General features: G+C 39.7%; 1 protein-coding gene across 1 annotated transcript; it reads right to left on the bottom strand.

Annotated features, from left to right (window-relative positions):
• Positions 1-24,226: 24,226 nt before the first annotated feature.
• On the bottom strand, positions 24,227-47,246 carry LOC121432626 (3-alpha-hydroxysteroid dehydrogenase-like). The gene is made up of 9 exons (XM_041630716.1): positions 47,106-47,246; positions 42,990-43,157; positions 41,286-41,402; positions 39,017-39,094; positions 30,008-30,130; positions 28,578-28,687; positions 28,150-28,315; positions 26,519-26,601; positions 24,227-24,475 (listed from the first exon to the last, which is right to left on the bottom strand). Exons 1-9 carry the CDS (start codon positions 47,187-47,189, stop codon positions 24,433-24,435), a joined length of 972 nt encoding a protein of 323 aa, XP_041486650.1. The 5' UTR covers positions 47,190-47,246; the 3' UTR covers positions 24,227-24,432.
• Between the last annotated feature and the right edge of the window lie 24,843 nt (positions 47,247-72,089).

The raw sequence follows: 72,089 nt of genomic DNA, 5'->3' as shown, positions 1-72,089 counted from the left end.
CAAGGACAAGGAATCATAGAGCATGCCCATGGCACCTTAAAAACACAACTTCAAAAAAACAAAAACAACAAATTATATCCTCAAATGCCACATAATGCCTTGAACCCTGCATTTTTTTTTTAACACTAAACTTCTTAAATATGGATACCCATGAACAATCTGCTGTGGACAGATTTTGGCATGATGGCACCAAGACAAGCTTTACTAAAGCAAGGTGGAGAGACTCTTGCCCTGAATTATGGAAAGAACTCGATCCTGCATTAATATGGTGTTGAGGGCATGTTTGTGTTTTTTGACTGGTTGAGAATCAAGCGAGAGAGCTTCCAGAATGTCCAGTTTGATGCATATAGCAGAGGAATGCCAGTCCTGATGACATCAGAGTCACTGATGACTCCATAAACAAGCAGAGAGAGTTTGCTAAACCTGTGATCCTGATTTCCTCATCCCACCATGCTGCAGGCCGAGGAAACCCCTAAACCAATGCTCCTGACTTATTACAACTTGCTGTAATCTGAGAAGGTAAAGAAGGTCATGGTGACAACTGTGATTTCCAGCCTCTCAATGTTCTTGCTACTCAAACTTGCAGACCTAGTGAGTCCTGCTTACCTTGGAGTCAGCCCCAAATTGTAGACTGAACATTTAATTATTTTACACTTTGGGACACAGTACTCATTTTGCCAGTATGGTATTCAATCTGCTGTTAAACTAAAAAGGCCTGAGAACTGAGACCTCAGTTTTCCCATCACAGGAACAAAGACTCATTACAAGGAGTGACTGAAGCCCCTCTTCAAGTATGGGGAGAGTAGCCTAAAAGGCTGCTCAGAGACTGAGACAATTACTTAAAAGCAGAAATGTAGTTGGATTCTTACCCATCAGAGAAACCTTTTTTTTTAATTTTGATTAAAATGGATTTAAGAGAACTGTGATTTGACAAATTATGTGTTTATTGTTAATTTCTACTCTAGACTTATGGTATTGAACTGCTAATGTTTGTAATTGTTTTAGTTCACCATAAGGTGTTAAGAAAAGTTTGACATTTCTGATTAGTTCTTGGATTTGGCATATTTAATAAGAAATTTAAATTTTGATACAGCTAAAATTATTTTTTTTAAAAAAAAGCTAGTTCAATTAAAACAGGGCATTCCCAGCCCTGGTGAACCTCCACTCCTTTAATTAGGAGATTGTAGCCACAGGAGCATTTATATTCACAAAGCATTATCTAATTGTAGATAAACTCTTGATAGAAACTTGGCTCAGAGATACACAGCCTAGAGGTACTTTCTCCCTTAACCCTTTGCTTATAGAAATCAGCAGTCAAAAATGGGTTTGAGCCTTTTCCTCCTAGGTACCTAAGACATGGACATGTATGATTAAAATGCATGTACCAAAGACAGGTAAATCTGGGAATGGGAAAGTGTTCACCTAAGACAGACACAGTCATTTGTCCTGTTGCAAAAGCACAGGCTTTATTAAAATTAACAAAATGGAAGGAATCATGGAGGTTCAAAATGTGAGCCTATTGCCATCTTGTCTGATGGTCAGAGAGTTTGGAGGTTGCTCAAAATGGTTGACAAGTGTAGTTACACATCCTGACTCAGGATGTGTTTACTTGATTCTTTTGACATTAAAATGGCTCATACAAGTAGATCCCTTCCATCCTGATAGATGGTCAGGATATGCAAGCCTACTTCAGACACTTCTTTTGTAATATGAGGTTACCTGGAGAGTGGAGCCTTCAAGATACTTGATCTAGGGTAACTTCATTGCCTAAACAACAGAATGCTAATGACTTGATATCAAAGTGTTAAAGCAATTAACTGTTCAAGATGTCCATTGTATCCAGCCTTTATGCAGTAAGGTTATTATTAAGTTTTCTCTATTGCACCCAGCTAAAAACAGGCTTGTTTCAGACTTAAAACTGAACATGATGGCAGAACCAAGAATTATATCCCTTATCCTTGTGGTCAAACTCTCAGCACCCATAGGCCTGTCTGCTTTTTTTCTGAACTCCAGAACCACCATCCTTGCCTCTTCTTGGGCATAGGTTCCAAAGCCAAGAACAGGAATGTGGTGGCCATAATTTAGCTCTGCACAGAGTTTGGGATTCATTCTGGAATGCCCCACTTCTGGTTTCCCTGCTGTTACTGGGTGCTAAGTAACAGGAAAATACACTACAAGTGTGTGGGGCAAGGTTAATCATTACTCATTTCCTGTCCAATCCTTAGACAGCAGGGTGTGGGGAGGGTGTTAACACAGCTCATATGCTCCTGAGAAATGGAATCAGCCCCATGATTTCATAGGAAAAAGAATTCTAGAGTAAAGTAGTATATACTGATAGATTATTTAGTCTTTATAAAAATTTTCTTATTATACTTTCCCACAAATTTTATCACAGATTAATTGAACAATTATTGGCCATTTGTTACATTGAAAACCTTTCTACCTCTATTCCTTTGTTTGGACTCGTGTTTTTCTGGCCATGATGAAGCCCCTTCCTGGTTATACACTATAAAAAGAGTAAGCTAAATTGGGGTGCAGGTGGGGTAGGGGTGAGGGGAGATGGGGAAAGAAAAGTGAGAAGGGGAGGATGGGGAGAGCTTGGGGGAATGGGATGGTTGGGATGGAGGAAGGGTGGATATGGGAGCAGGGAAGTATATATCTGTTGAAATAAGGAGCGGTGGGCTGCGTCCCCGGCACCCGGCCGCCCCCACGGCTAGCTTTACCTGAAATAATTACACGGAAACTGTGTTCTTTTAAACAACGCTTGGCCCATTTCTATCTAGCCTCTTCTAGGCTAGCTCTCACACCTGGACTAGCCCATTTCTAATAATCTGCTGTAGCCCATGAGCTGGCTTACCAGGAATGATCTTAACCTGCGTCTGTCTGGAGTGTGAGAATCATGGTGACTCACTGACTCAGCTTCTTTCTCCCAGCCTTCCGTTCTGTTTACTCCTCCCACCTATCTTTCAACAAATAAAATGGGCCAAGGCAGTTCCTTTATTAGCCAATGACCCTCCTCCATCATTTCCCCTTTTTCTGTTTAAACAAAAAAAGCTTTAACTTTAACATAGCAAAATTACATATAACAAAACAGTTATCAAGTAAAAGTTACAATAATCTTTATCATAACTAAGGAAAACTATAACTATAACTAACTATTCTTAACTCCATCAAAGACTCCAGAAAGATATAATATTACCTAAGTAAACAAGAACTAAGAAACTTCAAACTCTAGAAATGACAAAGACATCTCACTGCCTGGACAGTCACCCAAAGTTCTTTTGTACCATTGGGGCATCCATCTTCAGCCTTCAGGCCCATGGTATCCAGCAGACATTTCCATAAAGCAGGAAAATTTAAAGTCAGTTCAGTCACTATCTGTTGTGTCCTGCAGAATGTCTCGCAGACTCTTTCAAAATGAATCAGGAACCCCGAAAGATCATCTCACCTTAGGCAAGTTCAGTAGTCCTCTCTCTGTGGGTTCTCTGTGTCCAGTTTATGCAATAGTCCAGGCAAGAGCAGTTTCTTGCCCAAATGGCTATCAAACTCCATAAGGATCCTCTTCGATGCCCATCTTCCTCTTGAAGTAGATTGGTGCTGCCAGGAGCAGAGTGTCTCATTGTCATGAAATGTCCTCAGTTATTAAAACATTAAATGTCCTATTCTGTAATCTTTGAAAGACATGAAGAATGTCTATCTAAAATATATCTCTATATATCTAGAAAATCTAACTAACATGACTACAAACTTTACTATTATCGATGATTATCCATCAACAACCTATACTTCTTAATTATACAGTACATATTTAAATGAACTACACTATCACAATACCTTAATCAAAATCAGAAACACTTATACATATAACAAAATTGACCTTAAATCTCTATCAATAAAGCAAAATCTATACTAATGTAAATTATTCATATCTATATCATATCCCTCTTTAAATGTAAAAGAACATTTATAAACATTTTTTTGGGAATATGGGCGCAGTTATTTCTCTCCAAACTGCTTCCTGCTGAATGGGGGCGTCGTTAATTAGGTCTTTCATGGTATAACCTGTGTGCTAGTTTCATCTCAGTTGGCAGTTGAGTGAAGCAGTTTTTTGAAGGCGTGTACAGGAACCATTCAGGAGGACGTGGTCTATCATACCAAATCGGAATAGAAGAAATCCACAGGGTCTGGTCCTCTGTTAAAACAAAAGAAGACCTGCTCCAACGCATCATATCCTTAGACCAAAATTTTGAAATCGTAATACCCTTATATCCATTCTGGTTTAGCTTGGCAACCCATGTAATGAAATATTTCTCTGTATTTAGCTCTTTCACAGTCAAAAATTTTAAAGAAAACACAATAATACAAAGAATCCAGACTCTCTGTGAATTTTCCATTTTTATGTGGCTCATTTTTGTTTATTTCTTTCAATCTATAACTATCTGTACTCTGTCTCTTTAAAGACTTTACCTTTTTTTTTAAACCATTAACTTAATTTTCTATATTCTTTTTCTTCTCTCTCTCAAGCCTACGTACATTCATCCAACAGTGTGGTCTTTTATGTCTGAATCTGTTTTATTGTGAATCTGTAACATTTTTTTACTATCCAGGAGCATTTTTTAAAATGTTAAGCACTTCTTAAAAACTTAAGTTGCACCATGTAGGGGTAATACGGTACTGCCTGTTTAGTGCACGCTGGGAGGAAGAGGAAGTGAGGTCAGACTCGACAGCTCTCCTCTTGGAGCAGACGCCTGAGAGAGACGCCATGCTCCTGGCTCCTGGGCAGACGCACGCTATGAAGCTCCGACCCAGGATGGACATCGGCTAGAATCTTCCTGGTAAGCGCACCTAGGGGCACCATACACAGATGATTAGAAATGGGCTAAATTAATATGTGAGAATTAGCCTAGAAGAGAATGGGCCAGGCAGTGTTTAAATGAATACAGTTTGTGTGTTGTTATTTCGGGCATAAGCTAGCCATGCAGGCGGCTGGGGTGCTGGGGACGCAGCCCCGCCACCCCTAATTACAACATATATCTTAATTAAGGGAGCCATTTCAGAGTTGGCAAGAGACTTGACTCTATAGGGGTTCCCAGGTATCCATGGAGATGTCCCCAGTTAGATCCTTGGGCAGCTGAAGAGAGGGAGCCTGAAATGGCCCTATCCTATAGCCATACTGATGAATATCTTGCATATCACCATAGACCCTTCCTCTGGCGATGGATGAAGCTAGAGACAGAGACCCACATTGGAGCACTGGACTCAGCTCCCAAGGTTCAAATGAGGAGCAGGAGGAGGGAGAACCTGAGCAAGGAAATCAGGACCATGAGGGGTGCGCCCACCCACCGAGATGGTGGGGCTGATCTAATGGGAGCTCACCAAGGCCAGCTGGACTGGGACTGATGGAGCATTTGATGAAACTGGACTCTCTGAACGTGGTGGACAAGGAGGGCTGACTGAGAAGCCAAAAACAATGGCACTGGGTTTTGATCCTACTGCATGTACTGGCTTTGTGGGAGCCTAGTCTGTTTGGATACTCACCTTCCTAGACCTGGACGGAGTGGGGAGGACCTTGGACTTCCCACAGGGCAGGGAACACTGACTGCTCTTTGAACTGGAGGGGGAAGGGGAGGGAATGGGAGAAGGGGGAGAGAAATGGGAGGAGGTGGAAAATTTTAATTAAAAATAATTTTTAAAAAAGAGTAAGCTATCATACACCACACACACAGTCACGTTCAGAGAATTAAAGCAATGGTTAGGTATATGGCTCAGTGACTAGGATCACTTGCTCTACAAGATGAGGACCCAGCTCAAATTCCAGCACCTACATAAAAGTCTGGGTGTGGCTGTGTATACCTATATTCCTAGAGCTGCCAGACAAAGACACATGAAGCTCACTGGTATGCTGGACAGTTGGTCTGGTTCTAGCTCCAGCAAGAAACTCTGTGTTGAGCAAGTAAGGCAGAGAATAAGAGAACATTTCTGTTCGCTTCTGGTCCACACATATTCTTATACCATCCATGCATATATGACACACACATAACCCCCCACTAAACATACAACAAACATACACATGTATTCACAATACACATATGCATGCAAGTACATGTACCTGCAAATATAATACATCTACACAATGGGCACACACACCATGACACATGTACCCATGCATACATCACAAACACACACATATGCACACATACATACATCATACACATATACACATTGGTACACATATGTATACAATTGCACACAATAACTTTCAGTCAGCGAGACACACACTGAACAGACACATCTCTTTCACACACATTAGCACCTAGTCAAATGCACACACTCAAACACACATGATAGCACACTGGCATGCTCACACAGTCACTTATAATTACAGACATTCATCTATATAAACACTCAATAACACAGTGCACACTTATAAAATAATAGTCACACACTCTGAATACTAAAATACATGACAAATAAAATAGAAAACTAAAACACAGAGAGCACACATACCCACGTATGGAAATGCATTCCTACAAACTGACTCATCTTCTCATACATAATCTCATTCACTTACTAAAACACACACACACACACACACACACACACACACACTAAAAGCACACTACACACATATTGGTTTCTAGGGGTTGAACTCCAGGCTGGTACGACAAGCACCCTTGCACACTCAGCCATCTTGTCAGTCCAAATGTTAGCTACATATTCGCTTCTCTCCATCTACATTTCTGCTAGGGAGAAGCTGATATCACCTTTCACTGTTAGTGCAGAAACTCAAGCTTCCCTAGGAGGTTAGTTCATACTTAAAATGTACTTCAGGTGTGTTTACTGCTTGTGACTAATTCACAAGGAAAACCTAAATTTCAACACCACACTAAAGGACCCTCTTGCTCTATGGTTTCTACTAAGTCTCCATCCATCGAGGTCTGAATTCATCGAGGTCTGAAATCAATAAGAGCTGTAATCATTGGGCCCCATTTCCTCTTCTCATTCTTCCATTTTCATTAGATTCAGACCGTCAGTCAAATGAAAGGTCATCATATCCCACTCTCTCTACATATTTACTGTGTGTGTGGGTACCCTGTCATTTTCGCCTATTGTCCTGCGTTCATAGCACTTATATAGGACCAGTGTGCACAAGAGTAAATTGCTTTGCATACAGGGATTGTTTTAAATAAAGCCAAAGCCCCTTCTGCTCTGTAGTAAATCTAGATATGTCCAGGTTTTAAGACCTTGCCAAGCAGGTCTGACAACTCTTCTATAGGAATGAGATCAGAGAAAGTAGGAGCTATTAATTATTTGAAATACAGGATTGTTGTATTACTTGAGACTCAAGTAATCATTTTCTCATCTGCTCTCCTTCCTGTTTCTGCTTTCCTATATCCTACTTTGTCCCTTCCTTGGATCCTTTTTCCCCTCTCCTGTAAGACTCAAAATTCCTTAAGTCTCTTAAGATGAGCATCTGTTGTTCAACCAATTGTACAAAGACAGAACCGAATCCTTGACAACTCAGCCAAGCCTCACAGACAAAGAAGAAAAACAAACCATCTCTTGACACAGAGGAAGCCACAGGGTTTTTTGTTTTCCAACATGTTCTAATCTGTACTGCATGCATGACCTCACTCAATTCTGCCCTGCCCTGATTACATGCTCGTGATTTGGCTGGATTCTTCTACACCCAAATCTTGCTTACTTGTGAAGAAATGATAACAAAATGACAAAAGACTTGTAAGGTTAGCCCAAGTAGTCTGAGTTCAGATGACTGCCCACTTCATCATAATCCAATCTGCCCATGCTTGACTTTTATAGCAGTGACCCTGAACAATAATATTTTTCCTTTTCTTCCCTTCATTTCTTTTCACTTACTGTGGCTTCTGCAGTGGACCTTTTGTGCCTGCTTTTCCAATTCTTTGGCCAAGAATAATTTTCCTCATAGCTGAAGCTCACCCTCAGTTACTCGTTCTGTGACTCCTCTAAGACAGAGAAGCCACCATATATGGGATCGAACTTGGTAGCCATTCCATGGTTAGTCATTACAGAAAATGCTACATATAAAGAGACAACTGATTAGAACTTTGAATCCGAGCACTATTCAGCATATTCTGTATCTGTCCCATCAGAACTAACTCCAGAGATATTGAAGGTCAGCTATCTTGTGTTCAGCCCTTCTTTCTATGTATCTGGGTCCCATAAAGGCAGAAGCGGTGCTGGGGATATGTCTAGGTTAGTGCTGTCCTCACATGTGCAAAGTCCTGTGTTTGATCTCTACAATTAGAGAAGTAGACATACTAATTCATGCCTATAATCCTAGCATGCAGGTAACAAAAGTTCAAGGCAAACCTTGGCTACTTATAATGTAGAAGACACTCTGGGTAATGTGAGATGCTGCCTCAAAAATGTTTAGATAAAATAATAAAGACAGAAGTGGCCAAGTTTATTGTGGCTTCTTCCTCTTCTCTTTCCTTTAGCACAGAATTCTTTCCTTATCACAACCCAGATGTATGTGGGTCTTTTTTCTATGTGTTTCTTACATTGGCTAATTAATAAAGAAACTGCTTGGCCTGATAGGTCAGAACATAGGTGGGTGGAGTAGACAGAACAGAATGCTGGGAAGAAGGGAAGTGAGTCTGACACCATGATTCTTTGACCAGAGACAGATGTAGGCTAGAAGTTTTCCTGGTAAGCCATCACTTCGTGGTACTACACAGTTTATTAGAAGTGGATTAATCAAGATGTGAGAGTTAGACAATAAGAGGCTAGAACTAATGGGCCAGGCAGTGTTTAAATGAATACAATTTGTGTGTTGTTATTTCGGGTGTAAAGCTAGCCATGAAGGAGCCGGGTGGGATGAAAAGCAGGCCTGCTTGCTTCATCACTACAAAGAGTACTTCACAAAGTTCTTGGTTCTGAGCTCAGCCTTTAATCTGTGTACACAGCTAGAAATAGCATGGCATTTGAGGTGACAGTGCCTGATAGCCACAGGCACAATCTAACTTCATAACAAAGTTTTCTAAATTGGAGTCAAGCACAGAGTGTACCCTGTGTCCAATTCCAGACTTCCTTGAGGAGTCTTCAGATTGGCTATGCACACAACACCCTCCCCCTAATCCATGAGCCCTTCCCTATACCAGTTCCAGCCTGCACTTGAGACAAACACACAAAACAGCTTATGTAGCCAAATATTTCTTTTTTGTCCCCGATTCTGCACATGAGCCCAGAAGTCCAAGCCTTTTGTTCTCATAATGGTCACAGAAGTTGGTGCTGATCTGGGCATGTTACCACCTACATCGACACTTTCAATGATGCATGCAGATGTCAAAGTCTCAGAGTTTATTCTACAAATATACACAAATACCCGTCATTTGAAACATATTTAGAAGTAAATAGGTAATAAATGTCATAGCTCTGTTGACTGTGGCTACTTTGTTATTTAATATTTTAAAAGTCACTTTTAAGGACTTTGAATATTTTATGATTTGGAGTTCTTTCTGTTTCTTAATTCTTTATTTCAGTCATATGTTTGTTATACAGCCCAGAGTAGCCTCAAACTCACTACAGAGCTCAGGCTGACCCCAGACTCACCCTCATTTACTGCTTAGCCTCCTGAGTGCTAAAATGCCTACACTCACTCTTTTCAAGACAGGATTTATTTATTTCATCATAAGGAATTGAACTGCATCCTTCCAAGCACACTGTCCACTCACCTTCTGTGACCTTTATCCTGGATTTATTTCATTCTCAATCTTTCATTGTGAACAAGTTTAGGCAGGGACTAACATGAGTTATTGGTCGCGGGCTGGCCTTGCTGGTTTTGCTTCTCTGTCTTGAGAACTGACATGAAGAAAAGCAAAGAAAGCACTATCTCCCAGGGACGATATAGGTTTTACTGAGATCTTTGGTAGTGATCTCTAAGAAGAAATTACATCATTGGTCCACAGCTGCTCTCTACATTCTTATCTGGTGATGGAATCTCTGCATATAATTCTCCAGTGCTGAGCCATCAGGCGTGAGTTCCTAATAAGAACTGTGTCCTGTCCCCATCGTGTCCTTCAGCCTCCCCAAACTCTAAAATAAGTAAAAATGGAGAAACTCTTTTATACCCTTCTACAGAATGTATATTTAGTACAATTGTTAACCAAAATATAAGAAGGTTCCTATGGTCTCTTATGAAATAAATTAAGATAGGTAGCAATTCAAAGAGTAGCCGGCCATTTCTGCACAGTCATAGTAACAGGAAGAATACAGAAGAACTTTTAGGGGAGGTAGAAATATTATGTACCTTGCTAGCATTGCATTGCAGGTAATATGGGATACTAATTTATTAAAACAAACAGAAAAACAACGGAAGCAAACAAAGGTAGGATAGGACCGCTGCGGGTATCATCGAGTCAGAATGTGAAGTTCTAGATTCTGAAACTCGGGTAATTGCACAGTTGCAGAAGTCCTGGTAAAAATGGCATTTGTGTGTTTGGAAGAGGTGCACGCAGTGCATGTCCGATCGTTGGGCGCAGTTTGGGGCTGGCGAGAAACTCCTCCCCGGGCCGAAGAGTGAGCGGTTGCTTTCAGACCCAAAAGACCCAGTATGGAGTCTTAGTGATGATGTCCTGCGCTGCCCACTGTGACTTAGCTACTTAGCTCCCATATGTCCTTGTCACCGGCCGCCTCTCCTAGATCAGACTTTCTCCGCAACTCTCAAAGACCCCGATGGGACTGATCGACTCGCAGAAACCAAGCTGTATCAAAAGTGTCAAATTTCTAACAGAGAGCTCTCCCTAAGTGAGTAACCGAGTTAAACCCTACCTAGTCCCGTGCTACCTAGAAAGCTGACTGCGGTTTTCTTAAGCAGATTATGATTCCCCTCCCCCCCCTGCGCACCCTCCCCACTCCCGCTGTGCCACTTTCTCCGCTAAGAGGGTGGCTTTTAGGGAACCTACCACTGTTCGTCCTCAATGGAACTTGCGGCGCCAGAAGGGGCTAGGGAGAATCTAGATGAGGCTAAGCTGCTGGGAACCTAACATCAGAATCCCGTGGTCATCCCTTGATTGCGTGGCTGTGCTACATGAGCGCCTCCTTGTGGCGCGGCCGGAGCAACCAGCCGTAAGGGTAAAGTTTCTGGGCCTACAGTACTATGAAAATCCAAAACTGAACTCTTTATGATCAGGCTACAAAATTAACATATTCTAAACATTAATCCTCCTCTTAGAGCATCAGCAATACTTGTCGAGATATTTCCCAAAAAATTTACGTTAATTTTTACAATATATATATATATATATATATATATATATATATATATCTAACAGACTTAATTCACTTTTATTTTCCTTGTATAAAAACCCTTATGTGGTGGCCACAGCTGGAGCCTGGGTCCTCTGAACAGAGACTCTGGTGTGGGTTTTCACAAGATGGTCAGTGAATATATTTTTATGAACAAATACTTCCACCATTTGTGTGTGTGTTACTTTGGTTTGGTTTTTGAAATCAGTTCCTATGAAACTCAGCTGGTGAGTTATGAAGTCCAGCCTAGCACCAAATTTGTAGTTCATCCTGTCTATGCCGCCTGACTATCGGGATTTCAGTGTGTGTCACACCCAGCTTATTTCTGCTTTGTTTTGGGTTTTGTGTGTATTGAGATAGTCTCTCCTGTAACTCACAGGCTGCCTTTGAGCATGCCATGTAGCTGAGGATGACTTTTAACTCCTAATCTTCCTTTCTCCGCCTTCCAAGTGCTAGAAATACGGGTGAGTGGTCTGGTTCAAGGCCTCTGGCACACCGTCATCACCAGATCCTCACTCCTTTCGGTCTCGTGCTATTGCCGTGAGTCATGGAGATCCTGCAGTTATTGTCCCTTCACAAACTTCAGTAGAATGGGGAAGATGTTAGGGCGGGCCAACCAAAGGCCCAGAATTTGTGTCTTGGTGGTAGCTGAGCTGGTTGGTCTGGGCCACTGGGACTGCCCCCCTCAGGTGAGGGACAGAGCCAGCTCTCCTAGGTCCATGCCCCTGGTGAGGGATGGGGCCATTTCTCTGAGTGCAGGAGCCAGCTCTCCCATGTGAGGTGGGACCAGCTCTCTTGTTGCAGTGTTCAGCTAGGAGCACAGCCTTCTATCCTAGGGCCAGGGAAAGGTGGGAACTGCTCAGCACAGCCCCCAGAATTCAACAAGCATGGCTCCTGTGACCCGGTGTTGTACAAACACCAGTGGTAGCAGGACCACAGACCCAGATAGGGCCATAGCAGCAGGTCTGCCTGAAAGTCTTCATGGCCCCAGTGGGAGCATAAGTCACCCTGATCTGTATGGCTCCAGTGGCCTCAAGGTTCTCAGACATCAAAATGGTCTCAGGTTGCTGTCTAGACCCTAGACATCTGCACATCCCCTAGAGGCAGCAGGAGCCACAGACATCAACCCAGACCCTGGCTAGTGCTGGACCACAGACCCAGACATGACCAAAGACAAAAGCCTGGGCCCTGATGACACCATGCCACCATATGGCAGTACAGGCCACCCAGATCAGCCTGGCCCTGGAGACAGCACAGCCCTCAGACACCAACATGGCCACCAGTTGTGGCCCAGCCCCTGGGCACCTGTGTGTCCTTTGGTGTCACCACGGGTCACAGACATCAGCACAGTTACTGGCTGTGGTAGGACCAAGGACCTGGATTTGGTCCCCAGTAGCAGCCCAGACTCAGATGTGACCATGGCTCCAAGTACTAGCCCAGAACCCTGGCATCAGCATGGTCTTCAATGGTATCAGGAGCCACATACATCACCAGAGATTCTGGCTGTGGGAGGGCCATGAAATGTCTAGTTTTTATATGTTGCTTAATTCCTGAAAGCAATTTCACATTCCCTATTAGAACATATAATTTTTCCATTATTAATAAGAACATGACAGTTTCATTGTATTGGTACATTTCATAGGGTTCTATTTTGTTATTGATTCATATTATTTATTAATATGTAATGTATTAATATGTAAGTAGCAATTTTATTGATTTTTGATAATTTTTCCTTTTATTTAAGAGACTTCAAATATATAGGTATAGTGTTATGTCTTTTATCTCAGCATTCTAGAGGAAGGAGGGGTGAGTGGATCTTTGTGAGTTCCAGGTCAGCATGGAGTATATAAGGAGAAACTATCTCAAAAAATTCTTAATTGAGATATCTATTAATGAAATATATAAGTCCAGGTGTGTCCTTGAAACTCAGTAGATAACATTCTTTTTAAAATTTACCTTGATATTTTTCTGGAACTTCTCTGAGCACAGCACGATCACCTTTCCTCTCTGATTTTTTTTAAACATATTCTTTGTGCAAAACTTAAGCCCAAACTTAAGCTGGGTGGTGGTGGTGCATGCCTTTAATCCAGCACTTAGGAGGCAGAGGCAGGCGGATCTCTATGAGTTCCAGGACAACCTGGTCTACAAGAGCTAGTTCCAGGACAGGCTCCAAAGCTACAGAGAAACCTGTCTCTAAAAACAAACAGACAACAAGAGCAACAGTGAATAAATGGGACCTCCTGTAACTGAGAAGCTTCTGTAAAGCAAAGGACATTGTCACTAAGACAAAAAGGCATCCTACTGAATGGGAGAAGATCTTCACCAACACCGCATCAGACAAAGTTCTGATCTCCAAAATATATAAAGATCTCAAGAAACTGGACATGAAAATTCTAATTAACCCAATTAAAAAATGGGGTACTGAACTGAAAAGAGAATTCTCATCAGACGAAGTTCAAATGGCCAAAAGACACTTAAGGTCAAGCTCAACCTCCTTAGAGATTAGAGAAATGCAAATCAAAGCAACTTTGAGATATCATCTTACACCTGTCAGAATGGCTAGAATCAAAAACACCAGTGATAGTCTATGCTGGAGAGGCTGTGGAGTAAAGGGAACACTCATCCATTGCTGGTGGGAATGCAAACTTGTGCAACCACTTTGGAAATAAATCAGTGTGGCAGTTTCTCAGGAAATTGGGAATCAATCTACCTCAAAATCCAGCAATACCACTCTTTGGAATAAACCCAAGAGATGCCCAATCATACTACAAAAGCAATTGTTCAACAATGTTCATAGCAACATTATTTGTAATAGCCAGAACCTGGAAACAACCTAGATGCCCCTCAATGGAAGAATGGATAAAGAAAGTGTGGAATATATACACATTAGAGTACTACTCAGTGTTAAAAATAATGACATTTTGAATTTTGCATGCAAATGGATGGAAATATGTAGGGATAAGTCCCGCCCCTTAAGGGGCGTGTTCGCCTCGGGCTAATGTCTGCCTATAAATTTGGCGAGCAAGCTCTGAGCTTCTCGCTTCTGCTTTCCTGGTCTCCGCGGGAACGGTGGTTCTGTAAGTCTATTTCTACATTAAAGCTATATATATATTTTTACACTCTGTCTGCATTCGCTTACGCCGCTACATTTTGGCGTCCAACGTCGGGCTATTTTGCCCCCGACTCAAGCGGGTAGCCCGCTAGCTAACACAGCACCCTCCCGGGTGCTATTTTTCAGTTCGTGACTCCGGCCCCAGTGCCGAGTCCGAGACACACTCGGCGACACAGGCCCATTCTGCCTGCCTTGGCTAAGTTTTGCAGTGGAACCCCACTGCCTGAATTAGCAGAAGCTCAAGTACTTGTGGTTTTGCAACAAAAGCTGCCACAGCGTCAGATTTGGTCTGTTACAAAGTGACTTGGCCGGTTGTGGTGGCCCACGCCGGTAGGATTTGCTGAAGGAGGCAGAGGCAGGAGGATCACAAGTTTGAGGCCGGCCAGACAGTGGTAGAGCACGCCTTTAATCCCAGCACTTGGGAAGCAGAGGCAGGCGGATCTCTGTGAGTTTGAGGCCTGCCAGGCCTTGGTAGTACACGCCTTCAATCCCAGCACTTGGGAGGCAGAGACAGGCGGATCTCTGTGAGTTCAAGGCCAGCCTGGTCTACAAGAGCTAGTTCTAGGACAGGCTCCAAAAACACAGAGACCACCACTGGCAGGAACCGATCATTGCAGGCAAAAAAATTTTCTTTTATAAATAAAATGTCTGAACACATTACTGTTCAAGAATTTAATGATTTTTTTAATTGTACCATGTGGGAGATTTTACAAGAGGTGTCTATCACCCCACATCTATGGATCCTTCTGGGATTCGTAGTTTTCATTGGCACCAAATGGTTTGATAATAGAAATATGATAAAGTCTTTACGAGACGAATCCAGGATTCTTAAGGTAGAGATTGAACGCTTAAAAACAATTGAGAATGACAACAATCTTCTCAAGAATCAGTTTGAAGTTCTCCAGGCTGATAACAATCTTCTCAAGAATCAGTTTGAAGTTCTCCAGGCTGATAACAATCTTCTCAAGAATCAGGTTGAAGTTCTTCAGGCTGATGTTAAGGAGAAATTCATTACTATGGAAGAGGGAACCATAAGATTCTGGACCATAAGATTCAGTCCCTTTCTGTAGGAAATGAAACATTAACTGAGAGAATCAAAACTGCTGAATGTGACAATCGGATTTTGTCTAAAGCTTATGACAGATTGACGGAAAGATTGTCAATACAAGAAGGCACGGTTTATGCCATAAAAATTATGTCCAAAGATGAGATGTTATCTCTAACGGACAAACTTCATACTTTAGAATTCTCAATGAAGGTTTTGGAACATAATTCTGGACAGGAGATTCAGACATTGCAGAAGGCAATGGTGAATAGAATTGAAAAGATTGAGGAATTTCTAAATTCTGATGAGGAAGAGCAAAGGGTAGAAAGGCAAATTTTAACTACATCTGTGGGTAAGTCTCTCCGGGACAATTTCCACAAAGCTCTACCTACAGCTCTACCTGCCTTTCCAGTAATAACAACAGAGAAGGTGATTGGTTCCAAAAACCCTAGGGTCATCAAGGAGGATACATGGGAGCCTGTGCGTATGAATGATCTCAAGGAAATAAAACAGGCTGTCATGACTTTTGGGATGCAAGCCTCTTTTGTTAAAGAGATGCTAAGATCTTGGGCCACGACAAGCAGAGCAACCCCCTCAGACTGGCTCCAGCTGAGCTCTGTGGTACTCGAGAGTGGACCGCAATTGAAATGGCAATGCTGATTCAGGCAAGAGGCTAGACTCTTAGAACAGCAGGAAAAAGCAAAGGGAATTGACATTTCCCTAGATCAAATTCTAGGTGAAGGGCTCTTTTCCGATCCTCAGGAACAAGCTAATTTGGATGAAAACACACTCTCCATGTGTACTACAGCAGCCTTAAGGGCTTGGGACAGGGTACAAGACCCAGGATAGAGAATGGAATCATTTGTCAGAGTTAAACAGGGTCAGAGAGAACCCTTTAGTGACTTTTTACAAAGATTAACTAAGGCTGTACAAATAGGAATATCTGACCCAGAAGCAAGACGTATAATGATTGAGTCTTTGGCTTATGAAAATGCAAATGTGGAATGCAAAAGGATTTTGGGTCCTTTAAAGCTCAGATCAGCGCCGTTGGAAGAATGGGTCTTGCATACACTCAATGTTGATACATTTGATTATGGCACTGAAGCATGGGTAGAAGAAGCAATTTCCAATGGTAAAAGGAGACACCAGAATACCAAATGTTTTAATTGTGGAAAAATGGGTCATATTAAAAGGAATTGTAGACAACGGATTTTCAGAAATAATAATAATAATAATAATGCATCTTTCAGAAATAATAATAATAATGCATCTTCTAGAAATAACAGAAATAGGAGGACTCAGCCTTCAGGTTTATGTAGACGATGTGGAAAGGGCAGACATTGGACGAATGAATGCAGGTCTACAAGAGATAGACAAGGCAACCTGATACAGCCGGGAAACGTGAGAGGGGTGGCCTCACAGGCCCCCATGGCAAACATGGTTCAGTCATATCCAGTTTCTGCAGAGAACGTGCCTCATCAGGACAATTAGGAAGCCCCATGCCTACTGTTACAAGCAATAATGATCAGAAAGATAAGTTACGTGTGTTTTGGCAAACTTCTATAAATGATCAAAGACCTAAACTGAGAGTGTGTGTAAATGGCATTTTTATTACTGGCCTGCTGGACACAGGTGCTGATGTAAGTACCATTACCCCAGAATCTTGGCATCCGTATTGGCCTCTTCAGAATGTAAATGTTCAGCTCCTGGGAATTGGAACCCTATCTCGAGTAAGGCAGAGCACGAGATGGGTTGAATGTATAGGGCCAGAGGGACAAATAGGAAAATTAAAGCCATATGTAGCCAATATCGCAATGAATTTATGGGGTTGTGACCTATTACAACAATGGAATACTGAAATTAACATTCCTGCTAAATCTAGAGCCTATATTTCTGAGAATAATATTAAAAGATATTACAAACGGAGAAAACCGGCCATTCGGGCTGTACAAGAACAAGCAATTGATGTCCCTTCAGAGATACCAACAGCCTTGCCTCTAAAATGGTTGACTGAGAAACCAATATGGACAAAGCAATGGCCTTTAGCTGAGGAAAAGTTACAGGCTTTAGAACAGCTGGTACAAGAACAATTAGATGCTGGACATATAGAAGAATCTACCAGCCCTTGGAATTCTCCTGTGTTTGTGGTTAAGAAAAAATCAGGTAAATGGAGAATGGTGACAGATCTCAGGGCCATCAACAAGGTTATTCAACCTATGGGCCCTCTGCAATCTGGAATTCCTTTGCCCTCTTTATTACCAAAAGGATGGCCTCTCATAGTTATTGATTTAAAGGATTGTTTTTTCACTATACCTTTGCAAAAAGAAGATAGAGAAAAATTTGCCTTCACAGTGCCTACTTACAACAATTCTCAACCTTCGAGGAGGTACCACTGGACCATTCTCCCCCAGAGTATGTTAAATAGCCCCTCCCTGTGCCAATATTTTGTGAACCAACCATTGCAAATAATACGCAAGAAATTTCCCAAATCTATAGTATACCATTACATGGACGACATCTTGTTATCCGATTCAAACATGGATACCTTGAACAGACTGTTTGAAGAAATAAAGATACTTTTATCTAAATGGGGATTGCAAATAGCTCCTGAAAAGATTCAGAAGGGAGATTCTGTTAATTATTTAGGTTATAAAATAGGTTTGCAAAAAATTAAGACACAAAAAGCACAAATTAGGAGAGATCGCCTACGGACTCTTAATGACTTTCAAAGACTGTTAGGAGACATTTCCAGTCTACGACCAGCTATTGGAATAACACCTGATCTAATAATTCATTTGAACAAAACCTTGGATGGTGATAAGGATTTAAACAGTCCCAGAGAATTAACAGCTGAAGCAGAAAAGGAACTGACAATGATTGAGGAAAAATTACAACAGGCACATGTGGACAGGGTGAATCCAGAGCTCGATTGTATTCTCGTCATACTACCATCAAAAATTTCTCCTACAGGAATTTTAATGCAGAGAGATATTATTTTGGAATGGATCCTTTTACCACATAAACCCAGTAAGAAAGTGAAAACTTATGTGGAAAAAGTCTCTGAGTTAATTATAAAAGGCAAGCTGAGACTTCGTCAACTAGCAGGCATAGACCCAGCAGAAATTATAGTGCCTTTCACTGCTGATGAACTAAAGAAATTATGGGAAGATAATGAACCATGGCAAAGAGCTTGTGCTAATTTTTTGGGAGACATTAATAACAACTATCCAAAAAGCAAGCGGCTTAACTTCATAAAGAGAACTTCTTGGATTCTTCCTCAAATTGTCTGTGATGCTCCAATAACTGGAGCCCGTACATTCTATACTGATGCCAATAAATCAGGGAAGGCAGGTTACAAATCCGAAGACTTGGATAAGGTGGAACAAAGTCCATATACTTCTGTCCAGAAGGCAGAATTATATGCCATTCTTATGGTGCTAAGGGATTTTAAAGAACCTATTAATATAGTTACAGATTCACAATACGCAGAAAGAGTTATTTTACATATTGAAACTGCTGAATTTATACCTGATGATACTGAACTAACCTCATTGTTCCTCCAGGTTCAAGATTTGATCAGGAACAGGCTTTGCCCTATGTACATAACACACATCCGATCCCATACGGGTCTGCCAGGTCCTCTAGCACAAGGTAATGCAGAAATTGATCAATTATTGATTGGTAGTGTGCTACAAGCCTCTGAATTTCATAAAAAACATCATGTTAATAGCAAAGGTTTGAAGAAAGAGTTTTCAATTACATTGCAACAAACTAAGGAGATTGTAAAGAAATGCCCTACTTGCTCTTTCTATAACCAAACGCCACTGCCTGCAGGGGCTAATCCAAAGGGCACCCAAAGGAATGAAATCTGGCAGATGGATGTGTTCCACTTTGCAGAATTTGGCAAATTAAAATATGTACACCACACCATAGACACATATTCAGGTTTTCAATGGGCTACTGCCCTGAGCTCAGAAAAGGCTGATTCAGTAATCACACATTTATTGGAAGTTATGGCCATCATGGGTATACCTGCGCAAATAAAGACAGATAATGGTCCAGCATATGTATCTAAGAAAATGAAACGCTTTTTTGATTATTATAATATAAAACATATTACAGGTATACCAAATAATCCTACCGGTCAGGCAGTTATAGAAAGATCAAATCGTACTATAAAGGATATGCTGAACAAACAGAAAGGGACTGAAAATACCCCCAGAAATAGATTACATAATGCTTTATTAACCTTGAATTTTCTTAACGCTAATGAGAAAGGAACGACAGCAGCAGAAAGACATTGGATAATGGAAAAGTCTGCTGAACTAAATCAACCGATTTATTTCAAAGATGTGCTGACCTCTCAGTGGAAGCCAGGAGATGTGCTACGTTGGGGAAGGGGTTTTGCTCTTGTTTCCACAGGAGAAGAAAAATTGTGGATACCATCAAAATTAATAAAGTTTCGATTTGAAGAGGAGAAACCTCTTGGAAAGGAGAAATGACAACTCATCCACAACGATGATATTCATACAGGTGGTAAGAAAAACATATAGAATGGGGGCAGGGTTCTGTTCTTATCTCCACAGGAAAACACTCATCTTTGAGAAATTCAAGGGACCCTGGATGTTTGGATACTGACAGATGGAAAAATACCTGCCCAATAGGAAATATCAAGACAACCGAATGGGTTGTGTAAGTAATATTAAACCATATTTCTAAATTTATAAAGCTGGTTTTGAAGTTGGACTCTGGCTCAGTCCCTCTCCAATTCCAAGCCTGTTAGTAAGAGAAAAACCCAGAGTTTCTGGAGTTTCTGTCTCATGTCAAGAGCCATGATATGGGACAGAAAGAAATATGAGTTTAGAAAACATCTTTGCTTTTCTTCATATCTATCATACTTTTCATTGAATATATCTATCATGTCTTTCATTGAATATATATATATATGTCTATATATGTCTATATGATTAATGTTTAAGTTTTTCATAATGAACAATGAGTTTTTCCTGAAGTGACATTTGAAGTTTCCAGGAAGAAGATGGGGCCCCATAACAACAACTCCACCTGGTTGATATGACGTCATGATACTGATAGCGCTACTACAAGACCTGCTTTGGGTACCAGCTGCACAAGACAGTTCCAACTTGGTTAGCTGAAATGGTGCACATCTTATACAACATTTTGGCCAGACCTGCACAAAATACTCAGAGACTATTGGCAATTTTAAAAGACATTATCTTGAAATTTAACCATCATTTTACTTTCACAGGATCCCCCAGAAAGAGCATCGCCCCTGTGACAGCTGGAAGTAATTCTAGAGAACGATGTCCCCTCTCCCAGTAAAGTTTGCCCTTGGGTTTAGGGACATCATTTAGGGGTTGATTATAATTAGTATATGGTTGAGGGTTGGGGGAGGAATTTTATAAGCTCAGGGATCATTTTGAAAAAAAAAAGAGGGATGATGGGATAATAGACAAATATATTGGTATAGATTCTTGTATATTGATACAAAGTTAAATTATATTGACTATTGTACGCATGCATGTTTCTACCTCTGTTTAAAACATTTTTATGTATTGACATATATTGTATTGATATATATATATATATTGTTTATATTTACCATATTGCAGTGTACATTTCTACCTCTGATTAAGATACTTATATAATATTTGTGTATTGATATATATTTACCTACTGCAATGTATATTTGTACATTGTTTATATTTGGAGGTCATTGTCCTCATTTGTTTCACAGTCGTTTATTGTCTTAGTCTTTAAGTTAAATAGATATTGAGAATTATATAGACTAATTGTCATCTAAGTTTGTCATTTATAATTAGACTAATCAGGTTCTTTAGATATATAGAGATTATACTCAGTATAGATAGATAATCTTCAACCTCTTCAAAGAGCTGTAGAAAATGGCCTTTAATCTAACTCAGAGTTTCGTGATAGTGAGACACAATTGCTCCTGGCAACACTGCTCTATTCCCGAGAGAATGTTGAGCACCAAAAACACTCCACCTGGAGCCTTTCTATTTGGCAGAACTGGCCTTTGGACAAAGAAATGCCCATACCTCAACCACTGACACAGATACAGAGCGTGCATCAATGGATAAAACAGGACTGTCATATCCTGCCAAGACAGGGTAAGATAGTTTTGAAAAGTTCCTTGCCTTTAATAATGGTATGTCAGTTATGTTAGGCCTTAGCCAAAATTGGTTGACTCAACGTTGCAAACGAGACTTTGGGTGATTGCCCAGGTAATCAGTTGTCTCTGTCAATTGTTGCACATTTTGGATATATCTCGTTTGTTGAGTAGTGTTTATTCCCTTCTCAGATCTTTGACTGAGTTGAAGATTATATAATTGTAGTTACTCTTTACATTATTTGGACTTCTTGAGATAGAATGTTTAGCAAAGCTTTTGTTCTCAATATTGTTTGTTGTATTTATTATTTGTTGTTATTGTATGTAGTTGTATTTGGTTTAGTTCTGTCTTATTTAGACAAAAAGGGGAGATGTAGGGATAAGTCCCGCCCCTTAAGGGGCGTGTTCGCCTCAGGCTAATGTCTGCCTATAAATTTGGCGAGCAAGCTCCGAGCTTCTCGCTTCTGCTTTCCTGGTCTCCGCAGGAACGGTGGTTCTGTAAGTCTATTTCTACAGTAAAGCTATATATATATTTTTACACTCTGTCTGCATTCGCTTATGCCGCTACAGAAATAGAAAACACTATCCTGAGTGAGATAACCCTGACCCCAAAAGATGAATATGGTATGTATTCATTACTCATTAGTGGACTCTAGTCATAAACCAAGGACATTAGGCCTGTAGTTTGCAAGCCTAGAGAAGCCAAATAACAAGGTGAACCCAAAGAAAAACATATATAGATCCTCCTGGAAATTGGAAGCAAACAAGATTGCCAGTTGAGAGCATGGGGGTGGGGGTAGGGGTGGAGGTGCAGTTGGGGGAAGGGGGGAGGGGGAGAGCAAAGGGAGAAAGGAAAGACTGGAGAGAGCTTGGGAGAGTGGGAGGGTGGAGATGGAGGAAGGGCAGATATAGGAGCAGGGAAGAAGATATCTACATTAAGGGAACCATTTTAGGGTTGGCAAGAGACTTGGCTCTACAAGGGATCCCAGGTGTCCATGGGGATGTCCCCAGCTAGGTCCTTGGGCAGCAGAGCAGAGGGTGCCTGAACTGTCCTTGCCCCTCTATCACACTGATGATTATCTTGAATATCACCAAAGAATCTTCATCTGGTGACGGATAAAGCTAGAGACAGAGACCCTCATCAGAGGAATGGACTGAGCTCCCAAGGTCCAGTTGAAGACCAGAAGGAGGGAGAAGATGAGCAAGGAAGTCAGGGAAGGGAGGGGTTGGTCCACCCACTGAGACAGTGTGCCTATTCTAATGGGAGCTCATCAAATCCAGCTGGACCGGGACTGAATGAGATTACAATCAAACCAAACTCTCTTAATGTGGCTGACAATGGGGGCTGACTGAGAAGCCATTAATAAAGGTGCTAGGACTTGTTTCTACTGCATGTACTGGCTTTTTGGGACCCTAGTCTATTTGGATGCAAAGCTTCCTAGGCCTGGATGTAGGGCAGGGAGGGCCTTGGACTTCCCACAGGGCAGGATTCCCTGCCCTCTCTTAAGGAAGGAGGGGGAGAGAGGAGACTCAGTGGGGGAGCGGGAGGGGAATGGGAGGAGGGAAAGAAGTGTAAATTTTTGAATGGAAAAAAATAAATAAATAAAAAAGAAAAACAAACAAACAAACAAAAAAGATATTGCCCAAACTTAACAATTCTTAAAACACTGTGGTAGTCAAATGCAGTATTTCAAATAATCTTTGAAAATTTAAAGAATTTGTCTCATCAATCATCCTTTTAATAAGTTAGATAACACAATTTAATACCTTGTAGATATTTTATAAGTCTAAATTGTTTACCTATAAACACATAAGATCAAATTTCACAAATCAATTTTTGAATCTAGGAAAATTTTTCCTACCATGGCTCAATAAGGCAACTGCTGAAACTCACGAAAATACAAATGTCAAGTCTAGATCTCTATCATGGATAAAATATGTAGGTTTCATTTTACCTGTAACAAGTAAGCAGAGACGTATTCAGCTTTCTTCTGTCTCCCCATATCTGTGTCATGATATTTTAGTTGAGTTCTCGTCTTACCAACCCCCAACCTCCCAACCTTCCCCCAGGGAAAACTTATCTCCATGTTCTTGCAGCTCTGGTCCTTAGATTGGTGAAGGAAGCCATGGGACTCCTGGTCTCTTTTGCCAGATGTGCCTCACCTCCAAACCAAGAACAAAATAACGGCAGAGTACTTTCTTCTTTCTCAAAAATTTTGAGCAATATTGACTCAATAATCTATCATTGGTAATTCCCTAAACGATAAAATTTCTTCCAACTCCTACCCAAAAAATGTCTACTAAATGATGGTCATCATCTCATGCCTTCAGTCAAAGACTTTTGGGCCAATCAGGTTGGTGTCATAAGGAAATAAACCATTGAAGTCACAGAAATAGAAGCAGGCAAGAATCTTTAGGGCAGGACCTGGTGAACTGGCAAAGTGTTTAAAGGCTTGCTGCTCTTAGAGAAGACTAAGATTTAGCTTCCAAAACCCACATGGTGACTCATAACCATTGATAACTCCAGTTCCAAGTGATCTGTCACCCTCCATAGACACTGTATTCACAAGGTCCACACACTTGTAGGACACATATATGTAAAAAGAAAATAAAATAATCTTTCAAAATGTAAGAAATTTTGGTATCTTTAATCTTGATGCTGTCTTTCAAACTTCTCACACAGCTCTGGGGACTTAGCTTTAGCTGACTGTGAATTGACAAAGACAAGGAGGTCTGATAAGAAGTGATGTGTTCAATGACCAGTATTCAAGACTTGTCTCATATCATGATGCATAAATAGATCTTCTGGTAGGAATTCAGACAAGGGTCTCCATGTTAATATTCATCAGTAAATGGATGATTGGGATGTCCATCAAAACTACAATTAGAAAAAAACACGCCTAATATAAGAAATCGACTCTTCTTTGTTTTGAAGAAGGATAAATCCAAATGTTGGTCAGTACTAAAGGTTAGTTTAAGGTGTACTAGTTACTGCTAACAAGTTCACTTTCTTTTTACTATCAAACACGGTGTTACATATTGTACTGGCTAGTTTTATGTCAACTTGACACAAGCGAGAATCATCTGAGAGAAAAGAGCCTCAATTGAGAAAATGCTTCTATAAGATCCAGCTTCCAACAAGCCAGTATAGAGCACTTTCTTAATTAGTGATTGATGTGGGAGGCCACAGTCCATTATGGGTGGTGCGATTCCTTGGCTGGTAGTCCTGGGTTTTATAGGAAAGCAGACTGAGCAAATCATGTAGAGAAAGCCAGTAAGCAAAACTTCTTCATGGCTGCTGCATCAGCTCCTGCAGACAAGTTCCTGCCTTGCTTGAGTTCCTACCTTCACTGCTTTTCATAGGGAACTATTATATGTAAGTGTAAGAGAAATAAAACCTTTCCTCCCCATGTTGTTTTGATCATGCTGTTTCTTCATAGCAATGGTAACCCTAACACATAGGATTTAAAAGCAAAGTTTATAGAAAAAATTTCATTTTTTTTTTAAGACTGGGCCTCACATATTCCAAGCTGTCCTCAAACTCACTATATAGCTGACAATGATTGGGAACTTCTGACCCTCCTGCCTCTATCTCCCAGTGTTGGGGCTATAGTTTTGTACCACCATGCCCACTTTAACAATGTTAAGACCCTTATTCAAGAAGTATGCTTTGAAATTTGGTAATTTGCATACTTTACTAGTGACACAAATATAATTGACAAAGGTACTCTTTTATTTTTTATAGTTAAACATAAAATATAGCAATAACACCTCTATGCTTGCCATTCTCTCTATTTTTGTACTATTTCCCCTAATTCTTAATTTTTTATACATAGAAAAAATTATTAATGGTGCATCTGTTATTTTCTTGAGCACATATAACTTTGAATTGGACTATTCTCATTTCACACACCATTCCATTATTTATATTGTGAGTTTAAATTTCCATTGGCAGAAAAATTACACACTGCTGCCCACACTCTTTTATAGGGTATGTCTTTTCTCACTTCACACAGTCTTACAGATGGAAGGAAAACTAGAGACCATTTGTAGGCTTCAAATTTCTCCCAGCTGTCGGGTGGTGGTGGTAGACATCTTTAATCCCAGCACTTGAGAGGCGGAGGCAGGCAGATCTCTGTGAGTGTGAGGCCAACCTGGTCTACAAAGTGAGGTCCAGGACAGGCTCCAAAGCTACACAGAGAAACCCTGTCTTGATAAAAAGGAAAAAAAAAATCTAACAATGGGAATGTCTCCAAGATCTTCCGTCTGGTTCTTAGCTCACTAATCTGAGACATCTCTGTCCTCTGCACTGAGATCTCTGTATTTCTTTAAATGCAAAACAATAGTTTCTCTTCACTTCACCAAGAACAACTGGTTTTATGCAAAGGTGGAATTTGAGGGCTGAGTTTAGAAAAAGGTATTGCATATTGAGAGACTTGAATCTATTTAAAGCATCGAATTGAAGAGGTGTAATTAACAATTGCATATGGAGTAGATATGAGGGTCTAACTAAGACCATGGTGTTGAAAAGATATCATTGATCTGGTTAGGAAAACACCCTGAGGTATGTGGGATCTGATGTATAAGCTCAGGTATTTAACTCAGGTAGATGGTAAAGTATATGTGCCATGACACAGCTGTAGAAAACAGAAGCCTACACAGAGCTTCAGTTTGAACAATGGTATTGTATTATCCAGAAAGTTCTGTGGCTTGAGATGGGCAGAAGGCACCCTTCTGGAAGTAAAGTTGACCCTGGTTCCACCATGAAACAGAGCCCTAGAGACAATCTGTAAGAACTCCCAAAGCAACTCATCCCCAGCTCACGTTAGCTTTTGTCTTCTGCATATCGAGGTGATATTTAACACATTACGTTTCTATTCAAAAAACAAACTGAAGAAATGTATTGATCAAAGGTACTTACTAATCTCCAGAATTGTATCTTAAATTTCTGTTCAAACCATCTATGATTTTCATGTCCTCTGAAGTCAACTGGAATTCAAAAACCTATCACAGAAGTAGAAATTATATCACTTTTATATTACATATTGTCAGTCTGAGAAGCCCAATCATATTCAAAAGAGTGGCATAGAGGCAATATCAAAAACACAGGAGACATGTCCTAAATCTCTTGAAGATATCATTCACAACATTCACACTATTAAGAAACAACAGGCAGAAAAGAAATAAAGCCATGTTCTTACATAAGAGATTGAACCACACAACTGCAAACCAAGGAAAGTCTTGGAAAGAAATAGAGATGATGTTATTGAGACATATGAACTTAGAATTATGAACAAAACATTAAAAAATTAATTTTAACAATAGAGTTTAGTAAAATGTATGGACGAGACTCCTATATCCCATTAAAAATGTGAAAATAAGTTTTATATAGTTTAATTTATCAATTGTCAAATGATAATTAAGTCATCAGCAAATAACCTAGGAACTGGTTTCCAAAGATCTTATGTAAATTAGAGATCAGTTAACATAAGAATTATCATCACTAGCTCTCAGTGTATTCAGAATAATGATTTTATGAATCTATCGTACTACTGTACAATGTGATAGAAGACAAGAGAAAATCAGTATCTGAACAGCTGATAAAGCTCTTAAAGGTAGGGTGGACTGAGCTGTTGCAGTGTAAGCCAAACAAGCCCTTTCCTCCCTCAAGTTACCTTTGGTCACGGTTTTAAGCCAGCAAAGGAAAACTAACTAGGACATCCTGTTCACCCAGTGTCAGCTGTGTACAAGAGGGACTCTGTGCCAAAGTAAAAAGTAACGACTGACATCCAAGATTGTCCTCTGACAGCCAGACACACATCAGACTATGTCCATATGCATAACACACACACATGCACCTGAATTCAATCCCTGAAGGCCTGAATTCAACCCCTGGAATCCATAGTGGAAAGAAAAGCTAACTCCTGAAAAGCTGTCGCCTGGCCTCCACATACACATCATGGCACCTGCATGCATGAACACAAACAAGCACACATACATACACACACACACACACACACACACACACACACACACAATTGAATATAATTTTAAAGGAGCCTAACATGCACAAAGATGTTCTGAGAGATCACAAAAGACCCATGTTAAGGATATGTGCTGACTAGTCCATGTCAACTTGCCATAAGCTAGAGTTATCTGAAAGCAGGGAACTTCAATTAAGAAAATGTTTCCATAATATCCAAATGTAATGTATTTTCTTAATTATTGATTGATGGGAGATGCCCGGCACATTGTGGTAATGCCATTCCTGTGCTGGTGGCCCTGGATTTTATAAGAAAGCAGTTTGAACAACCACGAGGAGCAAGCCAGTAAGCACTGCCCATCCATGGCCTCAGCATCAGTCATAGCTTCCAGGTTCCTCTCCTGGTTGAGTTCTTATCTCAACTTCCTTTGATGGTGAACTGTGATGTGGAAACAAAGCCAAATAAACCTTTTCCTACTCAAGTTGCTTTTGGTCATGATGCTTCATGACAGCAATAGTAACCCTAACTAAGACAGGATATTTCACGGATGCATCAAGGCCTACATCACCTGCATCATCTCTTTGATCCTCTTCTCATTGAAACTCCTGGCCAGGGTCACAATCCCACGCTGCAACAGGTAACGAAGGGCAACCAAGGCTGGTGCTTGCTTGTATTTCTTTGCCATGGTACAAAGAACTGGATCTTCTAAAAGTACTGGGCTGCTTTGGTCCACCCTGGAAGGGAAGGTAAAATGCTAAACTACAGAAGTTCAAATTATCTTAAGGATAGGAGGCCTCCAAAATTCTTATATACTCTAGACCATAGATATGCAATTATTCTCCTTAGGCCAGTAGAGTCAATATCACCTCAGGTCTTCTCAGAAATTTAAATGCCATCTTATCTAAGTCAGCTGAGAGTTAGATCTAGAAAGTTGTTAAAGGACTAAATCTATTTCAACAATGATATTTGAGATTCGCTGTTGTTTTTGATACCTACCATACTGGGTCTCGTGAACTTCCCAATGTACAGTAGGCAATCAGAGCAATGTCCTTGGACTTGCAATACTCCAGCATTTTGCTCTGGTTGAGATAAACATGACACTCCACCTGATAGAAAATAATCACATTAAAAGAAGCTTTGCATTAACACAAAAGGAAAACATCAAAATGAAAGAATGTGAAAAATTTTTAAAGTATAATGTAAAATTTGAAGTAAAAAATAAATTAAATAGCAATCAGTTTAAAAAAGTAGATTTAATCACTCTTTCTTATAGGAAGATTTTTCTAATATATATATATGAGAAGAAATAATTCTATGGACCCATTCTTGGATGCTAAATAATCTTTCCACTTCATGAACGTTGGCTATACACTCTTGATGAAATGTGTTATGACAACATTCATATGATAACCAGTTTGATAGGATCCATTTTAATGTAGGAAACCCATAAATCCATCATAATACAGAGAGAAAAGAAAAAGGGTAAACAAATCCATTTGCTCATGCTGACTTTCACTGTGACGGTTTAGAACATTGGTAGTCAAAGGGAAACTATTAATATGTGCTATTAGTTTGTAAAATAATTAATATTACCTCATATAAAATTGACTTTTATCCTGATGCATCAAAAGTTTATATAATATATCAAAATATTATGTAAGAAAAATAAAAGAGGCTGGTGAAATGGCTTAGCACTTGCTGGCAAGCCTGATGACCTGATTTCAATTCTTGTGACCCACAGTGTGTGTGTGTGTGTGTGTGTGTGTGTGTGTATAAACAGCTGACTTGCTGTCAGAAAGCAGGAAGGAGTACACTATGACGTGTGTGGTCAGGCAAAAGGTCAGCTCAATGTGCTCTGGCCAAAATTCCCATCATGATTTCACCATAACCAAGTAAGATATCTCATAAATCTAGGTGAATTTGATAGCTTCTAGTTACTTTCCCTATAGCAATGACTGTGGTTAATATACGTGAAATCAGGACCAAAAGCACAACCATCTAATATTCATGTTTGTACCATCCATCTTTTATTTTGGCTCCATAATTCTTTCCATTCCCACACTATCTTTCCAGGACCTTTCTTTCTGTACACAGTTCCCTCCACAGCATCTTTCTTCCTCCAGTTGCTTCTCATAGATAGAGAAGAACATATTCTCCTCCGTGGCCACACAATGACTGCTGCTTCCTTTGATTGCCTTTCCGTGATAGATTCTTATATCCAATTTTCCCAAAGCTATCCCCAATGTTCCACTATCTTTCTCATAGTTTTAGTGAAAGAATTCTATGTCCTTTCAGAGAGACTCCACTTTTAAAATTTCCATCCCATGAAGGTAAAATGAACAAGACTAGACAACAAATGAATATAAATCAGTGGTGCAGGAAGAACAAATTAAGGCATAAAAGGGCAAGGAGTGGAAAGGGCTCACCTGGTTGCACACAGGCTTGTACTTGAGCCCTGGCTTGTTCAGGATCATCTCCAGCTGCCTGCGGTTAAAGTTGGACACCCCAATGGACTTGGCCAGTCCTGCGTCCTTACACTTCTCCATGGCCTGTAGTGGAAGAGATAGTGAAGGATAAATTGTGCAGTTGTTCCAAGAATTGGTGTTAAAAGGGATGCTTCCAAGCAATTCTGGTTTCGACTGTCTAGAGATGGAGAAATAAGGGGCAGAAGAAGTGAAAGCAAGAAACAATTCTATGTCCTGAAGAAATAGGCAACATGAGAAGTCAGGCCAACTTCCAGAAAACCAGCAGCATAACTCCAATTTTCTTCATCATCATATCCCAGACCACATCTCTTACAGAAGCCTTCCACCCCATCAGAAGCCAGTCCAGCTTCCTAAAAAGCAGGCAACCCACTACCCCAGTCAATTTGCCCCTGCCAAACCCAGCATAAGCCCACATGCCCCGCCTCTTTTTGCCACCTGATCTGTGTCTACAAATCTGGCTTAAACCATCCACTCTCAAGAGGCAGGGCAGCATCCTGAATCCCTGGTAAAATCTCCATCCACCCACCCCTCCTTCCCAGCATAACCCCAACCACCCAACCTCTCCTCATTACCACTTATTAGCCCAAAACTCTGGCTGAATCTTTTCATTCCCCAGAGGCATGTCTAGCACACTGAATCCCATGTAATATTGCCCCCCATCCCAGCTGTGCTTGACCACCATACCTCCAATTGCCCCTCTTCTCCTTATCACCATATCCTTGTCCATACCTCTGGTGAAGTCTTCCACCCATCAGAGGCCAGGCCAGCATCCTGAACCCAAAGGACCAAGCTCATATTCTGAAAATCAGGCAGAAGCCTTCTACTTCACTAGAAGTGAGGCCAATATCTGAATCCCAGAGGACTCTTGGCCCGATCAGTAGTCATGCACATATATAACTAGAAAGCTAACCTCAAGCTTAGCAGCATCCCTCTGCTGGACCAGAGGTCATTCAGAATATTAGAAGTCCAGCCCTCAAAGTGGGTAAACCATGGGATCCAAAAGATCAGTGAGGAAACAGAATAAGGGGAACACTCCTTCATTGTTAGTGGGAATGCAAATATGTATAGTCAATTTGAAATCAGTATGACAGTTTCTCAGAAAATTAGGAATCAATCTACCTCAAGACCCAGAAATACTACTCTTGGGTATATACCTAAAGAATACACAGCCATATCACAAGGACACTTGCTTAACTACATTCATAGCAGGATTATTCATAATAGCAAGAACCTGGAAACAACCTAGATGCTCCTTAACCAAAGAATGGATAAAGAAAATATGGTGCATTTAGACAATGGAGTACTACTCAATGGTAAAAAACAAAACAAAACAAAACAAAAAACAAACAAACAAACAAAAAAAAACCAGTGATATCTTGAAATTTGCAAGCAAATGGAAGAAAGTAGAAAAAAAATCATCTGGAGTGAGGCAACCCAGACCCAGAAAGAGAAACACAGTATGTACTTACTCACAAATGTAGATAAGACACAAAGCAAAGAATAACCAGTCTATATTCTATGACAAGCTAGGTAACAAGGAGAACCCTAAGAGAGACATACATGAATGCCCCTGGGAAGGGGAAATAGAGAAGTGCTCCTGAGAAAATTGGGGGCATAGGGGTGGAAGGGAGAATGGAAAAAGGGTAGGAGAGAAGGGAAGGGGGAAGGAGAACATGAGGGAATGGGATGGTTGATATGGGGAAAAACAGAGAAGGAGAGCAAGGAAAGAGATTTCTTGATTGAGGGAATCATTATGGGTTAGCAAGAAATCTGACACTAGGAAAATTTCCAAAAATCTACAAAGATGACCCCAGCTAATACCCTAAGCAATAGTAGAGAGGGTGCCTGAACTGGCCTTCCCCTGTAATCAGATTGATGACTACCCTGTCATGACAGAACCTTCATCCAGCAACTTATGGAAGCAGATGCAGAGATTCACAGCTAGCAACAGGCAAAGCTCAGAGAGTTCAAACAAAGAGAAGGTGGAGTGATAATATGAGCAAAGGGATCAAGACCATGAGGGGGATAGCCATAGAAAAAACCTGACCTGAGGTAGTGAGAGATCACTGACTTCAGACTGACAGTATGGGAACCTGTACAGGCCCAAACTTGTACCTCTGAATGTGGATGACAGTTGTATGGCTGGGGTAGTCTGTGGGGCTACTGGCATTGGGACCGGGATTTATCACTAGTGCTTGGACTGGATTTTTTGGAGCCTACTTTCATTGGAGGAATAACATGCTCAGCCTAGATATAAGAAGTAGGTCTTTGGTCCTGCCTCAAAGTGTTGTTCCAGATTTTCTTGACTCCACATGAAAGGAAGCATCATCCACTCTGAAGTGTGGATGAGTAGTGAGATGTGTGGAAGATGGGGAGAGAAGCAGGGCAGGAGGAAGGGAGAACAGGAATTGATACGTAAAATTAGAAAAGATTTTTTTAAAAAAATTATGTTTTAACCAAAGTATTAGAGGAAATCAGCAAATTCCTTAAAGAATGACAAGAAAGTTCAGAAGAAGCAAACAAATAGATTGACAAAATTATTCAAGTCTCAATACATTAAAAACAAAATAGAAACAATAAAAATAGCACAAACAGAGGGAATTCAGGAAGTAGAAAATCAAAGTAAGCAAAGGAAATACATTTACAAGCATCACCAACAGAATTTAAAAGATAAAAAAGAGAGTCTCAGATGTTGAAGACACAATAGAAGAAATAGATTCATCAGTCAAAGAATATGGTAGAGCTAAAAAAATCCGAACACAAAACATTCAGGAAATCTGGGACACCAAGAAAAATCCGAATCTAAGGATAATAGGAATAGAAGAATCCAAGCTCAAAAAGCTAGAAAATATATTTAACAAAACTATAGAAGAAAATTTTCTTAACCTAAAGAAGGACATACCTATAAAGGTACAAGAAGCTTACTGAACACCAAACAGATGGGAACAGAAAAGAAATTCCCTGTGTCACATACTATTAAAACACTAAATACACAGAACAAAGAAAGAATATTAAAAACTGCAAAGAAAAAAGACCAAGTAAAGTGTAAGCAGACCTATAAGAATTACACCCAGCTTCTCAACAGAGACTTTAGAAGCCAGAAGTGCCTGGACAGATATTTTACAGACTCTGAGAAACCACTAATGCCTGCCCAGACAAATATACCTAGCAAAACTTTCAATCAGTATAGAGGGAGAAAAGAAGACATTTCATGACAAAGTCAAATTTTAACAATATCTATCCACAAATTCAGTCCTATAGAAAGTACTAGAAGGAAAACTCAGGTCCACTCACATCAACACAGACTATAGATAATCTCACACCAACAAAAGCCAAAGAAGAGAAACACAGACAGACAGACAGACACACACACACACACACACACACACACACACACACACACACACACACAGGCATTACTGATAACAATAACATAATAGAAACAAATAGTCAGTGGTCATTAAGATCTCTCACTATCAATGGACTCAATTTACCAATAAAAAGAATAGGCTAAAAGAATGGATTGAAAAAACAGAATCCATACTTCTGCATACAAGAATTATACCTCAACATCAAAAATAGAAATTATTAGCCGGGCGGTGGTGGCGCACGCCTTTAATCCCAGCACTCAGGAGGCAGAGGCAGGCGGATCTCTGTGAGTTCGAGACCAGCCTGGTCTACAAGAGCTAGTTCCAGGACAGGCTCCAAAACCACAGAGAAATCCTGTCTCGAAAAAAGCAAAAAAGAAAAAAAAAGAAAGAAATTACTCAGAGTAAATGGCTTCCAATCAAATTGCCCTAACAAGCATTTGAGTGTAGCAATCATAATACCTAACAAAATAGACTTCAGACCAAAATTAATCAAAAGAGATGGAGAAAGATATCTTATACTCGTCAAAGAAAAAGCCACCAAGATTATGTCTCAGATCCAAGGGTACCCAGATTTGTAAAAGAAACATTACTAAAGTTTAAACCACACATAGAATCCTACATATTGATACTAGGAGTCTTCAACACTCCACTTTCTCCAATGGGCAGGTCATTCAGATAGAAAATAAACAAAGAAATATTGGAAACTGAACAGAGAAATAATAGTCCTAAGTATTAGGATGCAAATTAACTTAACACATGTCTATAGAATGTTTCGTCAAAACAGAAAAAACCTATCTCAGCACTTCATAGAATCTTGTCCAAAATTGACCACATACTTGATCACAAAGCAAATCTCAACAGACACAAGAAAATTGAAACAATCCCTTGTATCCTAATAAATTATCATGGATTAAAGTTGGATTACAACAACAGAAAACCCACAATTTGATGGAAACTGAACAGCCCTTTACTGAATTAACACTGAGTCAAGGAAGGAATAAGATGGTCCTTTGGGGTTCCTGCTACATGAAAGAATCTGCCAGACATTCTACAGGACACAGAAGAAGTGACTGACAAACTGCCAATATAGGTTGAACTGTCTTTGAATTTTCCTATTTCATAGAAAAGTCTGCTGGATGCTATGGGCCAGTAGGCTGAAAATGGATGCACCAACAGTACAGAAGAACTTTGGGTAACTGTTCAGACAGTGAGATGTCTCTGTTAATTCTCAAGTTTTGGAAGTTGCTTACAATGCACTTCCTTTTTACTTAGGTAATAGTGTATCCTTCTGGAGTCTTTGATGGAGTTGAAGAATTTTATATTTACAGTTTTTCTTAGTCATAATAAAAGATAAAACTGAACGAGCATGTGATCAAACCGGACCCTCTGAATGTGGCTAACAATGAGGGTGGACCGAGAAGACAATGATGATGACACCGGATTTTGATTCTATTGCATGTACTGGCTTTTTGGGAGCCTAGTCTGTTTGGATGCACACCTTCCTAGACCAGGATGATAGGCGGGGCTTGGACTTTTCACAGGGCAGGGCACCCTGACTTCTCTTAGGACTGAAGAGCGAGGGGGAGGGGGAGTGGGGTGGAGTGTTAGGGAAATGGGAGGAAGGGAGGATGTGGAAATTTTAATAAATAAATAAATAAATAAAATAAAATAACAATGTTATAAATATTGTAACTGTAATTCTTGCTTGATACCTGTTTTGTTATATGTAATTTTACTATGTTAAAACCTTCCTTTTCATTTAAACAGAAAAGAGGAGGTGATATGAGATTTCCCTCTGTATGCTGTGAATATCATTGGTTAATAAAGGAACTTCTTTGGGCTGATAGCAGAGCTATAGGGGAACAGATCTAGGCAGGGGAAACAAAACAGAATGCTAGGAGAAAGGAGGTAAAGTCAAAGCAAAGCCATAGACCCACCACAGATAGACACTGGGAACTTTACCCAGTAAGACATAGCTACGTGGCAATATACAGATTAACAGAAATGTGTTAAATTAATATATGTGCTAGCCATATGATCTGTGTGATTATTTTGTGTCTGGGAACCAACAAGTGGCCCTTCTCCAACAGATATATGTATGGTAATTTCTCAGAAAATTAGGAAACAACCTTTCTCAAGACCCAGCAATACCACTTTTGGGCATATATCCAAAGGATGCTTGATCATACCACAAGGACATGTGCTCAACTATGCTCATAGCAGCATCGTTTGTCATAACCAGAACCTGGAAACAACCTAAATGCCCCTTGACTGAAGACTAAATAAGAAAAATGTGGTACATTTACACAATGGAGTACTACATAGCAGAGAAAAATAATGACATTTTGAAATTTGCAGACCAATGGATAGAGCTAGAAAACATCTTATTGAGTGAGGTAATGCAGATCCAGAAAGACAATCATCATATGTACTCACTCATAAGTGCTTTTGAAACACAAAACAAAAAAACCAGCCTATAATTCACAATCCCTAGAGGACTTAGACAACAATAAAGACCCTAAAAGAGAAATACATGGATCTAATCTACATGGGAAGTAGTAAAAAACAAGATCTCCAGAGTAAATTTGAAGCATAGGGACCATAGGAGAGGGTTGAAGGGCAGGGGAGGGTCAGAGAGGGGAGCAGAGAAAAGTATATAGCTCAAAATATCAATAAAAAATCCCAATGCAATTCTTTACAGCCCTTGAAAGAACAATACTTCATACGAAAAAAAAAAAAAACCAGGATAGCTAAAACAATCATGGACCATAAAAGTACTTCTAGAGGTTTTGCCATTCCTGATCTCAAACTCTACTAAATAAGGCTATAGTAACAAAAGCAGCTTAGTATTGGCATAAAAACAGATAGGTGGATCAATGGAATCAAATTGAAGCCCTAGACATAAATCCACATACCTATGGACACCTGATTTTTTTACAAAGAAGCCAAAATAATACAGGAAAAAAAGCACCTTTAACAAATGGTGCTGTCATAATTGGATGTTCATATGCAGAAGTTTAAAAAAAATCATTATATATCATCCTGCACAAAACTCAAGTCCAAATGGATCAAAGACCTCAACATAAATCCAGCTACACTGAAGAATGGAGAATAACCTTGAACCCTTTGGGAGAGGAAACAACTTCCTGAAGAACAACAATATAGGAGACACTAAACCCCAAAATTAATAAGTAAGACCTCATAAAACTGAAAAGGTTATGTAAGGTAAAGGATACTGTCAATAGAACAAAACAGCAGTCTGCAGAATGGGAAAAGATCTTCACCATAGCAACATCTGAAAGAGCACTGATTTCCAAAATATATAAAGAACCCAAAAAACTAGACATCAAAAAAACCAAATCATCCAATTTTAAAATGTTGTAAAGATCTAAACACAGAATTCTCAAAAGAAGAATATCAAATGGCTGCGAAACAATGAACAAGGTGCTCAACATCTTTAGTCTCCCACAAGACCCAGCTATATCACCCTTGGGCGTATGCCCAGAGGATTCTCAATCATACAACAAGGACAATTGCTCAACTATGTTCATAGCAGCTTTATTCACAATTACCAGAACCTGGAAACAATCTAGATATCCCTCAACCATGGAATGGATAAAGAAAATGTGGTACATTTACACAATGGATTATTATTCAGCTGTTAAAAACAATCAATGAAACTTTGAAATTTGAAGGCAAGTGGATGGAATTACAAAACAATCATCCTGAATGAGATCACCCACACCCAGAAAGACAAACATGGTATGTACTCATTTATGTTTGTAAGTTGATTTTATCTGTAAAGTAAATAATAATGCTACAATTCACAGACCCAGGGAATCTAGATGACAATGAGGACTCAAGGGATTTCCTGGATCTCCCTGTGTACCACCTGCCTGTACTATGTGACAGTACTGTACTGCTCCTGTATTGCGGCGCACCTGCCCTACAGAACCATTCGTGAGCCGGGCAAGGACATGGAGATTTAAACACACAAAGACACACAGATAGAGACATGGGTCATCCTTGAAACAGGAATGCCCCAAGAATGCCTCCTTTATTGTGTTCAGGAGCAGCTTATATAGGGATAACCACGCCCCAGTCAAACCCACCAGAAATCACTCCCCTACCATCAGGAACTCCTGAGGGTCTCATGCTCAGAGCAGCTGCAGGCTGTCACAGAGCAGAGGAAAACAAGCTGTTTACAAGAAATTCAGGATCTGGGGGTCACTGCTCCGAACATCCCTGGGAAGAGGAAAGGCAAGAGATTTGGGTGGTCTCAGGGTAGGTAGGGATGGGAACGTGAAGGATCAGGTGGGGGCAGGGTGGGAGAAGAATACTGAAAGAGTGGACTTCAGAGGGATCATTTCAAGGTCAGGTAAAAACCTGGTGCAAGGGGAACTTTCAGGAATGTATGAGGAAGACATCAGCTAAGACTCCTAACAAAGGGGGTATGTACCTTGAACTGGCCACCTCCAATGACCAGACAAGACTACCAGTGGAGTGACCCAGCCACATAACCTGCCTGCTGACCTAAGGGATATGCTGGTGTAAGGGTGATGCAGGTTATGGGAGTGGCCAACCAACGACTGGTTCAGCCTGAGACCCATGCCAGCATATTGAGAGTGAGCCGCCCCTGAACTGCTTGGAACACCATGACCCAGAGACTGCATGACCCAGAGACCTAGGATAGAACTAAACATGACTGGAGCAAATTAAAGTCAGTGTATTGATGCCTAATGCTATTCTCCTATACTCATAGATTAGTGCCTAATCCAATAGTCATCAGAGAGGCCTCATCCAGCAACTGGAGAGAACAGATGTAGAGACCCACAATCAAAGTTTACACTGGGCTTGGGAAATCCGTTGAAGAGATGAAGGAAGAATTATAGCAGCCAGAGAGGTCAAGGACATCACAAGAAAACCCACAGAATCAACTAACCTGGGCTCAGAGGAGCTCACAGACACTGAACCAACAATCAGGGAACCTGCATGGAACTGAACTATACCCTCTGCATATGTATGACAGTTATATAACTTGGTTTTCTTGTGGGACTTCTAACAGTGGAAGCAGGAACTATCTCTGACTGTATTGTTGGCTTTTGGGGCCCCTATTCCTCAAATTGAGTAGCTTTGCCCAGTCTTAATACATAGTGAGGTGTGTTACAATGGTTTATCTTATTGCAACTTGTTATGCTATGTTTTGATAATGTCTGTGGGAGGCATGTACTTTTTTGAATAGAAGTAGAGAAAGAGTTCATGGAGGAGGGAAGACAGAGGGGAGATGAGAGAGGGGTAACTGTAGCTGGGATGTAAAGCAAACCAACCAACAAATAAATAAGAAATTGTGGAATTCAACATTTGTTTAAAAAGAGATCCCTAAACTCCTGCCCTCTGTTCTTCTCCATTCTTATTATTTACCAATAATGATTTCCCCTGCTAATTCCATCAAAACCTTTCTTACTAAAGCTACAAATTTCTAGACTGAGCCATGTACATTCTATTCTCACAGGTGAAGGTAATATCTGACTCAAACTCTCACTATATTCCCTCTGTATTCTCCTCTCTAAGAACTCACCTCCCATGTGTCACAGAGATTCACCGGGTCCACCAACAGATTTCCATGTTCATCTCTTGGAAATAGCTTAGCTCCAGGCTGGAATTGAATCATCCATTTTAAAGACTTTACCACACTCATGTTACCACATTTGGTCACACTGCCAAGTCTCTCAGAGTCTGGGCCATGAAACCTTCCCAAATAAGTAGGACATTATTTTAGATACTTTGCAATTGGAGTGACAAAGGATAAAACTTTAAAGATTGGCATCCCCTAATCGTTTATATTTTCCTTATGCTTAAATAGTGCTTTCTTCAAAGTCCTAATGGTGTCTTACATTGCTTTTGTTATTATTTCAGCCCCTATATTTCCCTACAGGAAAAATGCCTCTATCTTTTTGGTGAATGCAGTAATTATATGACCTTGGTCTCTGGCAATAACAGACTATGACGTGAGCAAAACAGTTCCTTATCACAGTGGACAGATGATTGTGTAATGATATGCACAATTAAACTGGGCCATCAGTCAGACTTTCTTTTCAGGATTAATGTGGATTAGAAAGCCAAAGTAACTCTCCAGTTTTACCAATCATGAATTTTGAATTGCAACGACAATTCTGCCAGCAGCAAATGACAGCCCCCAACTAAATAGACAAGATGTAGAGATAAGGAATGGAGAAAGTATCTCTGAAGCTGATGCTATTCATATCTTTAAATGTAGTCATGGTTCAGACTTATGTAATATAATAGACTCCATTGCACAAACTAGCCTAAGTTTTCCACATAATTTTATAGCAAGAAATCTGCATAACACTGTTATTAATGGCTAAATGCCATCTACAAAACCCACCACTATGAAATATCAAGACAAATAATCTCCAGTCGCCAACTCTCCAAGGGCAGGTAGTATGAGAACCAGATGCACTGCTTGGCTTTCTGCTGCCATTATAAACAGCTGGGAAGGAAAGGGTTTATTTAATGCCTTACACTTCCAGAACACAGTCCATCATTGAGGGCAGGGACTCGAGCAGAAACTGAAGCAGAAAACATGGAGGAATGCTGCTCCAGGGTTCACTCCCTTCCTCATTCATCAGCTAGCTTCCTTCCATAGGCCAGGTCCACCTGCAAGAGGGATGGCACTTTCCACAGTGGGGTGGGCCAACTCACATCAGTCCATAGTCAAGATACTTCCTCAAAGACATGACCTCAGGCAAATCTGTTCTGAGCAATTCCTTAACTGAGACTCCCTCAGATGACTTTGGGCCCTGTCAAGTTGAGAGCTAAAACTAACCAGGATACCAACACAGACTGAGTACCACCAGATCTGCTTTCAAAGTGTAATTATGAAAGATGTTGGAACCTCATTGTGAAGCATATGTGTGGCAGTTTTATTAATCTCCATGCAATCTGCATGTAAACACCTTCAAAAGACTAAGGGGAACTGAGGACATGGCCTAGTGGGAAAAGCATTGGACTTGAAAATCTAAGGACCTGAATTTGACCTTCAGAACTCATGTAAAACAGCAAACAGGAAACAAAATTTAAAGCCAGGTATGGTTATACAAGTTTGCAGTCCTAGGACTGGGAAGATGGAGACAGGGAGATTCCTGAGGCTAATTGTCCAGTCAGTCTAGACTATTCAGAATTCTAGGCCTGTGAAAGACCTTATATCAAATAAATTGTGGATGACATCTAAAGAACTACACCAGCATCTATTTTCTGTCTTTCACATGAATACGCACACACACGCATGTGCAACTACAAACATGTCCACTTGCACATATGTGAACACATATGCAAACATACACACCAAAAAAAGATACAAACTTACAGGGACAAAAATTGTAACTATGCCTTGAATGTTTTTTGGGGTTTTCCCCCAAGTTTCTAGTAAGAGGACCACTAAATTATTATTATTATTATTATTTTATTTTGATTTTTTGAGAGAGGGTTTCTTTGTAGTTTTGGAGCCTATCCTGGAACCAGCTCTTGTAAATCAGGCTTGCTATGAACTCACAGAGATCTATCCACTTGTCTCTGTTTCCTGAGTGCTAGGATTAAAAACATGTATCACCATCGCCTGGCTTAAATTGCTTTCTTTCACAATCAGAAAACACTGTTTCAAGGTTCAAAAAAATATCTCAATGAAATGGAATTTGAAAATTATTGTTTAGGATTTGCATCAGAATAATCCATACATTCACCCAACAATATAAATCATAAATTGTCACATAACTGTTAGTTATACAGGCACTACTAGTGAAATAATGGTAAGCACAGTGATTGCTCACCTGCAAAGCCATTGGGAAATGAATAATATACAGATCGACATAGTCCAACTGAGCTTTCTTCAGTGATGCTTCCAAGCAAGATCGAACCAATTCTGGTCTATGGAAAGTGCTCCAAAGCTGCCATTGTTAAAGAATGAAATTTTAAACTCAGAGTTCGTTCACTTTTGCTCAATTACTTTATTGAACAAATAGACATTTTTCTACAGCTGGAAACACTCTCCCTGCTTTTCTTTGTCTTCATTGGTTTTTCACATACAAACTCCATTGTGTGTATAGTCCAGTGCCTGCCACTGAGCTATGTAACGTGAACATCATTGCATGCTTGGCTATTATCAGTTTATCTACTAGACATGGAATAAAATATTTAAATAGAAAGGTTGTTTTCTCTAACAATAACATTGAGTTTACAAAATCACACTCAGGATTGGTTGAAATCACTCATCCGTTCAAGCACACAGGCAGAATCACTACTCATTCAATATACATAATTGAAGGTTGTAGAAAAACCCTTTGGGGACATGTTAGTGTGTGCTGAACTCAACAGAATGTACTTTAGCTATGCTTTTTGTGAACAAAACTCCTGAAAAGATACTGTTTCTGCAGAGTCTGATTGACTGATTGAAACTTCACTATGTGGTGAGGCTGGAATGCTGCGGGTTTAGAGGCTAATTATCTTACCTTCGACAAGTCATCTGGAACAGTCATTGCTGTGCACCTCTGTGTCAGAACTAAGATATTGTAGCAATGGATTAAAATAGTTCAGACTATATTAACTTATTTGAATACTAGCTTCCACGATTTCAAAATCTAAGAATGTCATCTATAGCATGTGAAACCTAAAAAAAAAAAAATTCCCTCATCTTATTCTACCCGCCTCCCTGGTGTACTCACCAATGTATTTTAAACGTGCAAAAAAACCTTCATGAAACTGCTACCATGTTGGGGAATAGAATTTGAGCTAGGCTAAATCTGTGTTCCTGAGTAATGACTACTCAAAAATAAAATCCTATTTGCTTTAATACTAGGTTCTTAAAACCCTATATTCCGATTATAATAGAGTTTCATATTTTATCCTTCTGTGTGAACTCTGACCCCATAAAACTTTGTTTACTAGCCTGGGACAAAGGCTTCTATCTGCCCAAGAAATGTTTCTGGCAAGATGTGTTCTCTTTCTGCCCCTCCTCAACAATAAAGCTTAGGGAATTCAAGGGCATTGTGATACAGCCCGTATTGTCCATGACTTTCTGTCCTCTGGGCACTTTGGTGATGGTGAAGAGTAATGTTCTGACTTCCGTTGTTGGTCTCCCTGATTTACTTGGGATAAAAACTCCTCAGAACATCAGTAAAGATACTCTAGAGCAGCATAACCTACAGTCCCCTGGTTCTGTTGAATCGCAAATTCCACTTCAATTCTTCAGCAGTGCTCATTGCTGAGTCATGGTCAAGCTCTATCTGATTCTACATTTCATGGTGAACCACACTGCTTTGACTTGAGATTCAAAACAGTATACATACATAAATTTTAACTCCGTAGTGAGAACAAAGACATATTTATCTTTTTTATCCTAGCTTTACTACATGAATGTGTGAAAAATGTATATAAATAAGCAATGTTGTATGAAACAGGTATTGATCCAAACACATAATTGTCTCCTCAGCTCAGCCACATTAAAAAGGTTCACAAGCATCTCATGTATAAAATACCTTTGATGTATAGAATATATCTTCTCTTTTCACAGTACCATCTGCAATCTTGCTTCTAATGGCTTGTCCTGCTTCCTCTTCTATTCCATACAAATAAGCAGAATCAAAATGCCGGAACCCAGCATCTATAGCTGTTTTGGTAGCCTTGATAAGTTCATCCTTAGGAACCTAAAAGAGCAAGCAAAAATAGTATCTGTGTAACGAAAGACATTTCATACAAAAACAATGGCTTTCTAGTGAATCAACTTCTCCTTCTTGAAGTTGCTCTTTATGTGTGGTGGTAATTCAATTCTAATTTTCCTGGATCTCTTACAATCAGGACGAGTGGTGGATGCCTCCCAAATGTGTTCAGTCCAGAGCAATCAGTGCATCACTGTACTGGAAATTCTAAAAAACATATCTCCAAACTCAGTGATTTGATCAAAGGACTCAGAGGCCTGATTGAGGAGACAGTATAGGAAGACAGGAAAACTTACAGGGATATGGACACAGGAAGAAAATGGAGCCTCTCTCCTGGAGTCTGGTTGAAGCCTCTTACCAGCTGAGTATCAAGAATTCCAGCACAGTTACCAATGTGTGCTGTGATGGCTATAATATTATAGCATTTCTTTCATATTCAGATATTTTGTATTAAATGACAATAAACTTGATTTAAGTTCTGGCATGTCTATACCTTGGAGACATATTTCTGGGCATCTCAAACAAGATTGTTAGCTTTTTGTGTGGTAAAGATGTCCAGTTTCATTTATCCCTGTGACCTAGTATCCCTTTGTCAATTGTGATCCTGCCTTGTGACCTTCAGAAACCACTCCATGAAGTCGTTTAGATATCTTTTAGTCCTCTGAAGATAATAGCTCCACTTAAATGGTATATATGGCTAGTATAAAAAAGATGTGACATTACCATGAAGAGTGTACCCACACTTGGGTGTATTTTATTCTTGTTCTTTATATTCCATGTTTAAATCTACATTTTAAAGTGTGCTTTAGAACTGGGCAAATAGCTCAGTTGGTAAAATGCGTGTTGCACAAGATGAGATTCTGATGCTGATCCCCCAAACTCATGTTAAAACATGGGGTGGAGGTGTACATATTTGAGATCCCAGAGCTAAGGAAGCAGAGGCAAACAGATGAACCAGGCCTACTCAGTCTGCTTGCAGAGCTCCAGGCTAGTGGAAGACTCAGCCTCAAAAAACAAAAACAAAAACAATGTGCATAGCAACAGAACAACACCCAAGGCTGATCTCTGACCTCCTCATGCATACACCCATGTGCACATAGACATGCGCATGTGCATAGACACACACACACACACACACACACACACACACACACACACACGGGTATTGTTATAAAGAAAAAACAAAGAGGCTTTCCTATATAATTTCAGATTTTTGTCAGTGATAATGTCTTTTTGCCTTCTGTCTCTCTTTCTCTCCTCTCTTTCTTTCCAAGGCAATTATTTTTAACTATATAACCTACAAAAGTCATTCTGCAATTACACCTACATGAATGAGTTCAAGTGGCCTACGGAATTTTATGGTAGTATATTACATTCTAACCCAAGACTCTTTCATGTAGAATAAATTGTAAGAGGACAGTGAAATAACCAAAGCTGAACAAGTACAAAAGAGCCAAAAGCTCATAAAATTATTGAACACTGAAATCAGCTTGGTAACAATGATTAACTGAAATGTCCCTTTATTCAGAAAGCCCAAACCTTTGAGTCATGGTCAAAGTTCTCTGTGTATTGATTCAGGACCAGAAAAAAAAAATAAAGGAGAAAGAACAGCAGTCTTTCAAAGTGTTGCTTCCACAGTCTGTTGAAAACTGATCTCATCAATGACTTGCACAAACAGGAACTTAAAGAACCTAGTTTTTCTAAGAGGTACATTGTCATCTAAGATTTCATGATGCAGTGGGGTTAGTAGTTGTTTACAATTCATTTTGCATTGGATCATTACTGGAGTCTAAACAATGAGATATATTAGAACTTTACCAGTATTTTTTTTATTACCAAATTTGCACAGCATAGAAAGACAGGAATAGCTAGACACAGGCAGATACTATGTTATCTATTAATTTGACCTGCATATACCTTTGTATAATTCACAGAAATGATGCTGTATCTCATTAACATTGGGTCTGTTTCCCTTCATCCATGTCAGGTGGCCCACAACTGTCTATAACTCCACTTCCATGGAATAACGCACCTTCTTCTAGCCTTGAGGTATCATGCCTTTACCCCCAGACACACATACATATATACATCAAAATTAAATAAATATTTCAAAAATATCAGAAATGATGATATTAATTTAAATCTAAGTAGGACACAAAATGTTGTATTTAATACAAATAAAAGAAAATAATAATGCTATTAGTTATTAAAGCAGTTACATGAATCCCCTAATGTCACACAGAAATATCTATTTACATAAATATTTGTTATGGTTCTATTGTGAGATAAAACATTCTTAAAAATATACTACATATCATCTCAACTGTATAAAATTGTTTATAGTGCTTTTTTGTTCAATGTGGCAGCTGTCACCTTGAACTTCACCATTTTTTTATTTTTAAAATGAGATGAGAATAGTTCTGAACTTTAGATATTGCTCTATATGCACAACTTACATGTATGTTCCATAATTTAAAAATACTTATGAAAAATATAATCAAAATGAGCTTGTTTTTCATGATACAAGAGTCTGATTTATCTTACTAACAAAGAAGATAATAATAATGGAGATGAATTATAAAATTTTTCTTACTTGTGTGCGTGTATGTGTGTGTGTGTGTGTGTGTGTGTGTGTGTGTGTGTGTATGCTGTACATCTGGAGGTCTAGGAAGACCTGTGAGAGTCAGTTCTCTCCTCACACCATATAGATTCTAGGGATCAATTAATCTGAAGTCATCAGAGACTCTACATAATTTTTCAGGAATTGTTTTCTCTAATGTAGTCAATTTTCCTAAAATATTATAATGTTCTTCTTTGATAGTTTTTCATTTGAATTTTTTTTATCTTATGTGTGAATGTTCTGTCTGTATGTATATCCATGTCTCACTTGTCTGGTACTAGCAGAAGCAAGAAAAGGTTGTTGGATGCCCTGGAACTGGAGTTATAGACAATTGTAAGTACAATGAGGGTGCTTGGGACCCAACTCCTCTGCAAGAGTAGCCAGTGCTCTTATCTGCTGAGAAATTCTTCCTGCTCCAAGTTGTCCCTTTGGACTCCCTTGAGCCCAGCCCTGTCATTCTCTAAGTTGTAGTGACTTCTACAGATTTACTGAGACTGCAGCTGTTGCGATATCTTTGCTCTTTACCTTTCTCTCTCTCAAGCTATGAATGCTATGAAGTAAAAAATTCCTACCCCAAAAGGTCAAGATATCTCTGCCATTATGTCTTCTGCATGAGAAAACTACCACTCAAGCTTTAAGTGCTGTCCTTGACACTCACTGAAAAACCAGAGGATAAAACCAGAATGTAAGCATTATCCCATGAGGACCTCCTGTAGTATTTTGATTCAATTCAAATAGGAATATGGAGCATGACTTTAGAGTTGCTTTGTTAAAGTATAGTATACCCATATAATGTTTAATATTTACTTTTATTTGGTAAGTTTTTCTACAGTGAAAATAGATAGCAAGTCTTATTTCACCACAGGTCTGGAATTTCAGGTGCTGATTCCCTGCTGCTCAGAAGAATGCAATAAGCTCATCATTTTTCATAAGAAACATCTCTAGTCAAGTCTATCAAAAATATTTCATCTGGATCACATCTACCAGAGAGAGGTAATTACTTGAGTCACAGAAATAATCCATGTCACTAATCCCATTGCAATCAAACTCAAAACACAATAGTAGCACTGAGAGCTTTTGTCCACTTATTGCCAAACAGGCTGAAACTAAAGGAAAAACAGAGTCTAGAATAAACAGTACTGTCCACACGATAAATCTCCAAGTATCAAGACTGCCTTCTCTAATACACATGGATATCATAATCTGGAGATTCTGGAAGTCTGCTTCAAACTGGAGCAAATCTGAAAGTACACTTCAGTTTCCACACATCCTTGATTTTTTTAAATATACCCTTATACCCAAGACACAATTGTTACCTTCTCAGGCACAGTGGTTCCAAACCCCAGTACAGGGATGAAGTGACCATCATTCAGAGTTATTCGCAGAGGCACAGAACTCATAGCTTGTCAATCAGGCAACTAAGCAGGTCTTGAGTCTTCTGCTTGCACAGGGTGCAGGCCAGCCAAATGTGAAAGCTCTTTAAATATCTAGTGGAAAGTTAAACAGTGGCATGTGGGAGGAGCTTCTTAAAGCAATAGTCCACAGAGTATAGAGTTAGAGGCTGTTTTTATTTGTATGAAAGTGAAGTCCAATAAATTATTGGAGAGTGAAACTGAAACCATGAAATTCTTGTAGAAGAAAAGATTCCTGTCACAGTTCTCATTTACTTCTTTAAATTGTTAAAAAGGAAACTGGTGGATAGTAACTGATCTGTCATATGTTACCTACAAGCGATGACTGGCTCTAGCTTTTCACGTGAAAAGGGTATCTATTGTCCTCTACTTTCTAAAAAATAAGATTCTCATCGCAACTTTCCCACACAAATACATGGTGTCTTGATCATATTTACCTTTTTCATGGTCCTGTCTGTTCCTTTTCTGGCTGACTAAATAGTCCCCCTTCTGCTTTTATGTCTTTTCCAAAAACTAGACATCATCTATGGGGAACTCATGAGCTCTATGCATTTCTACGTTGGGACTTTATGTTTAATGAGCTAATTTTTACCTAACCTCATCTGTTTTGGTGCAAATATGATGATTTTGTGCTTCCTTAGGTCTATGTAAAACTCCACTTTCTATGTATGCCAAGTTTTCTTTGTCCATTCATCCATTGTTTTGTACCTAGTCTGGTTATATATATTGGTCATTCTGAAAAGTATCTTTAAAAAGCATGGATGCATAGATAATTTTTATTATACTGACTGATCCTTTTGCATATACACCTTTTCTATTCATCTTTTCCTCTCATTGGTGTGGTTGGGGATGTCTGTGATTCTGCTGATTAATCTTCTAGGTGCCAGTCAATCCAAGGCTCAGATGATTGTTCCTCGTGGGTGCAGTCAGTGCCATGGTTCTAGTTACCCCATTGGTCACTCCATATTCCCGGAGGTCACTCAGTGCTCCCAGGCTTTACTCCACTCCCTTGGAATTTGCTGTCTCAGGTCTGCTCTAGTCTAGATTGTCAGCTCAGATATGTTTCTGTAAATCTCTCTGGTCTGGATCCATTCCTACAGAGGTCCCTGGCTTGGGGTTGGTCCTATAAAGGACTCTGGCTCCAATCTACTCCCTAGGAGTTCCCAGGCTTGGTTGTACCTAGACCCACAGAGGACCTGGCTCAGGCCTACTCCCTCAGAGGTCCCAAACTCACGCTCAGACCTGCAGAGGTTTCTGGTTCCTGCCTACTCCCATTGATGTCCCAGACCGATGCCTGAACCCACAGAAGACCTGGCTCAGGCCTATTCCCTCAGAGGTCCCAGACTCACACCCAGATCTGCAGAGGTCCTGGCTTAGGCCTAGTTCCTTGGAAGTCCTAGACTCACTCCTAGACTCCCAGGGGTCCTAGCTTAGGTCTACTCCCTTGAAAGTCCCCGATTCACTCCTGGACCTACAGCAGTTTCTGTTTCTGGCCTACTCGCTCAGCGGTTGCTCCCCAGTACCTGTTCTTGTGGAGTTGGCTGTCTCAAGTCTGCTCTGGCCCAGGTTGCTGGCTCAGTCCTGCGTCCGCCAATGTTCCCGGTCTGGATCCACTCCTGCTTCCATGGTGGAGCTCGTTTTATCAGGCCCACTCCGTCCTAAGGCCTACTTAGCTCTCACTCCTGTGGAACTCACCGCCTCAGGCCTGCTCTAGCCTAGGTTGCTGGCTCAGTCCTGCTTCCACAAATGACCCTGGTCTGGATCCCCCCCCCCCCACCCCCTGCTCTGGAGATCACAGCCTCAAGCCCAGGTTGCTGGCTCAGTCTCACCCCTGTGGAATTTGTTGCCTCAGGCCTGTTCCAGCCCAAGGTCGCTGACTCAGACCTGCTTCCTCAGAGTTCATTGCCTCAGGTCCACTCTGGCTCAGGTCAACACCTCAGACCTGTTTCTGTAAACCCTGGTCTGTATCCACTCCTGCAGAGGTCCCTGGCTTGGAATTGGTCTTGCAAAGGTCTCTGGCTCCAATCTACTACCTCAGAGTTTCCAGACTTGGGTGCCCCCAGACCGGCAGAGGACCTGGCTCAGGCCAACTCCTTCAGAGGTTCCAGACTCACACTTGGACCCACATAGATATCTGGTTCCTGCCTATTCCCAGAGGTCCCAGACTCACGCCCAGACACTCACAGGAAGCAGTAGGCTCAGGCCTAGTTTCCTTTTCCTACTGCTTGTATTTTTCCATATTTTCTATATTCTATGCTGAGATTTACATAGCAGTTAGGAAGGACATCTCTTCTATTTTTTTTTTTTTTTTGGTAAGGACATTCTTAGTAACCAATCTTCTCTTCAAGACTTCTTCCTCTATTACATTCAGAAAAAAAAAGCTATGTGATGATGATGACACACAACTGAGTGGAGCACCTTCAGAGGTGATACTGGTACAGCCACCCCTTCTCTTGGTGGTGTGGAATGGCAGGATTGCTTGCTACCCTAGCAGTCACAGTGTCCATGAATAGATGAAAAGACCCACAACCAAGACTGCTTCCTCTAAAGGTCACATGTCTGTGGCAGGATATACAAGCATGGTTGTCTTTCATTATGTAGCGTAGATTGGCATGTCTCCTTGAGGAATGAACTATGTTACATGATTATAGAGGTTCCTCCGAAGCAACTGAGAGACTAGATAATATACAATAACCCCTGAAAGTAACAAATATAGGATGGGGTTGTAAATATCTATGATGTCAGTTGTGTAGCCCTTGCTCTGGGCAATAAGACAAGTAACTGAGCAAACAGTCCAGAAAAAAAAACTTGCATAAATAAGAAATGAGGTCCAGTGAGAAAAAGTCATGTGGATACATAGGTTATTAGCATGAACAATGAAAGGAGCTGACATAATATTTTGAATAAAAATCTAAATTGTGATAATAAAAGGAATAGCTCAAGTAGTGGGTAACATAAGACAGGATTACAGCAGCTTTTAAAACATAGTATAGAGGTGGTTTCCAACTTGATACAGGAGATGAAAGCTTAAGGATTCACTAGGGTCTGGTGAATATAACAAATACTACTTGTCAGGTTTAAATAGCATCATTGTTGCTCAACCTTTTGAAGAGTTGCACCCACCCTTAGCTAAAAAATATTGATAGCTGACAACTGGTTGGGGAGGGAGAGTCAGTTTCCATTTAAGTGTGTGGCACCTGGTAAGTGAGTCATGCTGAGTATATGGGAAACACAAACTGAACTCCTTTTTAAATTAAGAATAAAAAAGAATACAGCAAGTTGGGAGGGGTTGGGATACATATAGGAGGAGTTATTGGAAGTGGAATAAATATTATCACAATATATAATATTCATTGTGACACTCCTAAATAATTAATAAAAATATTGTATTAACTTGAATGTATTGGCACAGGAGAACATTTCCTAAATATAACCCCAATAGCACAGACACTGAGAGAAACAATTACTAAATGGGAACTCCTGAAACTGAAACGCTTCTTTAAAGCAATGGACATGGTCAACAAAACCAAACAGCAGTCTACAGAATGGGAAAAGATCTTCACAAACTTCACATCGGACAGAGGGCTGATCTCCAAAATATACAAAAAAATCAAGAAATTGGTCATCAAAAGAATAACTAATCCAAAAAAATGGGGTACAGTCCTAAACAGAGAATTCTCAACAGATGAATCTAAAATGACTGAAAGATATTTAAGAAAATTCTCAACATCCTTAGCCATCAGAGAAATGAAAATCAAAGCAACTCTGAGATTCGATCTTATACCTGTAAGAATGGCCAAGATCAAAAACACTGATGACAACTTATACTGGAGAGGTTGTGGGGTAAAGGGAACATTCCTGCATTGCTGGTGGGAGTGCAAACTAGTAGAGCTACTTTGGAAATCAGCATGGTGATTTCTCAGAAAACTAGGAAACAACCTTTCTCAAGACCCAGCAATACCACTTTTGGGTATATACCCAAAGGATGCTCAATCGTGCCACAAGGACATGTGCTCAACTATGTTCACAGTAGCATTATTTGTCAAAGCCAGAACCTGAAAACAACCTAAATGCCCCTAAACCAAAGAATAGATAAAGAAAATGTGGTGTATTTGCCCAGTGACGTACTACACAGCAGAAAAAAAATTATATCTTGTAATTTGTGGGCAAATGGCCAGAGCTAGAAAACATCATATTGAATGAGGTAACTCAGACCCAGAAAGAAAAATATAATATGTACTCACTCATAGGTGGCTTATAGACATAAAGCAAAGAAAAACCAGCCTACAATTCACAATCCCAGAGAACCTAGACAACAATGAGGATCTTAAGAGAGACATACGTGAATATAATCTACATGGGAAGCAGAAAAAGGCCCGATCTCCTGAGTAAATTGGGAACATGGGGATTATGGGAGAGGGCAGAAGGGGAGGAGAGAGAAAGGGAGGGGAGCAGAGAAAAATATATAACTCAATAAAAATAATTTTAAAAAGGAATGCTAAGTGTTTGAGAATATATATGTGCGTGTGTGAGAGAGATCTGGTTTAATATTATATATATTATATTATATTATAATATATTATATATATATATGCCTAACCTGATAAACATATACAATAGCAATGAAAAAATATTGTTAAAAGAAAGAAAATAGAGGATATTTTCTTACAACTTTAACCCAGTGCTCAGAAAGCAGAGACAGACAGATCTCTGTGAGTTTGAATCCAGCCTCAAACTCTATGTTCTAGAACTATACAGTGAGTTCTAGAACAGCCACAGCTTTGTAAAGAGAAAAGGAAGGAAGAAAATAAGAAAGGAAGGAAAGAACTAGCACCTAATACTCCCACTCCATCTCAATTCTCCATTCTTCCTCCTCCTGAATTTTCTGCAAATAACTGTCAAGAATATGGAAGATCTGAGATTTTAATCTTACTTGCAAAGTAGTAAATGAGCTTGCAATGTTTTGTAGAAACTCTGATGAATCTTCTGGATCAGGGGACAAGTGATAGTTTGTTACTCATGACAATATCTGTGGCCAGAATAAGGTCACTTATGCATTGGTTTCTGCATTTCTCATTTCCAGAACATGAAGTGAAACAATTCAATGTCACATGAACATTCAGTAGGTTGGGTAAAAACAGAAAAACTTTGAGTATTGTGAACCCATATTGTTTGCAATGGACAGTAACCATAACTGCCTCTTTAACAAGAAGAAAGTTGGCAAGAAGGTTGGCTGTTTATTTCCTTAGACATGCGTCATATTTCCTTTCAGGGAGCTACTGTCTCTATATGCCAAAACTATTCATTATACACACTTCTTGAATAAATGTGGAATGAAAGACAGTCAGTCCCTCCACTTGTCACCTGTTGAAACAACATAGGAAATCCTTGCAGGCAGATACTCATATATTCCTACCCGAGGCATAGAACACATGTTAATTGTTAGTGTTAGAAGTGCATGTGACAGTTTCTTCTAAGTGTGTATCCCTTTATATGCTGACCACACTCCAGTGGAAGTCAACACATCCAAGTGTATTTTGGCAGCACAAATTGATCATGAGAGTTTTTTTGTTTGCTTATTTGTTTAGCTGCCAGATTGATTGGTTTGGTTACTTTTTTAGAATGCAAAGCTGGATGGGGAGAAAAGGTGAATGATGGGTCTGGGAAGAGGTGAGCGTAAGTCTGAGCACAATGCGCATCAAATTCTCAAAGAACTGACTTTTAAAAAAATAGATATAGAGAACAAGATAAATAATTAGCTAGGAAAACTCGAAGAAAAAAGAAAAAGAAAAAACCAAAAATAAACAAAATTTAAGAAAGTAAAATTTTAAAGAAAAAAAACTAATGTGACCAGGCAGAATTGTTTTCTAATAGGTATCTATTGATTTCCTTTTTTAAGTTTTATTTTTACTTTTCAATTTTGTGTACATCTTGGGCAGTGGCAGGTCAGTGTACATGAATTCATGTGACCAAAGAGGCCAAAAGAACTCAAATGTCCTGAGCTGGAGTTACAGGCATTTGGGAGATGCCATGGGTGCTGAGTTCACATTGCTAGAGCAGCACACACTCTTCCCCTCTGAGCCCTTTTCGGTGCACCCCTCCCTATTTCTCATTGAATGCTTCATGTTTAATTCTGTTAGCAGCCTGCTTCTTCTAATAGGCTTTCATACACTCAGAACACTTATGTGTAAATTTAGTATTCTCAGGTATTGTGCCTGTTTTTATGTGGTGCTTGGGATGTACTGTACCAACTAAGCTATAGGCCCAGCTTGGGCAGTTTTGAAATGGAGGTGGTTCTGAGTCTTACTGCATGTCATGAACTTCAGAAGAAATCTCTCTCACTTCCAAAGTTCATAGGGATTTTCAGACTTATTCTGAAAATCAGGTGTGTCTGTGTCTTCTGTAATGACATGGTATTAATACTCTCGTGTTGTTTCAGCTCACTGAAAAGCTGTCTCTGGAAGCAGAGTAACCACTTCCCACATTTAAGACCCAAAGTATTTTTGTCTCAATGTATCCTCCAAGGCCTCTTGTCTAGGGTTGGAATGCATGCCCTACCCCAGAAAAAAACTCTGACAGGGAAGGAAGAAAGCAATAAAAGAGTCCAAGAGTGAAAACATAGTGCTTTTGAAAATAGCGAGAGGTTTCCCTAGTATAAAGTGCCTGCCATGGGAAGAAAAGAAGGCCGAAGTTCATCTTCCCCTCTGACCTGCCTGTAATAGACATTTATATACTGTCCTGCTGCGTAAGCTCTGTTCCCACAGCACTTTCTTTGATCGTAAGAGGAGAATGCCTCCCCCTGCCAAGGAATGTCAAGGGTAAGATCTGTTCTCTCCCTTTTCAGCTGTGCAACTTAATGTGCTCAAGGACCTTATTCAGACAGTTCCAGTGCAGCTGAGAGATGTTTTGTATCCTGAGTATATAGAGTCATAAGAAATAGTATGAATGTTTTTCATTATTTCTCTCACCCTCCTTTAAACTCTGAGCTATCTGGAATAAAGAAAGCTTCCTAGAAAACCAGTAAAGTCATCATTATTTCTCTCTCCCTCCTTTAAACTCTGAGCTATCTGGAATAAAGAAAGCTTCCTAGAAAGCCAGTAAAGTCATTCTTGAGCAACATAACCTAGATTCCCTGGTTCAATAGAATCTTGAATTTGACTTCAATTCCTCACCATCAATCACTGGTAAATCTACATCTTCCCAAGTTTCTGCAGGATGTTGTAAGCACCCATTTTGATGTTATCTCTGTCTTCTGCAGTTTGTTCTACTTGGAATCCTCACTCTAGGGGCCCACTCCTTTTTACTCAAGACTGTCTGTTAGGAACTGGTGTAGGAGGTCCTTCTGTTTATGTGTTGCTTTCATTGGATAATGAATAAAGAAACTGCCTTGGCCTAGTTGATATGACAGAACTTAGGTAGGTGGAGTAGACAGAACTGAATGCTGGGAAGAAGGGCAGAGTGAGGGATGCCATGGATCTCCTGCCTGAGATGGATGCTGGTTAGAATTTTGCCGGTAAGCCACAGTCACGTGGCAATACACAGATTAATAGAAATGGGTTAAATTAAGAATTAGCCAATAAGAAGTTAGAGCTAATGGGTCAGACAGTGTTTAAATGAATACAGTTTCTGTGTGATTACTTTGGGTGTAAGCTAGCTGGGCGGTCGGGACGATAAGCAGCCTGCTCCTCCTGTTACAAGGAACTATAGCTGACTGCCTCAACTTCCCGACATGGTTTCTGCTGGATGTTGTTTGATGGCACAATCTTTCTGCTGTCATGTGTCCTTTTACCTAGAAGCCTCACCTGAGTAGACCCTGTGCTCTGTCAGCACTGAGAACTCAGGCTCCTTGTTTTTGTTTTTTTATTTTTTTCCTGGAACTTTAAGTCTTGGTTCTTTTCTTTCTTTCTTTCTTTTTTTATTGAGAAAAAGAAAAAAAAAGTTTCCGCCTCCTCCCAGCATCCCATTTCCCTCCCGCTCCTCTCACCCTTCTACCCCTTCCCCAATTCCTCTCCCCCTCCCTCTCCAGTCCAAAGAGCAGTCAGGGTTCCCTGCCCTGTGGAAAGTCCAAGGTCCTTTCCCCTCCGTCCATGTCTCCATGTCTAGGAAGGTGAACATCTAAACTGGCTAGGCTCCCACAAAGCCAGAACATGAAGTAGGATCAAAACCCTGTGCCATTGCCCTTGGCTTCTCATCAGCCCTCATTGTTCGCTATGTTCAGAGAGTCGGGTTTTATCCCATGCTTTTTCATTCACAGTCCAGCTGGCCTTGGTGAGCTCCCAATAGATCAGCCCCACTGTCTCAGTGTGTGGGTGCATCCCTCGTGGTCCTGACTTCCTTGCTCATGTTCTCTCTCGTTCTGCTCCTCATTGGGACCTTGGGAGCTCAGTCCAGTGCTCCAGTGTGGGTCTCTGTCTCTGTCTCCATCCATCACCAGATGAAGGTTCTATAGTGATATGCAAGATATTCGTCAGTATTGCTATAGGATAGGGTCATTTCAGGTTCCCTATCCTCAGCTTCCCAAGGAACTAACTGGGGACATCGCCTTGGGCTCCTGGGTGCCACTCTAGGTTCAAGTCTCTTGCCAACCCTAAGGTGGCTCCCTTAACTAAGATTTGTGCTTCCCTGCTCCCCTATCCAACCTTCCTTTATTCCAATCATCCTGTTTCCCCAAGTTCCCCCCATCCTCCCCTTCTCACTTTTCTCTCCCCATCTCCCCTTACTCCCATCCCACCCCGCCCCCAAGATCCCAATTTTTTGCCCGGCAATTTTGTCTACTTCCCACAGCCAGGAGGATAACTATATGTTTCTCTTTGGGTTCACCTTCTTATTTAGCTTCTTTAGGATCACCAATTATAGACTCTGTGACCTTTATTTATGACTAGAAACAAATTATGAGTGAGTACATTCCATGTTCATCTTTTTGGGTCTGGGTCACCTCACTCAGGATAGTGTTTTTTTTTTTTTTTTTTTTTGATTTTTCGAGACAGGGTTTCTCCGTAGCTTTTGGTTCCTGTCCTGGAACTAGCTCTTGTAGACCAGGCTGGCCTCGAACTCCCAGAGATCCGCCTGCCTCTGCCTCCCGAGTGCTGGGATTAAAGGCATGCGCCACCACCGCCCGGCAGGATAGTGTTTTCTATTTCCATCCATTTGCATTGCAAAATTCGAGAAGTCATTCATTGTTTTAAAGTTGCTCTCTCTGTCAACTTCTGGATATTTTGAGTGCATACTTTGATCATGTTTGCATCTATCATCTATCTATCTATCATCTATCTATCTATCTATCTATCTATCTATCTATCTATCTATCTGTTGCTACTTATAATTTTACTTTGTTTTATATATTTGTAATAAATTTACTCATTCAAAAGCAAAAACTTGGCTACACATTGATCATTTCCTAGATATTATAGAACATCTTCTTGGCTCACCTCCATGTTACAAAAAACAAATAACCTATAAAGCAGTCTAGAGGCATTATTAACAATGACATTTTAGCATATGAAAAATTTCTGGGGAGGTGTTCAATCACTTTCTTGTCCTCTGACTAGACTCATTCAAGACTAAACACATAGAAAGAAAGAGAGATTCACAGAAAAGATAAATAAATAAATAAATAAATAAATAAGCAAGCCATTGAGTTGGCCCTCTACCTGAAAATATAAAGGGGATAGCAACACATGTGACTTTCAGGGAAGAATTTTATTTACCATTGGCCTCCAGATGGTCTATATCTCAGAACATTTGGCTGTACATTTCAGCCCCATCCTTTCCCATTGCTTTCCTACTTTGATCCACTTCACAAAAGAACGACCCATCAATCTTTATTCTTAAGTAAAACAGGGAAAAGGGAGCTCCCAAATTAATTTTCAAATCTAGATGAAATACTAGATTTAATCTCACCAAAATTTGTTAATCTTTTCTTCCTTTACCATCCTGGAATTTGATCCAGCTTTGAATAGACCCCTCTACCCAGACACAGAGCATGGTCTAACTTCTCTCAATTACGTGATTGAAGAAAAATCCTCCCCTGATCAATTGTTCACCCATATCACTGATCATCTCATGTTCTCAGATATTATCTATGTCTATTCTTCTTTATCAAAAGAACTTTTCTGATATTATATATAATTTACATTTATATATTTATGCATTTATATTTATGTATAATTAAATATATATTTAATTTATATACATATATAAATTTGTAGAAAAGAGAAATTATTGCTTGAATGTGTTGATGGGTACCGGTGAAGGAAGTTATAGTTACCCAATTCTCAGTGCCTCTTGTAGGTTTAAATTCTGCAAAGGTTATGATTTTGAAAGTTATTAAAAAGTATTTTCCATCTAAATCTAGGAAAGAAACTACCACAAAATACCTAGGGTGCCATGAGAACAATACAGCAGCAAGACAATTTTGCTGTGCTTTATTTCAATCAGGTTTTTGTTTTTAAGATTTTATATGATTTCCAGCACAGCACACATTGTGAGTGTTACTAAGCAATGGTATTCCTTCTATGAAGAGCAGTGATTTTAGTCAAATTGCCTTCCCCTGTCCTGTTCTTCCCACTCTAGTCAACCTGAGCCGTCATGGATATTTCCTGTCTCAGTGAAAATAGTTATAACCTAAATAGCTGGTTTGAAACAGAGATTTGGGGAGTATAGAGTAAGAAAGAAGTTTGTGAAGAACAGAAGATAAGGCACAGCACAGGTGAACTAGAACTCACCTGATTGCAAACAGGCTTATATTTTAGCCCTGGTTTGTTCAGAATCAATTCCAGCACTTTGCGGTTGAAATTGGACACCCCGATGGACTTGGTTAAACCTAAGTCTTTACACTTCTCCAATGCCTGGGGAGGAAGAAAGTATGTAGTTAATCCTATTTGTACTCTGCCCTTGGAGAGTCTCCTTGGGATTATTTGAACACTTACATAATAATTTCAGTTACTCACATAATAATACCATTTACTTACAGAATTTTGGTCACAATTTTAAATTAATTTTGACACTTGAATACAGCCTTGCCTAAGGCACTTATCTGCAATGAATACACATTAGTCTGCTTGTTCATTTTTATGCACATTGAGAACAGCAAGTACATATAAGTCTCCCCTTACCTTCCTCACCCTCTTCAGTGGCATCTGTTGTGATGCCAGGATTACAATGGTTCTCCATTAAATGCCATTATAGTCAAAGACAAAGAATTCTAGGATCTTGTGCTAGATAAAAGTATATTGTTATTATTTTCTATAATGTTGAAAAACTATATACGACATAGGTTATATAAAGATAGGTTTCATTCTCTAGTATAGCTTGACTGGAGGTCAGCAAGTTCAGTCCTATTCTTGTTCCTTCAACAGTATTGACAAGTGATTTGACTTAAGATGTGGCTACTGACAAAGATATCTTGACCTATAATGTGGTTACCTGATGTTTTGGGTATTAAGAAGGCCCACAGAAGTTCAACTTTCACTAAGGTCAGAGAGTTTAGGCCTATTCCTGCTCCTTCAAAGTTATTGACAGGAGATTTGACTCTAGGTGTGACTACTAACAGGACATCTTGACCTAGGGTGTGGTTACTTGGTGCTGTGTATGAAGATTGTAATCACTTTGTTCTTTGGAACATGGTAAAAAAAAGTCTTTTGCTTTCTTGCCCTCTTTTGGGTTGTGAAATTTAAAGAACATAAGAAATAAAGAAAGATGGATTCAGTATTCATTGGATTGTCTCCTGATTCTATTCTGTGTCTTTGTCTTTTTCTTTCATATCTCTGTTCATTTTGCCTAAAATTTCTAATCCACATGCACCTACCCTGAAATATACAAACCCCATCAAGGCAGGACCCCAACTTATGTTGCCGAATCCTGGGATGCTGCCCAGAAGTATGGCCAGTTGTAAAGGTGGAAAATGTGATGGACCCCTTACATAAATATCACACTGCAGGTGTAGAGGTAAAAAAAAAAATTAGAGTTCAGATAAGTAATAAAGAAACGTATAAAAGTGTGGGGGAGAATATAGGGAGTAAAAATTGTATAAAATTGTAGATATGGTCCAAGCAAGGAGCAGACAATTGTACATTTTGATAGCCAGAGGAGCTGGGGGGGAGCAAAAGCAAATGCAGCTAATTTTAGAGTTTGTAGATATTGTAAATTTTCCACCCCCCCCCATGCTGATAGCACAGCTGCTTTCATTTTTGGACTGTCCCAGTACTTGGACATGTGACAGTGCAGCCTCCTCTATGCCACAACTGCTGCTACCACTGTGCATGCAGAGGAGCAAAGGTCACATGTGGTGCATGGCCTGGTGCCAAGACATCCAGGAACCACCAACACTTTAGGTCTGCTCCTGGACTCATAAAAGTAAAAATGGTTTGGCCCTCTCTGTCTAAGCTCCCAGCTGGCCAGGCCTTCAGTCACTGCGGCCTTGGGGTCACTGCAGACGTGACCACCCCCATGTTGTCTCCAATGTGCAGCATGACCACTGAGCCATGGAGAATGCAGTTTCATTCTGCATGGCCCAACAGACATCTAGGATCCGCGGTCCCTGGTTCCAGGCAGGATGGCCAAGTGGCAGAGACTGCAGCTAGCTGCCCTAACCTAGTAGACTGCTGCTTGATCACCCACAAGGAATTCCATTCAAGACCAACACCAGACAGTGCAGGGCTCTATCTCAGCTCTTCCATTTACACAGCTTTAACTCATGAAATGGGGATGTGACTCCCCACTGGGGTTTATGAACTTTTACCAGAAGGCACTGCATGATTATTATAGGGGAGAAGTAGCACCATTATGCAAGGCATTTTTGTTGCTCCTGGAGTGATTGATGCTGATTTTGAAAAAGAAATAAAAAGTTATGACTCATTCACCTAATGTAATTTCTGTGGCAAAAAACAGGTCAGAGGCTTGCACAATTAAATTTACTTCCTCAAATGCATACTAGAAATCAAGTTAAGAGAGGTGAGAGAGGATAGACTGGATTTGGTTCATCTGATAGCTATTTCTACAAGTCGTAGTTCTACAGTGAGCAGAACTCAATTTGTTTACAAATGGAAAAAGCTTTTTTGGTCTTCTGGTTACTGGTGCAGATATTTCTGTTATAACTGCTAGTCAATGGCTTTCAAGGTGGCCTAAAATGGAGATTATTACATAGTTACAAGGGATTAATCAAACTCAAAATCCTGAACAAAGTAACAATGAACTTTCCTAGAGAGATGAAAAGGGTCATGAAGAAATGTTTGGCCTTACATTGTTCCTTACTTACCTGTAAATTTATGGTGTCAAGATATTATAGCCCGAATGGGGTATATTTATATAGCACCAACACAGTTATTGCTAAACAAATGTTCCAACAAGGGTTGTTACCCAATCAAGGGCTGGGCAAGGAGAATGAGAGAAGGACTGATCCTATCATACCTAAGTAAAAGGCCTCCCAGAGCAGGTTTAGGGTATTTTAAGGAGAGGTCACTGAAAAGCTTGCACTCCATGCAGACCCAATTATAGTGACAAGCCTATATGGATAAATTGGTGACCTCTAACAGAAGAAAATTTAAAAGTTGCCCAGCAATTAGTGCAGGAACAGCTGGATAATGGTCACAATATGTCCTCCAATTCCCCAGAGTTCTCCTATTTTTGTGATTCAAACTAAATCAGGGAAATGGAAATTGACACAAGATTCTAGAGAAGTTAATGATACCATGAAACTAATGACAACCTTACAGCTTGGATTGCCTTCTCCTATAGCCATACCAAAAGATACCTACAAGATTATTTTATATTTAAAAGATTGTTTTTATACTATTCCTTTTGCACCAAAAGACTGTCAAAATTTGCATTTAGTAATCCATCAGTTAATTTCAAAGAGTCAACGAAAAGATATTATTGAAATGTCTTGCTTCAGGGTATAGCAAACCGTGCTACATCATGCCAGAAATTTGTGGCTCAGGCTATACAAAATGCTAGAGATCAATTTCCACAAGTTTATATTGTCCTTTATATGGATGATATCTAGCTTGCCCATAAAATTGAAGATGTTTTTCCTGAGACATATGGACAACTTCACCAGAGTCTTACCAAAGCAGGGTTAGTTATTGCCCCAGAAAAAGTAAAAAGGCACCCACCTTTCCAGTAGTTAGAACATAAGTTATATCCTAAGGAAATTAAATTTAAGAAATTAAAAATTAGGAAGGATAACTTATAAACTCTGAATGATTTTCAGAGATTGTTAGGAAATATTTAGTGGCTGAGACCTTGTTTAAATATCTCTATGGGAGACCTTGAGCCACTCAGTGAGATTCTTAAGGGGAATAGTGACCCCAATTCCACCAGATACCTTACAGATACTGCTAGACAGGTACTGAAGCAGGTGGAATATGCAATACAGAAATAGCAAAGCACATTAGATTAATTATGATCAACCTTAGCAAGCATGTATTTTACCTAGCATACTTACTCCCACAGCAGTATTATGGCAAAATAGTCCTCTTTTATGACTACACCTTCCTGTTTCACCAGGATTAAACCTGCTTCAACAGAATTAAACACTTACTTTGAAGCAGTAGCTTATTTAGTACAGAATAGACGGATAAAATCCAGTCAGTTTTTTTTTGGTAGAGAATCTAATGTGGTCAATGTTCTTTATACTAAGCAACAGGTCTAATTATTATTTCAAAATAATGATTCCTGGGCAATTGTATTTGCTCAATTTGAAATTCAAATTGATAATCTTTTTTTTCTGTTGATTGATTGCTGCAATTTGCACAACTACATTCCTTTATTTTTCCTAAAATTGTAGTGAGAGAGCACTTAAAGACTGCTATGTTAATCTTTACAGATGGTTCTTCCAATGGAAGAGGAACATAGGTTACTGATAATAAAGAATATGGAGTGCACACACATCTGGCCTCAACTCAAACAGTTGAGTTGTGAGCTGTTGCTGTAGTATTCTAGATTTTTTTCAAATAAGACGTTTAATTTAATAGTGACAGTCATTACATTTTTAAAGCTCTTCAGGTAATAAAAACAGTTCCCTGTATTAAAACTAGTAATAGTCAAGTTAAAATACTGTTCCAGCAAATTTAAGATGCCATTTCATCAAAGAAAATTTACAGGCTTTGTGGGCTGTATTAGAGCACATTCGAATCTTCCTGGTCCATAGCCTGAAGGAAATGCTTTATCTGATAAGCTTACTCAATTGATCACTTTATCTCAGGTTGAGCTTGCTCAGCAACCACAAACTTTACATCATCAAAACAGTAAAAGTTTAAGAAAACAATTTGGATTAGCAAGAGAGATTGCTCATTAGATTGTTGTTCATTGTTACATATGCCTACAATATTTACCTATACTTCATCAAGGAGTAAGTTTTCGAGGCCTGCTTCCTAATCACCTATGCCAAATGGATATTACTTGTATTGTAGAATCTAGCAAATTAAGATATGTTGATGCAATAATCAATAAATATGCAGGTTTCTTAATGGCTACTGCACAGACCATAGAAGCCATTAATCATGTGACAACTCAGTGCTTAGAGTGATTTTCATAGATTGGAATTCCTAAAACTAGAAGGACAGATAAAGTACCTGGATATATTAGCAAAGCATTTTAGCAATTTTGTTTCCAATGGGATTTTGACCATAAAACAGTCATTACTTACAACCCTCAAGGACAAGAAGTTGTGGAGCATGCCGATGACTGCTTGAAAACACAACTTCAAAAGATAAAAGATGGGGGAATTATATCTTTAGTCACTACATAATACCTTACGTCGTGTCCTTTCTACTCTGAATTTCTTGGATGTGGTTATCCATGAACAATCTGCCACCGACAGATTTTGCCATGATGCCACCAGAGTGACCTTTGCTAAAGAAAAATGGAAAGACTCTTGCACTGGATTAAGGAAAGGACCCAAGCCCATTTTAATATGAGGTCAAGGGCATGTTTATGCTTTATCAGAGGATGAGAATGAGGTTCAGTGATTTTCTGAACATCTGGTCTGGTATGTGAAGCAGAAGATTGCCCACCCTGATGACACAGTAGCTGCTGAATGAAGCCTGAGAGGAATTGGAGTGAGATTGTGAACCTGTTTTCCTGAACCTCTGGTGGCATCATGCTACAGTCTGAGAAAATAAGGAGATGGTAGTGATGGTTGGTGATTCTCAACTTTCTGATAGATGTACTGCACAAATTTCCAGACCTAAGAGAATCCTGTTTACTTTGAAACCAGCCCAAGAATGCTGACTGAATGTTTTACCGTCTGTCCATACAGAACACATTTTTGCCAGTATAGTGTTCAATCAGCTGTTGAAACAGAAGACAAAAACTAAGACCTCAGAAGTTTCTCTTCTGGAGGAGACTTGTTAGAACAATGGAACACTATTATGGAGGCAATGTGTGACTGAAGGCCTTCCTCAGAAAATGAGGAGGAACGGCATAACATTTTTTGGCTGCTACTCAGAGACTGGGACAGTTTAAACTTATCTTTAAAAGTTAGAAACAGATTTGCAATTGGACTATAGAAGAGAAAAAGGACTCATAGTTCAGCCATCAAAGAAACCATTTCTTGTCTTTTTATTAGAACATATTTAAGAAAACTGTGATTTGACAAATTGTGTGTTTATTGTTAATTTTCATACAAAAATTATGGTATTGTCCAGTTAATATTTGTAACTACTTTGGTTCAGTATGGAGATGTTTATGGTTAGAACATATCTGAGAAAAATTTGATATGATGCCAATAATTTCTATGATTTGGTATGTTTAATAAGACTAGTTTGAATTTTGATGCAGCTAAAAACTGTTAAAGATATCCTAGGCCAATTTAAAAAGACCATTCAATTTTTGTCATCCTCCACTCCTTTATTAGGAGATATTGTGGCCATAGGAGCATGTGTATTGCAAAACACTATCTGCTTACTTATGAATAGTTAGGTGTTTGTGAACCCTCTCAATGAAAAGTTAGCTCAGAGGTGCACAGTGCCTAGCTACACACCCTTCCTTAACCCTTTATTAACAGATGCTCATAGTCAATGACAGGTAAGATCTTTTTCCCTCCAGGTAAACTAAGACAGAGCTTGCATGATGTAGTGTATGTACTGATGATGGGTAAATCTTAAAAGTGGAATAAAAAAGCCTAAGACATCTGTTACAGAGCAGAGTCATCTGTTCTATAGCAGATGCACAATCTCTTATACATAAATTAAAAAGAGAGGAATATGTGGGAGCCCACATAAGTGGGCCTGTCCCACTTTGACTGGAGGTCAGAGAGTTCAGGTCTATTCTTTCACCTTCAAGGTTATTGACAAGAGGTTTGGTTTAAGGTGTGGCTACTAACAAAGATATCCTTACCTATGATGTGGTTATTTGGTGTTTTGGGTATTAAGATGGTAATAACTTTGTTTGTTTCTTGTATTATGATAAAAAAGTATTTTGCTTTGTTCTCCTCTTTTGGATTGTGAAATTTAAATATATTAAGAAATAAAGATGGGTGAATTCAGTATTCACTGGATTGCCCTCCCAATTCTATTCTGTGTCTTTGTCTTTTTCTTTTGTATCTCTGTTCCTTCTGCCTAAGATTTCTAATCAACATGCCCCTACCCTGGAATATGTGAACCCGGTTAAGGCAGGACCCTGACAATATCCCAAACATACTTTCCCCTCCCTCTACTCCTCCCACTTCCTTTTCCCCATATCCCCTCTCCTCCACACCCACTCCTTCTTCACTTTCCTACAGAAATGAGCAGGCTTCTGAGAGATATCAATTGAATAAGGCATATTAAGTTACTACAAGACTAGTCATTATGCTATGCCTTAGCCTTGCCAATTAATGAAGCAAAATCCATCTCTTGTAATTCTTCATTAATTGCTTCCTCTCTTGCCACACAGTTCTTATGGTATCTGTGGCAGTACATACCTCTCATGTATCATGAACATCCACTACATTGAAAATAATTTTTCCACTGGCATCCTTTGGCAGAAGTTCTTCTCCAGGCTAGAATGCAGAGAAAAGAGAACTTAACAAAACTTTCTCTAATAGTTAATGCCTAGTGCCTAATGAGATAATTCATCCAACATTCAGGATATTGTGTTAATCACTCTGTGTGTTTGAGTGTGTGCACACACAAACGTACATGCACGTGTGTCTTTAAAGGGAGACTCAGAATAAGGAAAACAAAAATTATCCAAAGGACTATACCAGAACATCTTTCCCCATAGACCCCAATGAAGCATTAAATTTCACCAATTAGGAGGGCTCTTCCATTGGGAATTTATTTCATATCCCAATGACAGAATAATGTAAAGAATAGAACAGTCACTATTTTTTTTAAGTAGTAACAAAATGATTTTTATTGATTTTATTTATTTATTTATTGAGACAGAGTTTCTCTGTGTAGCCTTGGTTGTCCTGGGACTTACTCTGTAGACCAGGCTTTTTTATTTATTTATTAAAGATTTCTGTCTCTTCCCTGCCACCGCCTCTCATTTCCCTCCCCCTCCCCCAATAAACTACCCCTCCCTCATCAGCCCAAAGAGCAATCAAGGTTCCCTGTCACTATTAATCATGAACTTTTGTTCCACTTTATGATGACTCACTTCTGAGTTGGGTACTCTGGCCGATAGAAGATAGTGAAATCCTTGAACTTCAATCTCCTGAAGACTGGAGGATGAGCATTTTAAGAAGCCTTGCCTGTGGGGTCTCTCAGATTTCATACAGAGTTAATCACTTAACTATTCTATTTAACTTTGCCTGATTCAAACTAAGACCAAAGGGGTGGTGTCTCCTTACCCAATAACAAATCAGAATTCATAATGATTTCCAACCATTCTGGTCACAAGTGTTCACTTTGACAGTGTAGAATAAATCCCTCTTCATGACAGTTCCATCTGCCATCTTGTTTCAAAGGGCCTGTATATAAATGAAAGTTACATTGTTGCCAATTTGGTGACCTCAGTAGTCTTGCTCTTGGGGATCTTTGAAACAAGAGTAGGAAAAGTTGGGTATGTGACCAACTTGGAAAAAAAAGTGATTTATTTCTTTGTAGAATTTTTTCCAAGTTGCTGCCAAATCCATGATTGATCTTGTTTGATGATATAAACCATCTGGGAACCAAAAACAAAAAAAAAACCCCTAACTTCAAAATCTTGACTGAATAAAATTAGTGAAGTGGGATTTGTATGAATCATGGAAATTCAATTTCATTCAATAAAGATCAGTTGTAAGGAACTATCTCGCAGGAAAGCTGAATATTGGTAGAAAAATTCTAAGGCACTCAGTAGATAGGACAGTTGTACAGACACATAGGTATATGTGCAGTAACACCTAATGAGCTCCTATTATGCTGTGGGACAATTGTCTTGTAACCTGTAAAGATTTGTCACTTGTACTGGTTTAATAAAATGCTGATCGGCCAGTAGCCAGGTAGGAAGTACAGGTGGGGTGATGAGAACAAGAGAGTTCTGGGAATAGGAAATGATCAGTCTGTACTCATTACCCAGACACAGAGGAAGCAAGATGAGAATGCCTCACTGATAAAAGGTACCAAGCCACATGGCTAACACAGAAACGAATTATGGGTTACTCTAAGATATAAGAGTTAATAGAAAAGCTTGAGCTAATAGACCAATCAGTTTATAAATTAATGTAGGCTTCTGTGCATTTCTTTGGGACTGAACAACTGTGGGACCAGGTGGGACAGAAACCTCTGTCAACACTATTACCCATCATTCTCAATTTCTACTGAAATACATTCTTCAGTTCACTGAGGATTCTTTTATTGTCTTCAGTTTTCAGATCCTGGCATTCAACATTTATGCAGTAAGCATTTACTGAGTGACTTAATTTTGTCCAATACTATGTTAGGCTCTAGAGTACTGGATATTTTTCCATGTACAAAAGGACTGGATTGCCCTCCTTCATGAGGTTACTGAGAAGAAGTAGAGACGACAGTCATTACACAAGAAAGTATTGGAAGTGGATAGGGTAGCCCACACCTACAATCCTAGCACTTGGGAGATGGTTAGGCAGGAAGACCTGAAGGTGAAGGGCATCCTTATGTACATGGTGAGTTGAAGGACAGCCTGGAATACATGAAACTTTGTTTTAATCATCATCATCATAGTCATCATCATTGTCATATTAACAACTTCCCATATATGCTTCAAATGTCTCTATTTTGTTGTGAAAGTCACATAGTCACTCCAAAGCTTCTATTAACTGCAAGTAGAGTTAGACCCTTTCAGTTCACTACAATGATCTGTTGGATGGGTACAAAATGTGTTTAGTAAGAAGTGTGATCTCATTCCCACTGCTACTTTATGTCATGCAATTCTTCAGCACTAACTTATGAATGAAATAATTGTGGATTTTCATAGAAATTTTTAAAAAGTTTGTCTTTGTTTGAGATCTATGATGTCCACAGACCAAAAAGTTTGACTCTTGTCCTTCTTTCCTCACTAACCTGAGCTGAATAAAAGGCAAAGCTCCAGCATTATTTATTTCTGTCATGATAGGCAGGGCCAAGATTACAAAGGCTCCAAAGCTGCAGTGAGTCCATAGGCTTTCTGATAATCCCTTCATGTCTCTATAAGAATATCTTATAGGAAACATACCCAGAAAGTTTATGTATTAGAAAGTTTTGGATTTTCAGCTCCTAAACAGAAGATCTAGCTGTGACAATCTGCCCCTGATAATTACATCAGACAGACTTTATAAAATGCAAAACGAAGAGCAGACCAGGTTCCCTGCCCTGTGGGGAGTCCAAGGACCTCCCACCTCCTTCCAGGTCTAGTAAGGTGAACATCCAAACAGCCTAGGCTCCCACAAAGCCAGTATGTGCAGTAGGATCAAAACCCAGTGCCATTGTTCTTGACTTCTCAGCAGTCCTCATTGTCCGCTATGTTCAGTGAGTCCGGTTTTATCCCAGGCTTTTTCAGAGCTGGCCTTGGTGAGTTCCCGATAGATCATCCCCATTGTCTCAGTGTGTGGGTGCACCCCTCATGGCCCTGAGTTCCTTGCTCGTGCTCTCTCTCCTTCTGCTCCTGATTTGGACCTTGGGGTTGTAGTCTGGTGCTCCAATGTGGGACTCTGTCTCTGTCTCCTTTCATCGCCTGATGAAGGTTAATATCCAGGAGGATGTCTATATGTTTTTCTTTGTATTCGATTGGGGGAGGGATATGGGAGGCAGTGGCAGGGAAGAGACAGAAATCTTTAATAAATAAATAAATAATAAAAAATAAAAAAATAAAAAGGTGAAAAAGAAGAGAAAAAACAAATATCCTGTGAAGAAAAAAAAACACATCAGTTCCTCTCTCCCTCTTGCTCTGAAATGTCTCCCCAATAAAGCTAAAAATTCTGCTAAAAAAAATAAAATAAAATGCAAAACGATCATCGAACCCAAAGAAAAACATATAGACATCCTCCTGGATATTAACCTTCATCAGGCGATGAAAGGAGACAGAGACAGAGTCCCACATTGGAGCACCAGACTACAACCCCAAGGTCCAAATCAGGAGCAGAAGGAGAGAGAGCACGAGCAAGGAACTCAGGGCCATGAGGGGTGCACCCACACACTGAGACAATGGGGATGATCTATCGGGAACTCACCAAGGCCAGCTCTGAAAAAGCCTGGGATAAAACCGGACTCACTGAACATAGCGGACAATGAGGACTGCTGAGAAGTCAAGAACAATGGCACTGGGTTTTGATCCTACTGCACATACTGGCAGTACCCAGAAACCAGATTTGGGTTTGCTAGATCTCTTTATCTGCTGTTCTCCCCAATGTGACAAAGGTTAGTAAATCTACATCCTTTGTTTTGTGCTAATAATCATCTTTCACGGATGGATGGCAGTAGTCTTCTGGATATGCCACAGTGGGGGCTTGCCTTTCTCCTAGGCTCTAGGTAATAATAATGATATGAGTAAACTATGATCCTAAAGTACAGGAGAGTGTTTTGATGGGTTGTGGGAATCAAAGTGAGATAATCAGTTAACAAGCTAGAGGTAAGAAAAAAAAAATCCCAAACACATTCCTGAAAGCATTAATGCCTGCATTTCAAATCCTACTAGGATTTATAAGTTTCAAGAAGACCTTCCCAGAAAATCAAGAATTCACAAGTACTTGACCTTATAAATTATATTTATATTCTCAGTCTATTCATTTGTCCTATTTTCTATTATTGTCCTACTGCCATTGTAGGGTACTGCCTCTGGGATGGTCCTAGACAAACCTGCACAAGTGTCTGGATTTGTTTCCTCACTAATACAGTCACATGTGGAATTCCCTTCTGTGTGTTATGAATACCATTGTTTGAGTAGAAATCTGTTTTGGGCCTATGGCAGGGCAGAATACAGAAAGGCATGGAATTCAAACAGAAATATACAGAGAGAGTAGGCAGAGTCAGGGAGATGCCATGTAGTTGCAGAAGGAAGTTGACACCATGTAGCTGCTCAAGAAATAAGAGGTAACAAACCATGAGCCTCATGGTAAAATACAAAGTGATAAAAATGGGTTAATTTAAGATATAAGAGCTATCTAGAAATATGCCTGAGTTGTTGGCTAAACAGTTGTAATTAATATAGTATCTGTGTGATTATTCAGGTCTGAGTGAACAGTTTCTGCTTACAAAATGGCACCAATGTGAGGCAGCTCCACCCACATAAAAACCAAGAGAGCTTGGAAAAGAATTCTAGACACAAAAGAGCAAGTTAAGCATGGCTTCTTTGTAGCAACATTTTTTCAGATTAACTCTGTTTGCTGGTGGCAAGAAAGGGGCACAGCTCCTTTAGGAGAAGTCTTCCTGACTCAGAGTTAAAGACAAAAAAATTTAGGGATTCTTTAAGATCTGGCTTCCTGGTTCATGCTGGCAGAACAAACTCTGGCTCTTTCTGGGGGTCTTGCACTAAAATGGGGTCTGTGGGCAGCATCTTACAATTGCTTAATGGTGACATAGACCCACTGAATCCCTGGAACTGTGGCAGTGAGCATAGCTAGCAGAGGCAGTGAACATGCCTCTGCCATGTTGGAATGGGTGGAGCAAACAGGCAGGGCCATGGAATTGGTCCTACTCATACCCACTTAGCATTTTTTTAAAAAAAGGTGCTCCTGGTCAGAAAATGATTACAGATATTCAATACAGACATATTTAGACAACAAAAGACATCTGAACAAGGCACAATGTTCAAAGATAGACCCTGCCTCAAAGACCAGGATGAGGAGTAATAGAGGTGAATGCCTCATGCTCTCTTCTGGCTTCCATAGAGTTACACATTTGCATAAATATTTGTACACACAATAATCGGAGCGAAGGAGGAGAGAGCAAGTAATTGATGAGGAAGAAGGTAATGTGGGATGTCTTTTTGTATGCTATTAATATGTATTGCTTTTATTAGTTGATGAATAAAGTTGCTTCAGCCAATGGTCAGGAAAAATATGCTTAGGTGGAAATCCCCTCAATGAAAGATGCAGAGAGAAGGAAGGCAGAGTCAGGGAGATGCCATGTAGTTATTGAAAGAGTAACATGCCTGAACACCACCAGTAAGCCACAGCCTTGTGGCAAAACACAGATTAATAGAAATTGGTTAATTGTGAGAGCTTGTCAGTAATATGCTTGAGCCAAACAATTGTAATTGATATTAAGTCTCAGAGAGTTATTTCATAAATGACTGCGAAAACCACAAGCACAAATGGGAAAGAAAATTCTCCAGGGGGACAGAGAAAAACATTCAACTACAGGAAGAAAGAGAAGAGGGAGAGGTTAGAAGAGATGGGAGAGAGAGAGAGAAAGAGAGAGGGGGAACAATAAGGAATTGTTTGAGCAGCAAATGATTAACAAGTTTTTCTTTGAAATTCAGTCCAAAAAACAATTATTTCAAGGGAAAATCGTGATGAAAATCAATCATGTATCTCTCCCTTCCTCCCCACCCACCCCGTGTGTATGTTTGTTCCCTATTGAACCAGGAAAGTGATTCTAGATTTGTATAAATATTTGAAGTTCAGAGAAGTTTAACTGATTTTATTTAACGCCTGGCAGTGACCTGGTAAAGCACCAAACTCCAGGACAGGAGTCTCCTGCCTCCATCTCCTGAATGCTAGGATAATGGACATTTTCTGCCATATTGTTTAATGCTGGACTGGCTGTGTCACCAGCACATGCTAGTCTTAATAAAATGCAATAAATCGCTCAGGGTGGTTGAGCTCTATTATAACGTTCTGGTAAGAGTTGAGAGAGAAGGCAGCAGAAAGACATTCACTTCTGGTTGCCTCAGTCTAACTTTCCTTACCATTGTCTCACTCTGCCTTGCTCTCTGCTCAAATCCGTTGTGCCCATAATTCCACAATATCTGAGATAGGAGGCCACTCATTTATAAAAATTCTGTCCTTGTACAAGCAGGTTTACTCTTACTAACTTTAGGATCCCAAATTTTGGCTATCAAACAGCAAATAGCCAAGACCTCAGTTTTGTAACAAATCTGGGCACAACCCTTTGGATTGAGGATCTGCAAATAAAAAAAAAATGTTGTAGCAGTGAAGAAGAGGGAAGAATGGTCCACATGCTTAGGCCAGTGAGCATGACTGAACTACACACTGAGAATTGAAGGAGGAAGGGGGTAGTCCCATATTCTTTATAATGACACTAAAAATACATTATAGGTGGGTGGTGGTACTCAATTACAGCATTCTTTTACCTTACAGCTTTCTTCTTCTTGATGTTGGATTAAATTAAAAATAGTATCTCCTTCTAACTCATAAAACCACTATTTACAAAGGTAGAAAATCAATAGACTAGAATGCTAGGGGTAGCTCAGAGGGTACAGTGCCAACACAAAAGCCAATATCTGATTACCAGCATTGCATAAAACTGCATGGTCATATGTGCAAATAATCCCAGCATTCCTGGG

Source organism: Microtus oregoni, unplaced genomic scaffold (genome assembly GCF_018167655.1).
Source record: "Microtus oregoni isolate MIOR12 unplaced genomic scaffold, Mior012 000035F_ref0000213, whole genome shotgun sequence".
NCBI lineage: Eukaryota > Metazoa > Chordata > Mammalia > Rodentia > Cricetidae > Microtus > Microtus oregoni.
Note: the sequence above shows the minus strand (reverse complement) of the source record. Positions and strands in the feature narration are given on the sequence as shown.

Bases quoted from the DNA above. Each gene is read 5' to 3' on its own strand.
- LOC121432626 (XM_041630716.1), bottom strand. From the start codon at position 47,189: ATGAGTTCTGTGCCTCTGCGAATAACTCTGAATGATGGTCACTTCATC. The intron at 41,403-42,989 runs GTATTTTATACA...TAACAATGGCAG, and splicing joins ATATATTCTATACATCAAAG to CTTTGGAGCACTTTCCATAG. The intron at 24,476-26,518 runs GTAAGTACCTTT...TTCTAATTGTAG, and splicing joins AGATACAATTCTGGAGATTA to TTTTGATGGACATCCCAATC.